At 36.8% G+C, this 72,089-nt stretch overlaps 4 protein-coding genes and 1 long non-coding RNA gene across 9 annotated transcripts; 3 read left to right on the top strand and 2 right to left on the bottom strand.

The window, feature by feature from the left end:
• Positions 1 to 4,127: 4,127 nt before the first annotated feature.
• On the top strand, positions 4,128 to 7,023 carry LOC114301180 (7-deoxyloganetin glucosyltransferase). The gene is made up of 2 exons (XM_028246104.2): positions 4,128 to 4,784; positions 5,915 to 7,023. The coding sequence occupies exons 1-2, from the start codon at positions 4,268 to 4,270 to the stop codon at positions 6,850 to 6,852; spliced, it is 1,455 nt and encodes a 484-aa protein (XP_028101905.2). The 5' UTR covers positions 4,128 to 4,267; the 3' UTR covers positions 6,853 to 7,023.
• Positions 7,024 to 14,034: 7,011 nt separating this feature from the next.
• LOC114301186 (uncharacterized) lies at positions 14,035 to 29,686 on the top strand. Of its 4 annotated transcripts, XM_082921634.1 has the most exons (8): positions 15,319 to 15,497; positions 15,609 to 15,671; positions 23,202 to 23,484; positions 26,516 to 26,601; positions 26,687 to 26,779; positions 26,881 to 26,988; positions 27,071 to 27,473; positions 29,280 to 29,686. In XM_082921634.1, exons 3-5 carry the CDS (start codon positions 23,203 to 23,205, stop codon positions 26,769 to 26,771), a joined length of 453 nt encoding a protein of 150 aa, XP_082777760.1. In that variant the 5' UTR covers positions 15,319 to 15,497; positions 15,609 to 15,671; position 23,202; the 3' UTR covers positions 26,772 to 26,779; positions 26,881 to 26,988; positions 27,071 to 27,473; positions 29,280 to 29,686. The 4 variants fall into 4 exon arrangements, with proteins under 4 accessions (XP_028101909.1, XP_082777759.1, XP_082777761.1 ...); XM_028246108.2 differs by lacking the exon at positions 15,609 to 15,671 and having other exon boundaries at positions 14,035 to 15,497; positions 26,864 to 26,988; XM_082921633.1 differs by lacking the exon at positions 15,609 to 15,671 and having other exon boundaries at positions 15,135 to 15,497.
• LOC114279671 (uncharacterized) lies at positions 20,263 to 22,918 on the top strand. The gene is made up of 5 exons (XM_082918682.1): positions 20,263 to 20,916; positions 20,999 to 21,468; positions 21,568 to 21,763; positions 22,145 to 22,355; positions 22,569 to 22,918. Exons 1-5 carry the CDS (start codon positions 20,263 to 20,265, stop codon positions 22,916 to 22,918), a joined length of 1,881 nt encoding a protein of 626 aa, XP_082774808.1.
• Positions 29,687 to 31,054: 1,368 nt separating the features above from the next.
• Positions 31,055 to 39,402, bottom strand: LOC114301184 (uncharacterized). 2 transcript variants are annotated; one of them, XR_014364980.1, is made up of 5 exons: positions 39,065 to 39,399; positions 38,061 to 38,145; positions 36,813 to 36,868; positions 35,480 to 35,570; positions 31,055 to 31,417 (listed from the first exon to the last, which is right to left on the bottom strand). It is a non-coding gene; the product is annotated as an uncharacterized LOC114301184 (long non-coding RNA). The 2 variants fall into 2 exon arrangements; XR_003642931.2 differs by lacking the exon at positions 36,813 to 36,868 and having other exon boundaries at positions 39,065 to 39,402.
• An 11,860-nt stretch (positions 39,403 to 51,262) lies between these two features.
• On the bottom strand, positions 51,263 to 52,307 carry LOC114265640 (uncharacterized). The gene is made up of 2 exons (XM_082918680.1): positions 51,940 to 52,307; positions 51,263 to 51,842 (listed from the first exon to the last, which is right to left on the bottom strand). The coding sequence occupies exons 1-2, from the start codon at positions 52,305 to 52,307 to the stop codon at positions 51,263 to 51,265; spliced, it is 948 nt and encodes a 315-aa protein (XP_082774806.1).
• Between the last annotated feature and the right edge of the window lie 19,782 nt (positions 52,308 to 72,089).

Below are 72,089 nucleotides of genomic sequence, written 5' to 3'. Positions count from 1 at the left end.
GTTTGCATAACGACTTTTTTTGTTAAGGCTTTCTCAGATCTAATTTTTTTTGTTAGGGTTTTCTTAGGTCTGATAGATACACACACATATATATATATATATATATGTGTGTGTGTGTGTGTGTGCGCGTGTGCATGTGCATAACAATTTCAGATTTTTTTATTTTTTTAAGTTGTTGATGATTGTTATTGATGATAATGATGATGAAACACACTGAAAACAGATTAAGGCCAAGTTTGGCAACCCAAAAATAATCAATTTTTTAATCTTTTTATCTTTTTTTCATCACATCACCTCTCTACTTTTCTGTACATCTTTTCGTAAAAAGGCAAAAAGTGCACTTATTTAGGTCATCCCAAACAACCCCTTAGAATTTATTTGTTATTCTTGTGTTGAACAAAATTCAAAATTAAAAAAAAAAAACAAAAAGGGCGTTGGGAATTTTTCGGGGTCGGGGAAACCTGATCCCCGTTAGCGGGTGGGGGCGGGGAGGGGGGTGATGGGTTCCTTGCCGGGGATCGGGAGCGGGGACAGAGATTTTTTTACCTTCGGATATTAGGAACGGAGAGTGTAATCCTCGACCCTTGGCCCAACCCGTTGCCATTTCTAGTCTTGTTGGGTCATATTAGGCTTTGATCCGGACCTATTTTAATGATTCAAATTGTTTGATATGGGTGTTTTGGAAATGGTTATTTTTTAGGCTTTTTAGCTATTTGACTATTTTAGTAGGCTATTTTAATTTTTTATGTTTGGGAAATATGGGATGAATTTTTATTTGAGTTGTTGTATTGAAAAATGTGTTTGAAATGATGGTGTTATGTAAAATGACCAAAGTACCCATACCAAAAACAATAAAATAGAAAGGTAGCCAATAAAATGGCCTCACCCACGAGTTACCAAACACCACCAAATATGTAAAACTCATCGAGTATATCATCCCTGTAAAAAATCATATTGATCGGATATCTATAGTCATTTGATCAGATCACATTTCTGTCATAATTTATTTTAAAAATTATATTTGTCATTAATAGAAATGTGATATGATCAAGTAACTAACGATATTCGATCAAGGTAATTTTTTGTAGGGTTGGTATAATTGACGAGTTGCACATACTGAATAGTTTGTATTATTGAAATGAGCTTGGATTAAGGCCCACAACGACCCAAAAGTTTGTCCAATCTGATAATGAACTGAAAAATAAAGTGAACAATAAATCACATTTATGATAATTTTACATATATTTTCTAAAAATAAAGTGAACGATTAAAGTGAAAAAGATTAAAGTAAAAAGTGTTTAAATGCACGATTTCAGAAAATAATGTGATTAAAGTGAACGATTAAATTTGAAGTGAGCGATTAAAATAAAATAAATTATCACTTTATTTTCAGAACAATTAATCACATTTCGGAAAATAAGAAAATAAATTTTTTTGAAAAATATTTTTAAAAAATTCTAACTAAGCAAAGTGAATGTTTCCTTAGAGCATCTCCAACGGTGAATCAAAAATTTCACCAAATCTGAGTTAAAAAATGGTCATTTCCTGAATTTGATACTTCAGGCTCCAACGGTTCACCTTCACCAAATCTATCCCGGGTTCACCTTCACCAAATCTATCCCGGGACAACCGGGTGGTCGACCGGCCGGTTGACCGGTTAGGCCAAATTTTTTTTTTTTTTTTTTTTTTTTTGCGAATTGTCTGAACTTTTTTTGAACTTTCTGAACTTTTTTCGGGACAACCGGGGTGGTCGACCGGCCGGTCGACCGGCCGGTTGACCGGTTAGGCAAAATAATTTTTTTTTTAACGGTTTGAACTTTTTTTCCTGAACTGTTTGAATCTTTTACTGGTTGACCGGTTGGTCAACCGGCCGGGCAACCGGTTGGTCGACCGGTGTACCATTTTCAACGGTCAGTAACAGTGATTTGGTAAAATCTGTCTCTTGATCTCAGTTTGATGTGTTGTTTGCTGAATTCTCATTTTGGTATGACTTTGGTGCAACCGTTGGAGCGTGAAAAAGTGGATTTTTCATCAAAATTTAAATCTGATGCTGGGTTTGGTTCACCGTTGGAGATGGTCTTAAAAAGTTAGGATTCTTAAAAAGAGATTATTATTTTTTGAAAAATGTTTTAGAGCTCTAAAATAAGAGTTCTAAAATAGCATTAATTTGTCTTCTTCCTCTTTTTATTTTGTCTTCTTCCTCTTTTCTTTTCTTTTTTGTTTTTTTTTTTTTGATTGGGTGTACCAGCTCAGTAGAGCTGCTGTTAGAGCAGCTCTACTAGAGTTCTCTAGCAAAGCCGTTATTTTTTTTAGATGTTGGGAGAATAATTCTTAAAAACACTTTAGATAATTTTTTTAAAATTCATAATAAAACATTATTATTAAAATTTAAAAACTAAACTTATTTTTTAAATTTAATAATATAATTACTAGTTTATAAAGTACGTCTAAAAAAACAAATTTATATATTATTTTCATTTCTATTATAATATACATGGCGGTGCTGCAAGTTGACCGTTGTTTGTTTTGCTGCATAACTGTGTTTGCGTGACATGTTTGATAACTTCTTTGGCACAGATTGACAATTTTAACATTGAAAAATAAGATTAAAGTATCTTTGATTTGACCAGCGTGAGTCCACATACACAGAATGTGAACGACGTCTCGGTCAGAATTTCGGATTTGTCGACGACGCCGACTAACGTGTGTGAACAAGGTTTCGGCTATATTACATCTATTAATATATTAATTAATTAACTAATATATATTATAATATTATCATTTTAAAATTATAACTTCATTTATTATAATTATAAAATTTTTAAAACTCTAATATATCATCCATTAATTGTATATTAACAGATAATATAATATAATTTTAAAAATTTTAAATCTTTATAATTTATATAATGGATAAAGGTTATAGTTTTAAAATGGTAATATCATAACATATGTTGGTACACTAATTAGTATACTAATTAGTATGTGCAGCATCATCTCAAAAAATTAGATCTAATTTTTAAAATAAGTAGTGTGAGAATCAATTGTTTGGGGTGTCCTAAATAAGTGCATTTTTTGACTTTTTATGAAATATGGGTTGGGTATGGGTTGGATTTAAAATGATGTGATAGAGAGGTGATGTGACTTAAATAAGATGATGTGACTTAAATAGGATAGTAACTTTTTGACTTTTTAAAAAAGTGGGCCTAATGTGACACTCTCTCTTATATATTTTAGAACCATCAACTAATCATATCACTTAGTTTATATCATTCAGTTTAGAAAATGAGTTCAAAAAGTGGGCTATTATATCATTTTTGTAAAGGTTTTTATTTATTTATTTATTTATTATGTCTACATAAAAATATTTAATAGAGTGATATAACAATTTATAGCGACTTTAATTTTCTAATTAAAAAAAAAAGCCCCCAGAGGAGACCTGAGTATTAATATTTACATTAAAAAATTAAACATGCCTTTCAGAATATGACACTATATTAAAATATGTAAGTAAAATTTATTTTATAATTATTAACCAATTATCATGATTGCACCTGTACATTTTTTTTTAATGAATACTCAGTTAGCCCATATGTCGTTTTCGGTCTAATAGTCGGTAAAGATTTTTTTAAATAAAGAAAACAATATACAAACTTATTTTCTAAATTAATTTTTTAGATATAATAATGTATAAGTGATATAATTGGCTGATAATTAGTACATATATATAAAATAGTGTTACCTTTAAAATTCTAATCGATTGTCCACATCACTAAACTTAAAAATTAAATATAATTTTTAGGAGGATGATCCCCTCCAATCTAGATTTTAAATTGAAGGGCGATATTTGGATTCGTGGAGCCCTTTATAGGTCCCGTTTCGATGATCTGAACCGTTAGTTTTGTCATGTATTTCGTGTATTTCGTTTTCAAAAAAAATTAAATCAATTCAATAATTATAACTTGTTCAATTTTTTACTAAGAAAATAAACAACAATGATAAAAAGGTATTATCTTTGATATTCTAATTAATTATCACATCACTAAACTTAAAAATTAAATATAATTTTTTATCATAAATAAAAATGTTTTTTTTTTTTTTTTAAATGTGCGACTGCCCACTACGCTCCATCCCCCATCCATCACCACGTGCGTAGACATTTAACCCAGTTGCTGTTTATGGGGCTATAAAACAAAACAGAACCATAATGTGTGATTCATAAGCAATTTATAATATCCCAATTGAGAGGAGAGGAGAAGGAGAGAGAATGGGTTCGATGGTCAAGTTAGAAAAACCTCATGCAGTTTGTGTACCATACCCAGCTCAAGGCCACATCAACCCCATGCTCAAACTCTCCAAACTCCTCCACCAAAGAGGCTTTCACATCACCTTTGTCAACACTGAGTTCAACCACAAACGCCTCCTCAAATCTCGGGGCCCCGACTCCCTCAACGGGCTCTCTTCCTTCAGGTTCGAAACCATACCCGATGGGCTCCCCGAGTCCGATGCCGATGCAACCCAACACATCCCATCACTGTGCGAGTCCACCAGGAAACACTGCTTGGCCCCTTTTAAAGACCTTCTTTCGAAGCTAAACGACACCGTTTCGTCGAACGTCCCGCCGGTGACTTGCATAGTCTCCGATGGGGTTATGAGCTTCACTGTGGATGCTGCTGAAGAATTGGGCATTCCTGAAGTTCTTTTCTGGACAACTAGTGCTTGTGGGTTCATGGGTTATGAACAGTATCGTAATCTTATCGATAAGAGTTATATTCCACTTAAAGGTATTATTAATTCAATTAATATGTATATTAATATAATTACATGTATACATTACATGCACACACATACATGTACATGCATTCAAGTATGCTAGATCAACACCTGTTTTTATTAATTAAAATAATTGATACATAAAATTTTTGCGATGATGACACAGAGCTCTAACCAAAGCACTAATGCCGTGATAAGATATATATAAAAAAAACAATCAAAACATTAAATCGATGTGTATGCTCACCCATTAGAGTTCTTGTTTTAAAGTTTTAAATTTTTTTTTAAAATTTTTTTTACGTGTGTGAATTTTTTTATATAAAAGTTGTATTTATATCTAATTATTTTTTATTTTATTTTAATTGGATTGATAACACCTCTTCTCCCATCTAAAGTCAATTAATTTCTGTATCACATGATGGGTCAGTAGTTTGATCTTAAAGTCAATAAAAATTTTGAAAATTTACATGATTACAGACAAAAAAAAAAAAAAAAAAAAAACAAAATTAATAGAGTAGAGAAATAAATTAAAAAAACATATTAATCGACTTTGGGAAGGATTTGTTTTGGTTTTTTTTTTTCACTAAAAGACAAATTAGTTACAAAATAAAAAAAAAAATTAAACAAAATATCACATCAAATCCCATAATCATTTTACTTTTTCTCTCACAAACATCACATTCAACCACAAAAAATCCAATTATCTTCCCAAACACAAATTTTTTTTTTTCCAATAATATTTTACAACTAAAAAAATCTATAAAAAAACTCATTTCCCAAACAACCCACATTATGAGTCTGCATCTGTCCTCCAGGAAAAGTGTGGCAAGTGTTGACATTTACTCCTATCGTATCTACATTTACCTTTATCTATATTTACCTTTATTAATTGAATAATATTTTAATAATGTTCGAGATTTTAAAGGTTTATTAAATTTTTTAAAAATATTTTATACAAATGCGAAATTTATATGAGATTTATATGATATAAATTTTACATTTATATAAGATATTTGATAAAAAATTAAATAATTTTTTTAAAATTTTTAGCATTATTATTATTAATTTATGAATTTATCGAGATTTTCAATACAATATCGTAAGTTTGGTGCTGATATTATTTTTTTGGGGTGATGTGCAGATAAGAGTTGCATGACAAATGGGTATTTGGATACAGTTATCGATTGGATACCTGGTATGAAAGGTATACGTTTGAAGGATTTACCAAGTTTTCTTCGAACCACAGATCTAAGCGATTTTATGATTGATTTTGTGTGCGGTGAAACTGAGAGAGCTCGCAGAGCCTCTGCCATTATTTTCAATACATTTGAGAAATTAGAACATAACGTTTTGGAGGCTCTTTCATCCATGTTCCCTCCAATCTACACCATTGGACCTTTACACATATTAATGAATCAAATCAACGATGATAGTCTAAAGTTGATAGGATCAAATCTGTGGAAAGAAGAAACCGAGTGCCTCGAATGGCTTGATACAAAAGGACCTAACTCTGTTGTTTATGTGAACTTTGGAAGCATCACTGTCATGACACCAAACCAAATGGTTGAGTTTGCTTGGGGACTTGCTAATAGCAACCAGACATTTTTGTGGGTAATAAGACCTGATCTTGTCACTGGCGACTTGGCTATTCTTCCACCAGAATTCATGGAAGCAACAAAAGAAAGAGGCTTATTGGCAAGTTGGTGCCCCCAAGAGCAAGTTCTTGACCACCCGTCTATTGGAGGGTTTTTAACTCACTCTGGGTGGAACTCCACACTCGAAAGCATTTCGAGCGGAGTTCCAATGGTCTGTTGGCCATTTTTCGCGGAGCAACAAACAAATTGTTGGCACTGTTGCACCCAATGGGGCATAGGGATGGAGATAGATAATGATGTTAAGAAAGATGAAGTTGAGAGCCTTGTGAGAGAGTTGATGGTTGGAGAGAAAGGGAAGGAGATGAAGAAAAAGGCTATGGAGTGGAAGAGATTGGCTCAAGAGACCACTGAGAGTTCATCTGGTTCATCTTTCTTGAATCTAGACAAGCTGGTCAATCAAGTTCTTCTCTCTCCAAGACATTAGCATTAGGTTAATTGCGCTAAACCAAGTTTACAATTATCTCTACTATCTTTTCAATTTATTGTCTTGTTTTGGGTTGCGTTGTGTTGATCTTTATTTTATTTTTGTTTTTTTGTTTGTTATTGAGATTGAGATAAGCATAAACCAAAAAAAAAGAAAAAGATCTTTTGTATATATATATTTTTTTTGTGATTGATTTGGATATTTTGTCATTGTTCGGAGAGGTCTTATAGAACGAAAAAAATTTGAAGTCATGATGACAATTATAGTAAGTTTTTGTTCATATCATGCAAGTTTTTTGTTGGCGCCGTCGGAAGGTACTGTTTGGATGCAAGAAAATATGCGGAAGTTTGATTAAAAAATGAATATAAAGCTTTTGAAGTCCTCAAGCAGAACTTATGGGAACTGCCGTGGTCAAATTTCAGTTTATCTCTTATCAACATTCGGTTCAAATTAACTGTTAAAATTTTTTGAATTCAATTTTATAAAATTTAAGTTTTTTATTTTTCGTATTTTTGTATTTTTTTGTAAAATTTTTAAAATATTTTAAGCAATTTTTTTACATTTTAAATAAGGTAATTTATAAATACACCCCCTAAGATTTGATTAGAATACGAATCGCCCTCTCTGATTTTGAAAATTACATACATTCCACCCTTGAGGTTTCTAATTTTATAACAAATTGTCATTTTATTAATAAATCATCAAGTCAATTAACAGTTTTTAATGATGTTCAAATATGTTTCAATTAATAATTTAGGTAATTTTATTATTGTATAGGAGATCAATTATGAATTTCATTTTTTTACTTAATTCTGTTAAATAAAAAATTCTATTAAGGAGACATTTGTAATTTTTCAAATTATAAAGAGCGATCTGTATTTTAAGCAAACCTCAAGGGGTGTATTTGTAATTTATCCTTTTAAATACACTTAATATAAATACAATTAAAAATTATAATATTTGTAAAAAAAAAATCTTTTAAAAATTTATTAAATACCAAAAGATATGAAAATTTAGTACATTTTTGTATTCTTGCGTATTTACTAATTTTTTAAAATATTTTACTTTTTAGTTACATCTAGGTTAGGGCTATCTAGAAAGTAAAAAAATTGCTTAAATTATTAAAAAAAATTCATGAAAAATAAAAAAATACGAAAAAAATCAATTTTCAAAAAATTAAATTCAAAAAATTAGAATCAAATAACGTGATGTGTTTATATTTTCAAAAGTCAGGCTCCTAGATGGAATAAAATATAATGAGGAAAATTATATTTTGAATCTAAAAAGGATGAAAATGTCATAGGCATATAATGAGATTACATATGTATAAAATTTTATTTTTTCGTTTAACAGTGTACTTTAATTTACAAATTATAAAAATAAAAAATAAAAAATTTATGATATGAACTAGAGAGTGCCAATTAAGATTGCTCAACTTCTATTGATATATGGAACAACTCCAGGAATGAATCTTTAACCCTTGCTTCTAAATTCTAGTTAATTTTATAGAATCGATTTTTTTTTTTTGATGTAGTCCTTTTGGTCAGCAAAAAGTCTCAGCACCAAAATAATAATAATAATAATAACAAAGAAAGAAGTTATTCAAAATTTTAGATTTATGATTTAGATTTGATTTTTTTTTATTTTTTTATTGTGGGGCCACTCCATGAATGAATATTGACTTTAAATTTTAAGGGTAAATTACACTGACATCCCTTGAGGTTTTGGCTTAATACAGATACCCTCTCCACATTTAATAAATTATTCTGCACCCCCTATAAGTGTTTGTTGTTTAACCCAAGTAATAGTTAGCTTTTTTTTTTTTTTTTTTTGAGTTGCTCTATTTGTTTTCTTTTAGTTTTGATTTTGTTCTCTTCAAAACAAAATAAGATCTCTTTCATCGAAAGTATTAGAGACTCTCTTCTAGTCCCATTTTGAAGCATGGCAATGGATATCAATTCATGTTCCATGAGCACAGAGAGGAGTCCCTAATTCCTTTCTTCAATGATGCAACCTCTTGTTTCCAAGGCTTTTACATCAAATGATTCTCATTAACCTATTCTCTCTAATTCAAGTACTCATTTATTCTTGTTTACCATGAGATGTAGTATGTTTGAGCCGTTTCTTCATTTGAAGTTTCTAGCTTTAATTCTCATTTTTGCCGCCTCTACAATCATCATGCAACAACCTTGCGATGGTTCATGATTTAGGAAGCAAATCTACCTCTTCCTTGAACATCTTCATGATAGAAAGGTGTAGAAAGGACAAATATTTTTTGGAAACATTATGTTTGCACTGTTATTACCTCATTGTACAAAACAGGTTTTTTGGTTGAAATTGAAGCACCACTGTCTTTTATTGGACCCGGTCGGGCCTCATTTTGGAACGGCCAGGCCTCAAAGTGGACAAATAGAGTGCTGTCGTTGGCAAAACAGAGAAGTGGCTGAGGGTAGAACAGAGCAGTTCTCCCAAAGGCAGATAGAGCAATTTCTAGAGAATATTCTCATTTGAACGCGTGTGGTCCTTGTTAGGAATGGCAACGGGGCGGGTGGGATGGGACGGGACCGATGATCACACTTCTTGTCCCCGATCCTTGATGGTGGAAATTTCCTGATCCCCGATCCCAATCTTCGACGGGGAACCTATCATTACCCCCATCCCCTTAACAGGGATCGGGTTTTTCCGATCTCGAAAATTCCCCGGCCAAAAAAAAAAAAATCAGCTCAAAAAAATATAAGAATTCATCAACAACAACAACAACATCATCAACAAAAATATAAGGTCCAACATCATAGCAGGAACAACTCGATCATACCATTCCTCCCATTCAGGCCTCAGGGTGGGCCAACAGCGGTGGAATCGAGTCAACCTTTAGCTCCCCTAGTGAAGGCCACCCTCGTAAAAGAGGCAGTGATCCTCTAGACACGGGTATAAGGCAGGGAGCTGAACAAGGGCTTCCCTGAAAATAGGTCCAAGCACGTATTCTCCTTGAGCATGATGACGGGGAATAAGGATGCGTTCATCGACAGCACACCGTTCACCGGCTCTGTATTTGTCACATTCCTTATTAATGAGTCTTCTCAAAGCCACAGATGGACTTACGTGCTCAACGACTGGTACTTTTAGAGGAGAAGAAGCCATTATTGAGGAGTTGAAGAAAGAAGGTGGATGATGAGTGAAAAGTTGCAGACAAGAGCAATAGGGGTGAGAAGGGAAATTTTGGGCAAGTGAATAGGTAAAGCACGAAGAAAAAGGGTTTCAAACCTTTCCGTCCAAAAAATTACCAAGTTGGCCTAATGGGTCAAGTAGACCCGAAATAAATTATTTAATGGTTTTTGACTCATGTGGAATTAAAACTTTAGTTTTAAAATACAAGGGGTCTCAAAACCATATCATAGAGAGTCCCTTTCAAGAGTAAGTTTTGGGAGGGAAGTATATTTTTAAACACTCAGTTGGCTTTGAAAACCTGTAAGTTGGCTTCGAAGCCAGTTTCCTTCCAAGATCTTCGAAGCTTATGCCTTAAAAAGATATTAGTTACAGCTTGTTCTCTTCGAAGGTTTTATAAGCATACTTCTAGGATGTCTTTATAAGGTAATATCCTGCGAAGGAGTCTTCAGAATGCTTATCTTGTTTTGGGGTTCTGCAATAAGTAAGCACTACAAAACCAGTTCTTCGTCAAATAATGAAGAAACCCACAATACTTACCTTTACATGAAATTTCATCATTGAATTTTCTATCTGAGAGAGCTATTTAAGAGTAAGCAATGTAATTTCTAAGGAAAAATTCCATACTTCGAAGCACTTAAACGTAGTTTTGAAGAAAGGTTGGTTAATTCAAAGTTATTAGATTATGTTGACCATGCGATTGGAATGAGAAGACCTAAGGCAAAATTGTCAATTGTATTCCATACTTTGGAGACACTCAAATCAGGCTTTGAAGCAAAAATTGGTTAATTCGAAACTCTATTTTTATTTGAATTGCGTAAATAAAATGGTTACAAGCATGCAATTAGAACATAAAATCAGATTATGCCAAATAGGGGAAGAAAACCCCTAGTTTTATTAATATGTAAGTAATTACATTAGAAAGGCCTACTTGGCTACGAATTCGATTTCATAATAATAGGGAATAGAAAAAGTAACAAGTTCATTAAATTTAACTTAGCAGTGTTCCATGAACTTATGTTCTTTCTTTATTCTATTTTCTATTCTATCAAAGTTAGGTTGTTGCAGCTGGTATGCTCTTATTTGGTGAGAAAACTATTCATCTTTCGCCTTGAACTTTGTCTCTTTCGAGCCTTGCTCCATTTCGTCCATATTTAAATCATCCCAGTGCGTTGAATCCTTATTCACTACAACAAAAAAGGCCTTTGGTGACAGACTGATTTTGTTTCCAAACATCAAATTTTCGTCACTAAAGTGATCTGTGATGAAAAATTTTTGTCACCACGTTTGTCGCCTATACGTTGTCGCTGAAAGTACCTGGTGACGAAAAACAGTTTTGTCACCTACTTTTCATTTTTGGCGACGAAATTTTTCGTCTCCAAATGTTGCATTTTTCGTCTTCTATAACATCAATTTTGTCACTAAAATTAGATAATATTTTATTTTAATTGTTTTTGGCGATGAAATATTTCGTCACCAAATAGATTTTAGTGACGAAAGTTTTCCTCACTAATGATATAGACACTACAAGAAAATACACTTTTGGCAACCACTTTTGCCGACTAAAAATATTTTGGTTGCCAAAAGTTGTGGAATTGGCGACCAAAAATTATGTTAGTCGGTAAAAGTACAATATTTAGCTATTAAATTTTTTTAGTCGGGGTATATTGATTATTGGCGATTAAAAAAAAATTTAGTTGCTAAAATTCTCACAATTGGCGACTAAAAAAAATTTAGTCGCTAAATTTGCCACAATTGGTGACTAAAAAAATATTTTAGTTGTTGTATAGTTAGTTTTGGCTACTAAAATTATTTAGTCACCGAATGAAAAATAAAATCTAACTTTTTATTTTTTGCAAACAAAAGTTTGATCGCAAAATATTTATTTTTAGCGACTAAAAAATATTTTAATCGCTGTATAGATAGTTTTGGCAACTAAAATTATTTAGTCGCCAAATCAAAAATAAAAATTTACTTTTTATCTTTGGCGACCAAAAGTTTGGTTGGCAAAAATTTAATTTCAGCAACAAAAAAATGTTTTAGTCGCTGTATAGATAGTTTTGGCAACTAAAATAATTTAGTCGCTAAATGAAAAATAAAAATTTACTTTTTATCTTTGGCGACCAAAATTTTGGTCGGCAAAAATTTAATTTCAGCGACTAAAAAATATTTTAGTCGTTGTATAGATAGTTTTGGCAACTAAAATAATTTAGTCGCTGAATGAAAAATAAAAATTTACTTTTTATCTTTGGCGCCCAAAAGTTTGGTCGGCAAAAATTCAATTTCAGCGATTAAAAAATATTTTAGTAGCTGTATAGATAGTTTTGGCAACTAAAATAATTTAGTCGTTGAATGAAAAATAAAAATTTATTTTTTATCTTTCGCAACCAAAAGTTTGGTCGGCAAAAATTTAATTTCAGCGTATAGATAGTTTTGGCAACTAAAATAATTTAGTCGCTGAATGAAAAATAAAAATTTACTTTTTATCTTTGGCGACCAAAAGTTTGGTCGTCAAAAATTTAATTCCAGCCACTAAAAAATATTTTAGTCGCTGTATAGATAGTTTTGGCAACTAAAATAATATAGTCGCTGAATGAAAAATAAAAATGTACTTTTTATCTTTGGCGACCAAAAGTTTGGTCGCCAAAAATTTATTTTCAGCGACTGACAAATATTTTAGTCGTTGTATAGTTACTTTTGGCTACTAAATTTATTTAGTCGCTGAATGGAAAACAAAAATTTACTTTTATTTTTGGCGACTAAAAGTTTGGTTGCCAAAAATTTATTTTCAGCGACTAAATAAAATTGTAGTCGCTGTATAGTTAGTTTCGCCTACTAAAATTATTTAGTCGCCAAATGAAAAACAAAAATTTATTTTTTATCTTTCGTGACCAAAAGTTTGGTCGCCAAAAATTTATTTTCAGCGACTAAAACATATTTTAGTCACTGTATAGTTAGTTTTGCCGACTAAAATTATTTAGTCGCCAAATGAAAAAAAAAATTATTTTTTATCTTTCACGACCAAACGTTTGGTCGCCAAATATTTGTTTTCAACGACTAAAATATATTTTAGTTGCTGTATAGTTAGTTTTGCCTACTAAAATTATTTAGTCGCCAAATGAAAAACAAAAATTTATTTTTTTATCTTTGGCAACCAAACGTTTGGTCGCCAAATATTTTTTTTTCAGCAACTAAAACATATTTTAGTCGCTGTATAGTTAGTTTTGCCTATTAAAATTATTTAGTCGCCAAATGAAAAACAAAAATTTCCTTTTTATCTTTCGCGACTAAAACATATTTTAGCCGTTAGTTTTGCCTACGAAATATTTTTAGTTGCCGAATGAAAAATAAAAATTTACTTTTTATTTTTTTTACCAAAAGTTTGGTCGCAAAATATTTATTTTTAGCGACTAAAACATATTTTAGTCGCTGTATAGTTATTTTGCCTACTAAAATTATTTAGTCGTTGAATGAAAAACAAAAATTTACTTTTTATCTTTGTTGACCAAAAGTTTGGTCGCAAAATATTTATTTTTAGCGACTAAAACATAATGTATAAAAATTGAATTTGTTTATCTGAAGGAGCTCTCTCTTCTCCATTTGTGGGTCATCGATCTCAATCCCTCAAGCCGCTTTGTATGTCTTTGCCACCATCGCCGATACCACCGGCGATCTTTGCCTAACAGCTAGGCTAGTAAGAAGAAAAGAGGCATTTATCTATCACTTGAGAATCGATTAAGGCATGAAGATCTTCCTTTACTGATAAAAATCGTATCGATCTTGATTGAGAAATCAACCTCGGAGTTGAAAGTGTTGGTGTGGCCAGAAGTGAGAACTCCTTCAAGCCATTTATTCATCACCCTGCATTGTCGAAGCCATCCTTCTATATCTCCTACAGACCCAACCCATTGAAGAAAATAGGGCTACTTACGTGTAGATCCTAATAGGTGGACTTATTGTCTAATAAGTCCTATGGGAAAAATTTGTCATAAAAAAATGTCACCAATTGTAAGTTTTAGCGACAATTTATAAAAATCATGACAAAAGAAAGTCACTAATTGTCAATTTTTAGCGACATATATAAAAAATTGTCACGAAAAAATTATTTTTAGCGACAATTTTACGCAGACTTATTTTCAATAGGACTTGATGGGAATTAAGTCCAACTATTAGGATCTATTGGTAGTTTACCCAAGAAAAATATTCATACCTAGATCTCGATTAGCACATATGACTGTAAACCTTGTGGTGGTGATACCACAGAGCAACTCATCAATAGCTATAGGCTAGGGCTAGGGCTCCACATCGATTGAGTCGCCATCGGTTTGATTAATTTGATGGTGGGTCCACCGTCGTTCTATGGAAACAAGCCGACCATGCTTGATCTTCTTAGGCTGGGGATTAGAGTTGGTGGAGCCTCCACTACTGGCTTTTCGGCTTTGTTTACTTCCATTGGAGATGGGCTTGATGTTGCGGTGGCCAGTGGCGGAGCCAGGAAATTAAGTTAGAGGGGGTAATTATTAATTATAATTTGTTATTTTAAAAAAATCATGATCAATATTAAGATAAGAATAATTTTATGAGCTAAATTTAAGCATAACAAATTCAAAATCATTATTAATAGGAACAAATCAAAATTCTATAATAGTGTGTAATACATCGGTGCGGGATGGTAATATAAGTTTGTAATTTTGGCTCAAAAAATTACCAGGTTTCAAAATTCCTAATTTTAGAAAATAAAAACACATCATTTATAGCACAAAATATTATAAAATCTATTTAATTTTTATTTGACAAAAATATTGAACAAGTCTTATTGGTTATAAATGATGTGTTTTGAACGTAAATTATTACATAGTTTTCGAGTACCATATGGTGTTGCCTATGTGATGCTCAAAATATGAGAAATCACAAATTACACTAAATAGTTTCTCAACTACATCAAAATAATGACTTAATTATATTCAATCTATAAGATTTTGTACTACATTATTGGTTTAAACTACTACGTAAATACATTTTGTATATGCCCACACAACAAAAACAAAAAAATTTCAAAATTGGAAACATCTGAAAAAAAATGAGTTGATAATATTGAAAACATCTGTAAAATTGTAATTGGAAACATCTAGTAAATTGTAAACATCTGTAAAATTTTTAGTGACCAAAATTTGGTCGTAGATGTTAAAGCGACCCTGTTTTGAATGTTATTGAAGTAAATTTTGATACAATACCGACCACAAACAGTTTTGTAGGGAAAAAATTGCCCTATATCAACCGAGTGAATTTTTCAAACTCTTTATACAGTCACTCCCGCACACCACTCCCGCGCACCACTCCTCATATGCACCCCATCGTCGATTCTCCTGCTCGATTGCAGTCAACAAAGTCGCTCCTCCTCCGTCATCGCAGTCGCCTGTGTCGATTTTTCAACCAAGCATCAGCGACGCTTCGAGAAGTACTTGGGCCTCCATTGTTAGGTATGTATTTGTATCTCTGTCTTTGTCTCTCTCTCTCTCTCTCAATCTTTGTAGTTGTGTTCCATTACTCCTCTTACTCACATGGTTGCTTTCTCTTTTCGCACCTAATAGCACCACCATCACCATCTTTCTACTATAACCAGTTCGCCTATCTTCAAACAACCCCGACATCAAGTATGGGTCCTCTCTCTCTCTGTCGCTCAATTTCTCTATTTTCCTTTGTTTTCCCTATTTGTCAAAACCAATTTTTTTGAAAATCCCTAATTTTAAAGCCCTATTGAGTGAATGTTTGAAGGGATGGACTAAAATCATACTCACCAGATAATGCAAACAATGAAAACTGATATATATATATATGTATATTCTTGTTCGTTTTGGTTGGGATGACAGAACACATGCAAGTATACCATATCCCCTTCATATAATTTGCTTATTAGTTGGGAATTTTGTGTATCACTGTTTGTATGATCTGGGTTATTGCATGATCATTAATAAACAAAGCTGTGCTAAGTTGAGTTGAGTTAGAGGTCTTTATTTTCTCTGATTCAATCAAAAGAATTTATTTTTGTTGAACTTTGCAATGATTTCGATTGTTTGGTTTGTTTTTGTAAAGTTAATGTATCTTTGTGCTTCTAGTTTATTGCATAACGTTTCTTGAGCAAGCTTTTTATTATGTATACATTTTCATCAAGTGAATTTTGAGCATATTTGATAAGGGTAGTACGTTGATATAGTGGATTTGTTTGGTGATTTCATTAGAACCTACTTCTTTAGGGATCCGATTGGTTGTACACTATCGAGGTTAATTATTATTTATTGGCTATGAATTGGATGACTTGTGAGTTAGGATGATGGTTACCTTGAAAAGGCATTTCATGTGTGGTGGCAATTTACTTAATAGTGTGTAATGGTTCAATTATAAATCTGTCGGACGTGTGGCATTATTGGCCAAGCCCCAACAAAAGACTGAGATTTCAGATGTGTTATTGCCTTTTAAATGTTGAAAAATTTGAAGTGGTTTGAATTCCTACCCCTCAACAAAACAAAACCAAGAAATTTAGATATTTCATTTCATTTCTCTTTTCTTTCTTTCATAATCACTTTGACTTTCCTTTTCTTTTTACTTAACTAATCCAAGTTTCTAAACATATGCACAACAACTTATATGCTACCAAGTCGTAGGCACATCGCAAAAAATAAGTTAAAATTGCTATACATACCAAACCTGTAGGTTATTGCCTGGATGGGACTAATTAGGTGTACTTGTTGCAGTCCATCATTGATTTTTTAAATATGTGACATTGATATTTAAGGATGAGCCCTGTTATGGTGCAATATGTTGATTCCGATTTTGTCTTAGTATGGAGATGCTCCAGAATGTTGTCTTGTTTCAATGTGTAAACTAATTATAAGATACATGGTATTGTCATTCTGATTGTGATTTAGCAACATAAGAAACAGTTGCATCATAATTTTTTCTTCCTTTACCAAATTGACATGCACAGAAACACAATAATGCTCTTTACATAGAACACACACACACATTAGTCACTTCTATTATTGTAAACTTCTTAACTACATAAGTTTTGAATAATGTGCCCTTGAGTGTGTGACTAATGAAAAAACGTTTTACTGAGGGAATTGATTTGGCGATTCTACATTTGCAAATGAAAGGATAAGTTTTATTATATGCCCTCTTTCCGAGCTACAAAGGCATGGTTGCACCCCTTCATGCAGTAGCCCAAAGTGATGAGAGTAGTTGTAGAGATGGCTAGAGACAAAAACAAAAACAATGTTAAAGCTAATAGCAGCATTAGTAGTACTAATAATGCTATTATTTGATGATTGCTGCAGTTGATGACATCAACAATTTTATAATCGATAGCATATTAAGGTTTTGTTGCCTTTTAAATGTATAAAAATTATAAGTGGTTTGAATTCCTACCCCTTTTCCCAAATTTTCAATTGTTTTTATACTTCTCTTAGCCTTTAGTCATTTTTCTTAGCATTCAATATGTAAGTGAATTCAAAAACAAATCTGGGCAAGGGTTTTAGTTAAAGTCTTAAATACTAAAGGATAAAAGTACCTTGTAGAAACTCACAGAGTCAGCACGGGGTGCTAGGTTTTAGTCGCTAATCAAAAACCTGACACTTTGTCTTGAAAATAAGCTTTCATTTGGGAAAACCATAAAATAGCCACAATTTTGGCCAAGAATCAGTATGAAAACATTAGTAAGAATAAAAGTAACTTGTAGAAACTTATAGAATAATCACGGTACTCAACATTGTAAAGTTAAGCTCCAACTTGCATTTATTGAACGCTTGAGCTTGGAAATAAGCACTTAGAGGGAAAAATCATAAAATAGCAAACCCTGAAATTATGTAAGTGGGAATTGAAAGAAGCAACATATAATGTATCAATCCAAATCATTGAAAATGAGTTGATGACATCTGTCAAAAAATAGTTTCCATTGTGTTTAGGGTTCAAGTAATTTGTGGATTCTGTTGTTATTGTGTTTTTTTGGCTCCAACTGGGAATGCTTTGTTGAAGTGTTGATCACCATTTTGTTTTGAGGTTTAGGCCAGCGCTAACAATGTGTTCATGCTGGTTGTGCCATGATTGTTACTGTCTTGGGGCTGGTTTGGTTATTGTATTTGTCTGCTGATTTGTGGTGCTTCTATGGCAGCTTTGATGTTATTGGTTTAGGTCTTAATTATTGTTTGGTGCTTTTAGCTCGACTCTGAAACAGGGGCAGCAGGGTTATAAGGTCTTAAGCAATGTAAAACATAACACCTTAGGCTGTATTGGCTGTGTCTCTGGCATACCTTTGTGCCATGGTGCCTATGTAGATGTATATATCAAATTTGCTATTTTGGTATCATGACAGCTTAAACAATTTTGAACAGGCTTCTTTTTATCTTTTTGGCTTTGCCAATATGGAGATTTTAGAGAGTATATGCTTCAAGTGTTTGCTTTGAGTTCAAGGTGTTTTTCTGTTGCAAAGGAGTTGTGTATATTACAACAGTTTAGTTGGTTATTATGTCTTCAACATGTGTCATTTTTTTCAGATCAAGCAGCACAGACCAAAGCATTCAATGAAATGAAGCAGACAGTCCCCTGAAATGAGTTCCCAAAAACTTGAATTATCACTATTTCTAGTACCAGAAAACTTGACTTATCAACCCTTGTTTTAATTGCAAGTTAATCCAAACATATGTCCACATAGGCCGAAAAGAAATTTTTCATAATTAAATGCACGCATGCGTATGTTGTTCACTTATTCTTCTTACTTATGTATTGATGTTTATGAATGATGTTTATGAATGAAGTTTCTTGTGGGTGTTATTTTTGGAGTCATAAGGTGCATTGATGTTTATGAATGAAATTTCTTCATTTCTTTAGAACCATAGACATTCATAGGTCACTAATATCATAGATTTCACCTAAACTACTTTATGAATTATGTTACCAGCGTTGACAAAAACAATTAATTGTGAAAGTCAATAATTTATTATTGCTATTGTTGCTGCCCATTTGCTTGGCCTTTTCTAGGGCCATATTACTAGGCTATAAAACCACCAAATGGGCCCATTTTTTTTTTCACGTAGAAAATAAACGTTTAGCATGTTTAGGGTAGTTTATTACACTTTCTCTAATATTTTCAAACCCTAATTAATGTAATGGTTGTCTTTAACCTTTCAGATGGCCCAAATAGACAAGGGTTGGATGACAATAAAAAATAGATTAAGCAGTAAGGAGTATAAAAAACGGGTGAATTCATTTATTGAATTTGTGAAGATAAATGTAGGCTTTGAGGATAAGATCCGGTGTCCATGTATCGATTGCTTGAATGACAAAATACATACAAGCCACGTGGTAAAGATTCATTTGATTCGAAGAGGGATATCTCTTTCTTACGAGACTTGGGTGCACCATGGGGAACTTGTTCCCGTGGCTCAACCTCTCATACCGAATGAAGGTCACTATGTCATATATAGTGAAATTATAGGGGAAGATAAGGATGTCGGGGATGATTTGCCTACTATGTAGGAAGAGGTTTGTAGGGGTTTTGCAATGGGTAAGGAAGGGGACGAATTACCTGCTAGTTTTGAGAATGTGGAGGGGCGCAACTTTGATAAATTATTTGAAGATGCTCAACGTAAACTATACCCGGACTGCACAAGTTTCACTGTGTTGTCATTGGTTATTAAGATGCTTCACATTAAGGTGTACAACAAGTGGAGCAATAACTCATTTGATATGGTTATGAAAGTTTTCAAGGCTACTCTACCCGAGTGTGATGAGACTGTTCTATGGACCATATATGTCGCCAAAAAATTCTTACATGACTTGGGTTTGGGCTACGTTCCCATTCATGCGTGTAGGTATGACTGTGCATTATTTTGGAAGGAGAATGCAAATCTTCATAATTGCCCCAAGTGTAAAGAGCCTAGATACAAGTTGGACAACGAAAAGGGTAAGAAGATCCCTCATAAGATATTGAGGTACTTTCTGTTGACACCAAGATTGAAGAGATTGTATATGTCCAAGAAAATCGCTACACATATGAGATGGCACAAGGAGAAACATCTGGATAATGGAATATTGAGGCATCCAGCTAATGCTGAGGCATGGAAAGAGTTTGATCGGCAACATCCTATGTTCGCCATGGATCCATGAAATGTAAGGCTAGGGCTCGCTACCGATGGTTTCAATCCATTTGGAAATATAAGCACATCATACAGTATGTGGCCCGTTGTCCTAATGCCTTACAACCTTCCACCGTGGAAGTGTATGAAAGAGCCTTTCTCCATGATGTCATTGCTTATTCCTGGACGATCGGCACTTGGAAGAGATATTGATATTTACTTACAGCCATTAGTTGATGAGTTGAAGGAGTTATGGAGGGATGGGGTGCAAACTTATGATGCCAAAAATGAACAATCATTTAGAATGCATGCTGCAGTGATGTGGACCATCAACGGCTTCCCTGCATATGGTAACATGTCCCGGTGGACTACCAAAGGTTATTTGGCTTGTCCCACTTGTAACAAGGATGCATCATCACAAAGGTTAACAAGTAAGATAGCGTACATGGGTGCTCGGCGTTACTTGCCCGAGAACCATAGATGGCGAAGGAGCAAGTTGTTTAACGGACAAAGTGAGGTTAGGTGCAGACCTGTGGAGTTATCAGGGGAGCAAATATTAGAGCAGATTGAGACTGGGACATACAAGCCATTTGGAAAACATCCAAATAACAAGAAAAGACAAAGGAACGAAAATCCAGTGTTCAATTGGACAAAGAGAAGCATTATGTTTGAGTTGCCTTACTGGAAGACGCTTAAGCTTCGATACAACCTTGATGTCATGCACATAGAGAAGAACATTTGTGACAATTTGATGGGGACACTATTAAATGTTGGTGGGAAGAACAAGGACACAGAAAAAGCATGGATTGATTTGGCAAAATTTAAAAATTAGGAAGGAGTCACACCTACAGAGGCGTGAAGATGGGTCATTTGTGAAGCCGCTAGCTGTGTACACATTATTCACGAAAGAAAGACAAGGCATTTGTGCTTTTTTGAAATCAATCAAGTATCCTGACGGTTATGCAGAAAACATCTCCAATTGCGTGAATGCTGATAGTGGCAAAATCTCAGGCCTCAAAAGTCATGATTGCCATTTGCTTGTACAACGACTACTTTCGGTTGGGATGCGTGGGTATCTTAACAATGCAATTGGTACGACTCTTTTTGAGTTAGGAAATTTCTTTCAACAATTGTGTTCAAAGACGTTGAAGGTGACAGATTTAGAGAAACTACAGGATCAAAGCGTACTTGTACTTTGCAAGCTTGAGAAGATTTTCCCTCCAACTTTCTTTGATGTCATGGTTCACTTGGTTGTTCATTTGCCGCGCGAGGCTATACTTGGAGGGCCAGTGCAATATCGATGGATGTACCCAATTGAACGGTAATTATTTATGCTTTTACCATATCACGCTCATCAACTGTTAATGGTAGTCCATATTGTTGTTTAGTATGGACATAGTAAAATTTTTCCCTCTTGTAGGCTACTTGGAATTCTAAAAGGATTTGTTGCCAATAAAGCTCATCCTGAAGGTTCAATTACGGAGGCATACATTTCCAAAGAGTGTACAACTTTTTGCTCGATGTATTTTGATGGAATTGAAACAGTGTTTAATCGAGATGAAAGTAATGATGACGGTGGTGACCACGGTTCAGAGTTAGCCATCTTCTCTCAAAAGGTTTGTCCATTTGGTCTAATCAGTAGGGTACCAGATGTGTCTGTCAACGAATGAGAGATTGCTCACTGGTTTGTCTTGTACAATAGCTTTGAAGTGGAACAGTATGTAGAGTAAGTTTTCACAGTAGAAAGAATTTACAGAGCAAATTTAAGTTTGTCCAATTATTCGTAATTATCTCTCTTACTTATCTACTCTTCTTATTAACTAGGGAACACTAGAACATTTTGCAAAATGGAAGTACATGTGACACCACAAAGAGGCAACGAGATGAATTTCCTAAGTGGTTCAAAGAACATGTAAGACATCTATTTATCAAACATTTGAGCACATTATGCTATAATCACCTTCAAGAAAGTAACATAACAAGTATTGCTTATGTAGATAAATCAGTTGCGGAATCAAGGGTCGCCGGAAGCAACCGATGAATTGTGGTCGTTGGCGAACGGTCCTAGTGCAATAGTCAACACATATTCAGGATGTGTTTCTAATGGTGTTCGATTTCATACCATTGACCGTGATAACCGTCGTAAAACTCAAAACAGTGGGTTGGTTGTAGAAGGGGAGCATAAGGGTCGTTCAATGTATTTCTACGGTTACTTGAGCAAAGTGTGGGAAATGACATATCTGTTTAGACATCGAGTTGTTTTGTATAAATGTGAATGGTATAACACCGGTAGCAAGAAGACTTGTCTCACGCATACACATGTCACAAGTGTTGATGTAAAAAGTCGATGGTATGAACATTACCCCTTCATATTTCCAGCTCAAGTAGAATAAGTATTCTACGTTAATGATACCAACTTAGGTGGGAATTGGAAAGTTGTAGAACGATTCCACCATCGAGGAATCTGGAATGTGCCAGAGATGGATGGTGTACCTGATGATGTTCTCAATAGTGTGTTCCAACAAGACGAAACCACTGAGGTTGTAACATTTGTGGACGACAATGGTATGCAATTTGAAGGCGGTGGCGATGAAGGGGTTTTGTGTAGAGATGATATTGAATGTGAAATTATTCCAAATACAATGGTTTTCCAATCTCGTAGTCAAACACAAGTCGAGGGTGTTGATGATGCTTTCATTTGTGATAGCGACGCAGATGACTTCATTGAGGATGATGATGATCAAGAAGAAGACGAATTTGACATTGTTTAACTATGTAAAGCATGACGTAGAACCTTCATGTATTTATTTAGTACACACTAATTGCGGAGATACTACCATAGTTTTTGTTATCTATATCGTCAATATCACTTGCAAATTTACATAGATGGATTAATATATATATATGAAATTAAGATGCTTCATGAATGTTCATTTATTACATAAATGTTTGTTAATTATCAATCTTGATGTATATGTCTATACGCATTAAAAATTTGTGCTTATCCATGTGCTCATTGTTCTCTTTGCCTTTGATTATGTCAAAATGTAACAGAATGGCTCCTGCGAAAAAGATGCGCCGTATTCCTTTACCAAAGAGGGCATTAATTAAACCATACTCATCCCCGACTGATACACCTACACCTGCTCTTGAAGGTGTTGCAGTAGATGGATCTCAGACTATTGCACCATCTCCGTCTCAAAGTAATGCATTGTCAAGATCTGAGACTGTTGCACCATCTCCATCTGAAACTAATGCACGAGCTGATCCATTTATGCAATATCAATGGACTGTTGCTGATCCAGCAACAAAAGGGGCTATTGTACAAGCTGTCCGGGTATGATTCAATTGTTTTCATAGTGTGGATGATGGAAACAGTCCTGTTTTCATTTGTATATAGGAGCTCATTTGTTTTCTTTGTTTACTTTGTTGGTTATGAAAGCTTGAAAAAGTCTAATTACACATTCACATGCAAACATGTCAAGCCTTAGTTAACATCTGGTAACAATATAATCATTCTGGACAAAACTATCGACACTCCAAGTCTAAACCCCCAGCCAGCTGACAGAACCAAATAATGGTCATGCCCAGCTCTGTCCACACCAGTTTGGCAGAAAAAAATTAGGATCTTTAACAGTTAGAACTTTCTCTGTCATATCAAAAATTAGGATCTTTAACCGTTAGAATTTTCTATATTTTATAATAGAAATTAATGTATCACATCTATAAGGGTAATAATAAAAATAAAAAGTATAAAATATGGAATTTAGGATTTGATGGATTAACTCTCCCAAGTAATAAGATTTATTGTTGAGATACAAAAATATGCATAAAACTAATTAGGATACAAGTATGTAAAAATGTATTTACTATTAAATTGCCTTTAAAGGAAAAAAAAAAAAACAGCTTACTGCTAATACATTGGAGAATTTGTTCCTTAACTCCCATGAAGAAGGTTTTGATTTGATGAATGTTTTCCAATAAAATAAGACAAACTCATCTCTTTTTTGTCTTTTTTTTTGTCTTTTTTTTTGTCTTTTTTTTGTCTTTTTTTCCTTTTGTAGCTTTAAGGCAAACTCATAATCAGTAGCACACTTGGCTCAAATTGAATAATAGTTTAGTTATTGTTAAAGAACATTCTTTTAGTAGGATTTAGGAGCTTAGTAGGTGAATGCAACTAATCATTTTTTTACTGTAGGACTTGAATAATTTCATGGAATGTGAATTGCTGTTGTGTTTAGAGTGAGAACATGATTAGGTGTTGTGTACTCAAGAAATGTGTAGTGGATCATATGCTCATTTCAGTCACTCAGTTGGAGTGTAGTAATTAATTTTCATATATCCACAAAACATGATTAGTTCAAAAGCTGCTGTATGCTTATGCTGGCTTTAACATTTAGAATGAAGGGATTGGGTTAGGAGTTAGATTCATATTAGTGTTGATCCAAACGTATAATGGCCTAATTTTGCCTTTTTTTTACACGCATCTGTCCAAAACATGGAGGGTACTCATTATCGATTTATGGAGACATATTACATGTTGTTGGGATCAAAACGAGTAAGCTTTTGATTTTATAGTGTGAACCTGTGTCTTTTTCATTTTTGTTAGGTATGGGCCTTAATAAAATGAGTAAAGATTCACAAAATGAACCTACCATGTCAAGAGTGAATCAAATGGAGGGCTGAGTGAACTGAGACTTGGATTCACAAAATGAACTGATTGCTTCAAATGAACTCTTCACACTCTCTTCTTTGGATTCTCTACTAGTGGTCTGGTCTTTTGTATCTACAATGAAAATGATTTTCACAGACATATACATAGACTAAACTATTGAAATTTGGGCATGGTAGTTAAATTAGGCTCTTTAACAGTTATGTCAAGCCTTAGTTAACAGTGCTGTTTTCATGTGCATATAGGAGCTAATTTGTTTTCTTTGTTTACTTTGTTGGTTATGAAAGCTTGAAAAAGTCTAATTACACATTCACATGCAAAGTGTTTAAAAGCAAAACCAACAGTCATGTCAAGCCACAGTTAACATCTGGTAACAATATAATCATTCTGGACAAAACTATCGACACTCTAAAGTCCAAACCCCAACCAGCTGACAGAACCAAATAATTGTCATGCCCAGCTCTGTCCACACTAGTTTGGCAGAAAAAAAAAATTAGGATCTTTAACAGTTACAACTTTCTCTGTCATATCAACAAAATATGCATATTGGCCTTCTCTTCAAACAACAGATGAAACTCAGAGGCTATTTTCTTCCTTCTAATCTATCAATCAAGCAACGTCTCACTTCCCCTTTAAAATTGGCTCTAATGTGCTATGCAGTTTCCTAAGACCCAAATTTTTACTTATCTCATAAAAGGCAGTTAATTCACAAATTTCACATCTCTCTCTCTCTCTCTCTCTCTCTCACACACACACACACACACACACACACGCACACGCGCACACACACACACACACACACACACACACACACACACACAAAATAAAGGTCTTTCCATGTATCAATAACTTCTTGTAACCTGTTATTCTACAAAGTGGTGACAGGGAAAATCATTGCCATTTTACTATGTGATTCTATAAAGAGATATTATCAGAAAAAGTGACTCAACATCTTACCTATTATGGATTATTTTCAATTGCATCAGAAAATTCACTATTAGAAACACTGTGAAACAAAACCAAGGCATAAAATGGCATGCAAATGAACATATTTAACTGAAGGGACAAACCTGAAGTTCATGCCCAATGCTGAACATATCGAGTAAAAAAACAGAGATAGAAAATAGTATCAAAAGAAAACAAGTAATGGGAAAACAACCACAAATCTTTTCCATATCTAATGGGTAAAAAAGAGTATACATCTTGTTCAAGTGCAAAGCGACGCTCATGAAAATCTTGCTTCCTTCTCTCCAAGCTAGCCTGTAAAATAGCATTTCCTCTAGCCTAACACAAATGGTAGCCAAATTTTGTTTTTGCAATCCAGTGTCATAAGTCATTCTTTGTAATTTCAAGCCTTTGGATAGCCAGTCTACAAACAAGTCATCAAATCTATTTGTTAATAGATAGGTTTCTATATCTATATATACATATATACACACAAAAGGTATTGCACCATAGAGCAAAGCCATGACAATTAACTTGTGTTTAACATTAAAATAATATGGTCAACAAATTCTTTCTTCACATATTGAACTATGAAAGTGGTGGATCATATATTATGGCAAGACTATAGGGAGTCTTCTCCCTCATTTAAACTAGTATAATGACACCATTTTAAGGTTTTCTCACTCTTGACATATTTTCAGCTTTGACATTACATCAGTTAAGTTACTTATTTGGTTTGTATTGATTGTAGGATAAATTTGAGATTGGGGAGAATTACGAGGAGAATTCACTATCCCATCAAGTTATGGAAAATAAGTGTTACATAAAGATTGTAAGGTATGTTATGATTTAGTTATTAGTTAGAACTATTATCATTGTTTAACTATATATGTAACAAACCCTTACAATATGGATTACGTAGTGTCGCTACGACATCGGCAAACTTAATAGGAGCAAGCTACCCTACAATCACACTAGTGGGTCACGATCTTTTCCGGCGGCGATGAGCATTGCGGTGAGATGTGTGTCATTGATTTTATTAACTTTATCCACACTTATTTCATATGTTATCATATTAATGAAGGAGTGTTGATCTCAGTGTTTGGCATATCACAGGTGAAGGAAAACGGTGGCTTGTTGCCAGATATTTGCGTTTTCTACAAGGACACTCATCAAAACAAGAAGACAAAAGAATGGATTGATCCTATATGTGGTGATTTACATGCAAGTATTCCAATCATTTGGACATTTATAGTAACTACTGTGTTTGATTTATATTAACAATATTCCAATGTCACAATTACAGGAGCAAATGACGATGGTGTGGGATGAGTCTATCGAGTCTAGAACGCCTATGACACAAGAGGATATATCAAGAGTGGTTCTTGGGAAGAAGAAGGGATACTTGAGAGGTTTTGGGGTCGGACCAAAGCCCTCGTCCTGTGATTTTGGGTCGAATGCAGCATCACAAGCACGTGAGGAGCACTTGAAAAGGCTTACATCCGAGTTGGAGATACTGCGTGCGGAGTAGCAGAGTGACAGTGAGGAGCATCAAAAAAAGGAAGAGGAGCAACAAATAAAAGATGCAGAGAATGCAAGACAACGTTAGGAGATGCAGGGGCAGATTTTTGGACTTCAAGGCATGTTGGCGCAAGTTTTGGAAATGCTCAATCCACCAAAGTCCCCACCGTAGCTACTCATGGTAATGGGTAAGTGTGTTAAACTAGATTGCATTATATTTATGTTCAAAGTGAAGGCAAATAAACGTGTTCTAAGAATACTAGAGAACAAATTGTGAGGCAAAAATGGGAAAATAGCCCATTCGAGGGCAAAAAATGGAAACAGCACCGAAACAGCCTCAATATTGTAATGGTCACGTCAACGTACATTAAAAAAAAGGTGTGAGAGGAAGCGACACATCGATTGGACACATGGTTAAAGAGTTAGTCAAAAAAATGTGAGGAAAAAGGCGAAAACAGGTCATTTGGGGGCAACATAAACAAAGAAACCCCCAAACATCCTGGAGATCATCACAGTCAGCTCCAACTAGATTAAAGAAACTTATGGGAGCAAGTGGTGTGTCGATAGGACGCACGGTTAGAAATGTAGACCAAAAAATGTTATAAAAAAGCAAAATGGGGCCATTTGGGGCCAACTTAAACAAAAAAACCCCAAGCATCCCACAGATCATCGTAGTCACCTCCGCCTAGATTAAAGAAACTTGTGAGAGCAAGCGATGTGTCGATAGGACGCACGGTTATAAATGTATACCAAAAAATGTGAGGAAAAAGGCGAAAACGGGCCATTTGGGGGACACATAAACAAAAAAAACCCCAAACATCCTGGAGATCATCACGGTCACCTCCCACTAGATTAAAGAAACTTGTGGGACCAAGTGGTGTGTCGATAGGACTAGGGTTGTGGATATATATTTGATATTAATGTATGCATGCATGCTTAGGTTGTTAAGAGATGATCAACAAAATACTTTACATGCTGGATCAGAGTCATGTGCATCTTTGATATCCCAATATTTTTGATTTGGGGTTTCCTTTTTCAGCTGAGAAAATGGAGTTCACAGTACTTCAACGTTGGTCTTTATGTTTCTTATGGCACAGTCACTGTATTTATTGATCATTTTAGTACAGCTGAATAGTAGATCAAAGGCAAACTTTGCATAACGGCCCAAATGAAAGATCTTAGGTGTTATCTGTTGATCAATGGAAATTATTCAGATTGTATTTGCGTTCAACCAGCAAGGATATATCCCAATTAGATTGAGACACCCTTCACAAATCCCATTGTAACAGCTCCAGTAGCACAAAGCAACAATTACAATTTATAACAGCACATGAGGTAAAAACACATTAACCACAAGACCCATCAACAACTTAGCATCAAACTCTTCACAACCCTTGACTCCCAAAAACACTTTGCCTTACCTCAATGCAAAATAAGTAGCATCAAAAATATGAGTAGAAGGTAAGTGTTTTAATTTTTTGTCTGGTGTTAGTGGGTAATATGCTTACGATACAGAGAAGGGTTTGTTGTTTTGCTGGAGCTTGTGTTGATAAAAAGTGGTATTTTGCTGGTATTTGTCTGTGTTTCCCATGGCTAGGCATTTTTAGTCATCATGAAGGATCCCTTTTGTGTTTTTGAATTGTTCTCATACCTTGGTGTTCCTTTCATCTTCTTTCTTTTAATGTTAGAATTGATATATACATATGAATAGTCTATACCTTGGCTAGGCATTTGTTAATGTTTCCTTTAATAGGAAAGAAGATGATGTTAATGGTGTTTAACTATTGTAAAGTTGAACAATAGTTAGAATTGATATATACATATGAATGATGTTTTATTTACAAAATGGCATGGATAGCCATTTAATTTGTTAATGTTTTCTTTACTTTCCACTAAATTTTTTTTCATTTTTTGTCCAACTTTACAATAAAGTGATGTGCAAATGTTTTCAACAAAAAGTTGCCTGACATTATTTCTCATTTTCTTTGGAACAGATGGATGATCTCGTGCACGAAGCTAAATTGTATATGACTAATTGGCACTATAAGCATTTTTGGAAGGAATATATATATTTGAATAGATGTATGTATGGAAAAGATTTAGGTGGACTAGTAGTTATATTTTTGGATAGACTAGTAGTTATATTTTTGGATGGATGTGTATGGAAAATATTTGGGTAGATTACTAGTGTTTATATTTTTTGATAGATGCGCATGGATAACAATTTAAAACATAATAACAAATAAATGGTACGTTTTAAACTGTTATGTTAGATGGATGTGACTTGGATGATTATATAGATTACAAGTGGATTTTTAATTGGAGGAATATGTAGTTTGAAATTACTTGTGGATGAAAACTTATAATAGTTGATGACTTTCATTAAACAGGTTCAAGATTGGATGATTTATGTATTTTGTTGAATGTTTATGATTCAGTTGATTTGAATGATCCTTGCAAATTACATATTATATTGAATGGATTGGATGAATTATTATGAATTACAGGTTTATTTTGTTTGATGTTGGCGACCAAATTTTGAATTTGTTTGTTTGGTTTTGGCAACCAATTGATTAGTCGGGAAAGATAACTAATACTTTTGCCAACTAAATAAGGTAGACAAGAGGGTACATTTGGCGACTAAATAATTAGTCGTTAAAATCATTAATTTTGGCGGCAAAAGGATTTCGTTGCTAATAGGTCAATTGCTGACTAAAGTTTTAGTTGCGCAAACATTCTTTTTCGCGACTAACATGTTTGGTGGTGGAGGAATGTGACAATTGGCGACCAAACTTTTTAATCGCGGAATGTGACAATTGGCAACCAAAATTTTTGGTCGCCAAAACGGGCCACAATTGCCAACCAAACTTTTTGGTCGTGGAATGTGTCATTTGCCAACCAAATTGTTGGTCGCGGAATGTATTGCCGACCAAACTTTTTGGTCGTGGAATGTGACAATTGGTAACCACATTTTTTGGTCGCCAAAATGGGCCACAATTGCCGACCAAAGTTTTTGGTTGTGGAAAATGAATTACAATTGCCGACCAAACTTTTTGGTCGCTGAATGTGCGAATTGGCGACTAACATGTTTGGTCGGGAAAATATAATTTTTCGCGACTAAAGTGTTTTAACTACTAAATGGATTAGTCGCAGTAATTATATATTTAGCGACCAAAAATTTAGTTGGCAACTAAAACTTTTTCACGACTAAAGTGTTTTAGCTACTAAATGGATTAGTCGCAGTAATTATATATTTAGTGACCAAAAATTTAGTCAGCAAATATAACTTTTTCGCTACTAAAAATTTTTTAGTCGCTAATTACTTTCCGTGACCCTCAATTGGCGACCAAAGTGGCGACTAAAAAAATTAGCCGCCGATAACTTTTGCCGACTAAAAATGGTCTTTTGTCGACCAAATTTTTAGTCGGCAAAAGTGCGAATTCTTGTAGTGAGATTAAGGTGACAAAAATTCGTCACTAAAATGAACAGAAAAAAAAAATTCTACAATGACAAAATATTTTGTCATCAAATATTTCAATTTAGCAACGAAATATTGAGCAAATGTGACGAAATTATTTGTTTGGTACTATATCATTAGTGAGAAAATTATTCGTCATGTTTTTCGAAAACTAATAGTGACATTTTTTTTATTTCAGCGCTAATAATAACTAATTTTTTTTAAAATGGGGGTACTATTTTCAAATTAAAATTTTTATTTTCACTAAAAATTCCCTGCGCATTTCATAACCTGTTCAATAAAATATCTATTACAGATCAATACAAAAATCTATTCCTTTTCATAAACATCACAATCAAATTTCAACACTATTCACAAAAATACAATATCAATTGCATGCGGATTACCAAACATATCTCCTAATATCCACAAAAATACAATATCAACCGTATGCGGATTACCAAACACATCTCCTAATATCCACAAAAAACATGTCTACTAATATCAACAAAATATAATATCAAGTGTGGATTACCAAACATGTCCTGCAATACCAACAAAAATATAAAATTTACAACGCAACCAAAATACATGTAAGGTAATATGAACAAAAACACAAAATGAGGTAGTTTCTGCTCTCCAAATCACCAAACATGTCCATATCAAATCTTGAATCTGCAAAAAAAAAAAAGAAAAAAAAAAGAAAAAAAGAATGCAAGTTAGACAATTATTATCTTATCAATTAAATATACAATTTAACATGCATTTTTCGACTTAGTTTTCAAATTGGGAGTCCCGTGCTAGTTCCGTAAGTTTTCACAACTTACATTGATCCCTCCCGAGGTGTTTAAGGTGTTCCCGGGCATTCCCGTGCCTGTTACACGATTTTGGCCCCCGATGACCTATTTACAAGCTTAAGTGTTGGGAAAATTCATTTTTGAACTTAGTTTTCAAACTGGGAGTCCCGTGCTAGTTCCGTAAGTTTACCCAAGTTACAATGGTTGCTTCTGAGGTGATTGAGGTGTTCATCGGGCCTTCTCGTGGTTGTTTAATGATCTTGGGCCCCGATGGCCTATTTACAAGCTTAAGCGTTGGAAAAATTCATTTTGGACTTAGTTTTCAAACCGGGAGTCCCGTGCTAGTTCCGTAAATTTACACAAGTTACAATGGTTGCTTTCGAGGTGATTGAGGTGTTCCCCGGGCCTTCTCGTGCTTGTTTAACGATTTTGGCCCCCGATGGCCTATTTACAAGTTTAAGTGTTGGGAAAATTCAATTTTGGACTTAGTTTTCAAACCGAGAGTCCCGTGCTAGTTCCGTAAGTTTAAACAAGTTAGAATGGTTTCTTCCGAGGTGATTGAGGTGTTCCCCAGGCCTTCTCGTGGTTATTTAACGATTTTGACCCCATGATGGCCTATTTTCAAGCTTAAGAGTTGGAAAATGTGCATTTTTTGACTTAGTTGTCACATCGGGAGTCCCGTGCTAGTTCCGTAAGTTTCCACAAGTTACATTGGTCCCTCCCGAGGTGTTTGAGGTGTTCCTCAGGCCATCTGGTGGCTGTTATACGATTTTGGACACCGATGGCCTATTTTCAAGTTGAAGTGTGAAAAAATGCATTTTTGGACTTAGTTTTCAAACTGGAAGTCCCGTGCTAGTTCCGTAAGTTTCCACAACTTACATTGGTCCCTCCCGAGGTGTTTGAGGTGTTTCTCGGGCCATCTCGTGGCTATTACACGATTTTGGCCTCCGATGGCCTATTTTCAAGCTTACGTGTGAAAAAGTGCACTTTTGAACTTAGTTTTCAAACCGGGAGTCCCGCGCTAGTTTTGTAAGTTTCCACAACTTAAATTGGTCCCTCCCGAGGTGTTTGAGGTGTTTCCCTGGCCGTCTCGTGACTGTTACACAATTTTGGCCTTCGATGGCCTATTTTCAAGCTTAAGTATGAAAAAGTGCATTTTTGGACTTAGTTTTCAAACCGGGAGTCCCGTGCTAGTTCCGTAAGTTTTCACAACTTACATTGGTCCCTCCCGAGGTGTTTGAGGTGTTTCCCAGGCCCTCTCATGGCTGTTACACAATTTTCCCTCCGATGGCCTATTTTCAAGCATACGTGTGGAAAAGTGCATTTTTGGACTTAGTTTTCAAACTGGGAGTCCCGTGCTAGTTCCGTAAGTTTTCACAACTTACATTGGTTTCTCCCGAGGTGTTTGAGGTGTTCTACGGGCCGTCTCGTGGGTGTCACACGATTTTGGCCTCCGATGGCCTATTTTCAAGTTTACGTGTGAAAAAGTACACTTTTGGACTTAGTTTTCAAACTGGGAGTCCCATGCTAGTGCCGTAAATTTTTACAACTTACATTGGTCTCTCCCGAGGTGTTTGAGGTGTTCCCCAGGCTGGCTTGTGGCTGTTCCATGATTTTGGCCTCCAATGGCCCATTTTCAAGCATACATGTGGAAAAGTGCATTTTTGGAATTAGTTTTCAAATCGGGAGTCCCGTGCTAGTTTCTTAAGTTTCCACAACTTACATTGGTCCCTCCCGAGGTGTTTGAGGTGTTTCCTAGGCTGTCTTGTGGCTGTTACACGATTTTGACCTCCGATGGCCTATTTTCAAGCTTAAGTGTGAAAAAGTGCATTTTTGGACTTAGTTTTCAAACCGGGAGTCCCGTGCTAGTTCCGTAAGTTTCCATAACTTACATTAGTCCCTCCCGAGGTGTTCAAGGTGTTCCCTAGGCTGTCTTGCGGCTTTTGCACGATTTTGGCCTTCGATGGCATATTTTCAAGCTTTAGTGTAAAAAAAGTGCATTTTTGGACTTAGTTTTTGAACCGGGAATCCTGTGCTAGTTCTGTAAGTTTCCATAACTTACATTGGTCCCTCTCGAGGTGTTTGAGGTGTTTCCCAGGCCGTCTCGTGGGTGTTACACAATTTTGGCCTCTGATGGCCTATTTTCAAGCTTAAATATGAAAAAGTGCATTTTTGGATTTAGTTTTCAAACCCGGAGTACCGTGCTACTTCCGTAAGTTTCCACAACTTACATTGGTCCCTCCCGAGGTGTTTGAGGTGTTCTCCGAGCCTTCTCATGGTTGTTTCACGATTTTGGCCCCCGATGACCTATTTTCAAGCTTAAGTGTTGGAAAAAGTGCAATTTTTTGCTTAGTTTTCAAACCGGGAGTCCCGTGCTAGATCCGTAAGTTTTCACAACTTGTATTGGTCCCTCTCGAGGTGTTTGAGATGTTCCCGGGCCTTCTCATGGCTGTTACACAATTTTGGCCCTCGATGGCCTATTTTCAAGCTTAAGTGCTGGAAAAGTGCATTTTTTAACTTAGTTTTCAAACTGGGAGTCCTATGCTAGTTCCGTAAGTTTTCACAACTTACATTGGTCCTTCCGGAGGTGTTTGAGGTGTTCTCCGGGCCTTCTCATGGCTTTTACACGATTTTGGCCCCCGATGACCTATTTTCTTTCTCCGACCCCCTAGGGTGAAGAACTAAAGTTCAGGATGGAGAACTAAAACCCTAATCTAGCAGAACAAGGGGTACTAAAGTTCAAGATGGAGAACTAAAGTTCACCTTTTGGTAAGCAATAATTTAAATTGTACAACTACATAGAATATAAATCAGAAGAACGAGGTAGAAGTTACATGAATACTCAACTTAATCTTCAATGTCAGTAACAATTGAAAGGCAAGTTTGCAATATAGTGCACTTTATTTATTTATTTTTTATAACAAGGCACCCCTCACCCCACCTTTGGTGAGCCCTGGAGTAAAACCCCAGATATGTGTGGTGTGGCCACCTGCTAGTCTCACATATCAGGCAAAGTAGAGACTCAAATCTAGCCCCTCATTCTTGTTTACCTAAGGATTTACTATTTAAGCTAGCCCTAACGGGTCGCAATATAGTGCATGTTGCTTGATTTTAGTACATTTTTTTTGATTCCCTTGCAATTTGCAATAGTACCACTATTGAATGAAAGCCACATAAATGGAAAAATATAATCAAGATAGATGCCAAGAGAAACTTTAATTGTACAGAGACTTTAAATTGAAACAGGCATAAATATGGAAGACCAACGAACAGTTCAAATAAGACCAAAATGGAAAATTTTACGGTCCGCATTCATGTATATTTGTTACACATAGTAGGTCTTAGAATTGTTACTAGAGAGGAGGCAATGCAAGCTAGAGAAAGAAGGAAGAGAGTGTTGATCTAACAAAAGGAGGACTTTAACACCACAATGGGAATTCCCTCAACACAGAAAAGTACCAATGTCTACTAATGAATAAACCCCTTCCCATGGATCTTATAATCCAAAAGGAATACATATAAGTTGGCACCAATATCTAGCTTGGAGAAATAATTCAATCACAAAACTACCAGTCATGGCCATTGAGTGCATCAGAAAATTCTAAAATTTAAATCAAAGTTAAAGACTTCAATCATAAAACTACCAGTAATGCCGGTGAGTGCTTGAGTAAATTGCAAACTTCAAATCAAAGTTTGGCTCTCTCTCTCTCTCTCTCTCTCTCTCTATGAGATTAGAGTTTCTGGAAAACAACTTCCACATGTTATACTACCAATGACCTAACTCCAAGGCTTTGTTTATCAACTAATAGAATAATGCACAGATAACTCGATGATGAAAACAGATACTGTACATAAATGACATATGCAAATTATACAGAATGGAAATATATTTTTCATGTGGAGATGGAAAATGTACTTCAGAAGTCCATATTTCACATACCTTCCAATAATGTACAAAAATCAATGCCAATTTACAACATCTCCACTATGCAAATTCTGACTGTCATAATATGTTGAACTATCATCTGTCTCTGTACATGAATTAGGAGTTGAGAAAATTACCAACATTATAAAGTATCATTATTACAAGAAAGTCCTTTAAAAACTTGATATATCATATTTGGTTAGTCCTATAGTAATCCTACTCATGAGACTACAATCATATGTAGGAGATCTTCAACAAGAAGAATAATTGAAATCAGGAGACAGGATCTCCCCAGTGAACCATGATTTCCATTGAATCTGGATCTATTAGGCAACCAAAAATTCCATATTTAATAGAACTATGGGATGTGGATGTCAAGCTCACGTTATGTTTCTTCTTAGAAGCACCACTTTGGAAAACTCTCAATCCACTGCAGTGCCTAAAAAGTCTACATAAAATGATCTCCCCATCAATTTTTCACATATCTTACAACTCTGAATTCATGGCACACCCAATGGCATCTCTAGGAATTTTGTCCAAAGGGGTCAATTTAGTTTTATTTACCCATAAGTTGAATTACATCAGACCAAATGAAATTATTCATTAAAAAACGTTTAGTTTCAACCCAGTTCAATTTTGCTCAATTTAAAAAAAAAATTAAATCGTAATTTGTATTTTTTTTTTGTTTGTCTACTAGGATGACTCTAAGATTCTATTTTTATGTAAGTTTTCGTTCAGATCAATGGGATCACATGAAAAACCCACTCAAAGCTCACAAATACTTTACAAATAAAGTTAGTTTTAGTTTTCTTTTTTCCAATTTGATGGGGTTAGCTGACTTCATACTCATACACCTAGTGCTACCCCTTGGCACATCTTATGATCCACAAGGATACAAGGCTATGTACATGTTGGCATTAACTTTCACTTCGAAGAAAGACTCATACATAAAACTACCAGTCATGAACAGGTGAGTGAGTTAATTATATACATAAATTGAACTATTCAGGTTCAGTTCCCCTCACCCCTACTTTCTCCCCTTGTTTTGCTAGATTAGGCTTTTACACGCATTATGCATTCTTGCTAAAGTTCAAGGCATCAATTATAAAGGACATGCGATTATGATAGGAAAAGGGTTTTTACAAGATTCAGGATGGAGAAGAATGGTTAAGCTTCTGTCTCTTTATACCAACAATATTAATTGTAGCAGTCCAATCCAATCTTTGAGAAAACTAATATACCATAAAGAAAAGGAAAAGCAAACAAAATGGAGGTGCTCATCTACATGGCTGTTACAGTTCAAAAAACAGAAATAAAGTTGCAATATTTTCATATAATTAAAGGATACTCTCGAGCTTGTCTGACAAAATCTGGATTCTTGTAGCGGCTAAAGCGCTTGACATACTGCAGCGTAGCATGATATGTCACATGAGCATGTTCATTAGTAAGGTAAAACCCCATTGATTATTCAGGAAAGAGGTGAATATTATTCAATTAGGCAAGAAAAACCCAATTTGCAGTATTTCTAATAATTTATAAAACCTCCATTTAATTATGTTAAATATAATAATCTAATAATTCCTTAATCCTCCATTGAACTATGCTAAATCTAGAAATCTAGCCCTCCAACAGTAGTAGTGCTCTAGCAACGAAACCTACACAAGGATAATAAAAATCAAAGAAAAAGATAAAGAAACATTACTACTTTAAGCTTAAACCTGTTGACTAGGCACAAATATTCACTGTTTGGAATGTCAAATTGATGGTTGGTTTGGATTCTATGACATGAAAACTAAAGACACATTGGTTGTAGTTTAAAAAATATAAATCATTCCAGGTAAAATTCTGCGTACTTGGATCAATCAACACCTATTCCTCTTAAAAATTCTATGACCACATTTGATTACAAAAAATGAAACATGCAAATTGACTTCAATCAACATCTATTCCTCTTAAAAACTGAGCATAACTATGAAGAAATGAAAACACATACAAACTAACAAAATTTGATAATAGACTAAAGTTGAGGCTGTTGAGCAAAGCTAGACAGAGTACAAAAAATCAACACCTATTCACTATTTGTTCATTGAGCTTCTATTTCTGTCTTTGTTTCTAGTTAATTTATACAATAAAACTTGGATTTCAAACACCATAGAATAGAATTAATCCAAAACCTGCCTTGAGATTTCAAATTCTATTTTGCTTCTAATTTTATCATTTAGCAATCAAATAGTTGTCATTCATCTCGTTAGGCATGAGAAAATGAAATAGCTGACATTTTCAATGCTTGAAAATCTTGGAGAACATAAAGCCATAATTTACTAACAACATGCAAGAAAGTAATGGTTAGGCTTAACAGATATCCACAACCTCAACTTGCAAAACAAAATACTCGGTGGTCCTTCCACGTTGGCCTATTCTTGTTGAAACACCCATGCATAATATTATTGAAAATTCAAATAAACTCAACAAAAATTCTATAAAATTAGAATGTCCCTTTCAGTTATGACAAATATATAGCACTAAATCAATTATGAGCTAATCTTACAGCTGTAAATTATTCAAAAAGATTTGAAAACACCAATTGAGTACTTACGGCTGTTTATGGAGCAGATCAAAATCACTGTTGAATGAACTAATCTTTGGCTCCTCATTGCACCAAAACTCCAGATCAACACCACCTACCAATTATAGTTAGGCATGTATGTCTCCAACAAATCAATAAATGAATTTGGAAACTTAGGCCACAATTATAAATAAGACATACCAAAAGTTTGATTAAGACCAGCAAGTATAAAATAATACAATTAATTATAATTGTTTGTTCCATCACAAACAAGATTTGCAAATACCCCACACCATAAAAACAACTTCAAATCTAGCATGAGCCGCACGACACAAATAACCAATAGGACACTATAATATTTAAACTTAGTGATAATTATTTAAACAGCTTCAGGTCATGCTCTAAAAAATTAATATCGATTTCTTGATAATTATTTGTTTTGAATTTCAGAGGCAAGATCTTGGTCATGAACCAAAAGTGTTAATAGTCTACATTGACCCATAATTAAAATAAGCAAAAAAGATACTACCAAAAAAAAAAAAAACTGATCAATCTTGATGTCATTAGCATGACCCTTGAATTAATCGTGTGCCTATTTGATTAGAAGTAAGGTGTCTAACTCAATATGGTGTGAAACTAGTGTTTTATCCACAATGAAAATATGAGAAAAGGGAAAGATTTTTTTTTGTTCACAAGTCTCATAAAATCTATTACTCGCCTAATTTAATGATCTAAAGTGCTTATTTCATTTGTAGTTCAGTCATAAAAAAATCAAATTGATAATGATATTTTGACATCCAAATTCTAGTTTGAATTTGCAAAATCATTTCAAATTGAGGCAAATCTGATGGATTTGAACCTTATCTGAATCAATTTGAAGCCCTAGCAACCTGAATTGAACTAAAATTCCCTTCAATTCAGTTCCAAACTACAGCAAATTCATGTGTGAAAGGTGTGAACATGTTTCCTGAATTAGTTTTAAAGCTAAGTCGAATTGTTAACAACATTTTCAGAGAGAGAGAGAGAGAGCATACGGGCAGTAGGACTTGGAAAAGATGACGATGGAGTGGGACGCTGCTGCCACTGCCCCTACTCACCGTCGCTATTCACAGTTGCTCTACGCCACCTCGCTGCTTTACGCCGCTGAGTGAGTGAGAGAGAGGCGATTGAGACTGAGTGAGTGTGCGAGAGAGAAAGAGAGAGACGCCACTGAGAGAGATGAGCGACTGAGAGAGATGCGTGACTGAGAGAGATGCTACCGTTGCACGCCATCGTCTCTGCTGCCCTACGCTGTTGAGAGAGAGAGAGATGAGCGCGACTGAGACAGAGAGACAGCTGAGCGACTGTGAGCAAGAGGAGATGACGAAAAATGGGGGGAAATTTTGGGAATAATTTGTTTGTTAGTTTTTTTTTTTTTTTGGGCAAATGGGCGAGTTAGAGGTTTTGTATTAAAAATTTATTTCAATTTTTGAAAATTATTTTTTGAGTTTTTAATTAGTATTTTTTTTTTATTTTTAGTGAAATTTTTGAATATTTTAATCAATTAAAAAATGATTAAAATATTAAAAAAGTTTGTTAAAATTTTAAAAAAAATAAAAATTGAAGCTTGAAAAATAGTTTTCGAAAACTGAAACCAAACAAAATTGATTTAAACTCACCTATTTAATAAAGGGGTTTAAATGAGTTCGGTGGAGGTGGAGTGCTAGTGGTGGTGGTAGTGGAGTGGCGGCGGTGGAAGTGGAGTGGCGGCAATGGTAGTGGTAAAGTAAGGCAGTGGAGGTGGAAGAAAAATGGTAGCGGCGGTGGTGGTAATGGTAGTGGTAGGGCAGTGGTAATGGTAGTGGTGGTGATGCAGTGGCGAGGGCAGCGATGGTGGAGTAGCGTTTAGACACCCCATTTTTTGACCGACCTCAAGACTTAGATGTCATCATTTGTACACTCGATGATTGTGCATGTTTGTACTCGTTTTGAGTCCCCGAAACTCACTGCGGAACGCCTTATCTTTGAGCCTCTAAACTCTCTGTGTTTTGGCCTTGTTTTTGGGCCAGACCTTGGTGCCCCTTGCCTGGAGGGAGGAAAGGCCTTGCCGGCCACTTTTGGCCCTTGTCGGCCACCTAGAGTGGCCTACGGCCATTTTTCTCATTTTTCAGATATTTTGTGTGCCAGCTGTTGATCACTGAAGTCATTCTCCATACACGTGTATGGAGGGATGGAAACAAGCCTTAGGCCTGTATTTCTATATAAGGGGAGGTCTTTCGTCCATTTTAAGGGTTACAAAATTTGTGAGCAAATTTTCCTCTCTCTCTCTCTAGAATCCTCTCTCTTTCTATTTTGTGCTTGAAAGTGGGAAATCTCTACATATTTGCATACAACCCCTTAACCAAATTAGACCACCTTGTAGCTGAGGTTCTTGGAAGTCTTATTTGAGCTCACAAAGCTAGTTTTGGCTCAGAAAGTGGATGTTTGTTGCCGTCCTTCAAAGGTTTAAAGCTTACCCCTTTCAAGCTTATTTTTGTACACTAGTTTGGCCACCTTTTCATGTTGTTTTTGGCCTAGTTTTCAACTACCAAAACCTTTGCTTTTAAGGCTTAAAAATGGTGGTTTAAGGCATTTTTGGAGTTAGGGGTGGTCCACCATCCTTTGTAGCTTGTTTGCTTAGTGTTGTACCATTTTTTAAAGCTTTTAAAACAATCTTTTTCTGGTCTTTTAACCACTGAATTCCAGGGGAATATCAATGCCAAAAAGTTGGTTTTGAGGTCCAAAATAAGAGTGGGTGGCCTCCCCTCCTTGTATCTTGTTTGCATGTGTAGATGGCCTAGGATATGAGCATGCTTTTCTACCTTTTTGTAGCTTACTTAAAGCATGATTTTGGCTTTATTTTGACCTTCTTTAACTCTGTTTTTGGCTGGTTGGGTCACTTGTTGCTTGCTTTTTATACTTGTAGTGCAATCATGCTTACTAGCCTAGCATATTTGATGATTTAGCCTATTGTTCTAGCTTGTGTTAGCTTAACTCCAGCACATTTTTGTTGCTGATTTAGCATGCTTTAACTCTGTTCTGAGCGGTCTTGGTCCTTTGAGGCTTGCCTTGCATGGCTATAGTGTAGTTGGCTTCACTAGCTTCGAGTTTGAAGGCCTCCAACATGTTTTGCATGAGATGATTGCATGATATAGCATCCTTTAACGTGTGATTTCAGTGCATATACTTCTGTCATACTCTCACATATTTCACTTCTTCATTGCTTCTGAGGGTTGTGTATTGTGCCTTATTTATGGGCTAACATGTGTGCATGTTCTCCTAGTCTTTTGAGCTTCTATCTCAGCAAGTTCAGACCATTGTTTTGGCATGTTTAAGTTCTGTCCAGAGCTGGTTTGGTTATTTGAGCTTGATAATGCATGCCTCTAGTGTAATGCTCTTCATTAGTTTTTATGCTTTTGGCCCTTAACATATTGTGCATGCGTTGCTTGCATGTTTAGCATTATTTCTCATGCCATTTCAGCACTGAAATTCTGCAACCTCCCTCATTTTTTCACTTTTAATTTGCTTTGAGAGTTGATTAGCCTTAGGGTTGTGTTTAAGCTTGAGATAGAGCTTGTGCTCAATGGCATGATCTCTCTCATGTCTTAAATCCTACTTTGATTGACCCCTCTCTCATTAAAGGACTTTCGCATTGGACTAAATCGGTTAAAGGATTAATCGGTAATGTAAAATGTGTAAACAAAATGAGCAAAGTAAAACACGAACAAGATAAGCATTTGTGTTGCATTGCATGTGTTTGGATCGGACGTTAATGAGGAATGAGGGACGTTTCATACTTAAAGTGATGAAACGTGTCACATTTCTTGGTCGCCGTCACCCTTGATCAAGCATGATAGGGTGGTGACCATTTGAGTCTTATGTGCGCATTCATTAGCTTGTGCAAGCTTGATCCTTTGGCCATCATGCATTGAGATGCTTGATTGGTGGCTTGAGAGCCAAGTGCCATATTCCTTTGAGCTTGAGAAATGATGAGAAGAGTGGCAGTACATACATTTCTTGCAAAATGCCTTGCTTTGCCTCCGTTGTTCTCTGTTGCAGCAAAAACAGCATTTTGGAAAAGCAGGTGGCCGACCGGCCAGTTAGGGTGGCCGACCGGCCAGTTAGGGTGGCCGACAGCCACCTTCTGTGGCCGACAAGCCACCAGTTCATTTCTATGCAAGAGGGTTCCTGTTTTGAAGCAAGAGCAGTCTGGAAGTTGGTGCAATATTCAGTGGTCACAACAAGTGCAAACAAAGGCAACCGATGGCAAGGCGATGAATTTTTGGGCGGAGCAATCGAGCATGCATGCATCCCTCGCCCCAAGGCCATTTAATTGCTTTCAATTGCTTAGAATTGTAGTTAATTAATGCAAGTGTTGCAATTAATTAGTTTAATCTGTTTTGTAATATTTTAATTAGCTTAGCATAGTTAGTTTTTTCAATTTTGTTGTAATAATTAGCTTAGCTTGCATGTTTGCATCATTCATTTGTATTGCATGCACCGGGCTTGGCGCATCATTCAAACTGCATTGTATTTCAATACCTATTTGAATATGTGTTTCAAAGCATGTTATCAAATTGTTGCATTCATATGCCATCATAGATAGCCGAGCCTATTTAGTTGCATTATTGCATGTGTTGCATTAGGAATTTTGTATAGTTAGGAGTCATGCATTTTTCTAACTAATTTTCTATTTTGGTTTAGAGTACACTGTAAGTTTTACGCTTTAGCATACTTGCATGAGTGTAAGTGTTGCCATGTTTAGCATGCTTTCCATGAGGCTATGTGCTTATTTGATTAATTGCATGAATGCCTATGGATGAAGGCTTTATTACTTGAATTGGAACAATTCATCAAATGTGAGTTTTAAGCCCACTTTGCGAAGTGGCAAAATCATGTTTCAAGCCCATCATGTTTGATGGCAAATCCGCTCTTTAGCCCACTTGAGGGTGGCACTTTCAAACCATTTTCGAAAAATAAACATGAGTTGTTTTGTTCCAATTCTTGCGATTTTAGTCTATACTTGTATACTATGCGCATCACATAGTAAAGTTAGCCAATAATCGAATAAGAACACATGAGGTTTATAAAACAACATATCATGCTTAGTAGAGGCCAATCCTTTGATCGGCCAAGCGGGAGTGCTCATTTTAGGACCTTCCCCTCTCGTACCCAAGTTCTCGAGTTGAGGCAACTTTGGTGATGACGGACTGTAGACGTGCCCGGAGAACTCCCCGAGGAAATCTCGTTTTGTTCTCTGAGCTACTACAGTTTGGACTTAAGAGTCACGGTTCTGAATCTAATCTCGCAAAGTGCAATGCAAGACCGATAAATCACCAAAGAGTCCAAATCCGGCAAATCATTTTGGAAAACTGATTTTTATAAAGAAGTGCCAAATATGGACTGCTTTGCTAGATACAAAGTCGCCACCTAAATATTTTATTTTGGGGGAATTTAGGAAACCCTGACTCGTGCCTAAGGCCACGTGTCTGTCATCACCAAAGTTGCCTCGGCTCGGGAACTTGGGTACGATTGGGGAAGGTCATCTATGAGCATCCCCTCTCGCCCGATCAAAGATCGGCCTGTACTAAACATGATATCTTGTTTTTGAAAACACATGTGCTCTTTTTCCGATTAATTAGTTAATCTTACTATGTGATGCGCACAGCAAGCAAGTATAGACTAGATCGCCTAATTCGGAACAAAACATTGCATATTCATTTGAAAATGGTTTGAAGTTTGCTACTCGCAAGTAGGCTAAAATGCGGATTTTGATGAATTGTTCCAATTCAGGTAATCCAACCTTCACCCACAGGCATTCAGGCAGTTTTATTAAATAAGCAGTTAGCCTCATGGAAAGCATATTTTCATGGCAGCATTAACAAATATGCAGCATGCTAAAGCATAAACACTCACAGTGTACTCCGAGCCAAAACAGAGAACTAGTTAGAAATCATGCATGATCCTAGTTCATGTTAAAATGGCTAATGCAACACATGCAAAAATACAGCTAAAATAGGCTCGGCTATTCTAAGATGGCATGTGAAATGCAACTTGATAACATGCTGTTAAACACGTATTCAAGTAAGTGTATTGAAAATACAAATGCAGTTAGTATGATGCGCCGAGCCCGGTGCATGCAAGACAGATGAATGATGCACGCATGCGAAGCATAAGGTATGCTAAACAAAATATGCCCTAGAACTAACCATCGTAAGCAGTTAAGTAAAAGGGAGAAAGAAATGGAGGTTGGAAGACATGCATCACACACACGCACGCTTATTACAACAGTTGGCCCTCTCGAGGGAGAGTTCGAATAAGAAGCTAACTAGCTAATCTAAGCTAATTAAACTAATTATTAAAACACAAATTAATTAACTAATCATAGTTAACTAATTATTACAAAACAAATTGAATAGCTAACGCATTAACTAATTAAAGTACAAACCAAAGTGAAAGCTAGCTATCTAAGCATGGCAGCTAAGGAAAATAGTAAATCAGGAGCTTCAGAGGGAGAGGAATGAATGCATGCCCGGTCACCTCGTTCGGAAATCCAATGCGATGCTCCGATTTGCCTCTATTTTCATTTGTTCTCAGAAACTCTGCACCAAGCTCCAGAAAGATGAAACTCCACCTTGGGAATCCTGTGGGAGGGTGGCCGACCACTTTTGGTCTCTAGAAACACCTGCTGACCACTTTTGGTCTCTAGAAACACCTGCTGACCACTTTTGGTCTCTACAAACACCTGCTGACCACTTTTGGTTGTTGAAAAACTAGAAAAGTGGTCGGCCAGCTACTTTTTCTGGCTGGCCGGCCAGTTGTTGCTGTTGAATCCTAGTTTTTTGCAACAGAGAGCAAGAAAGGGCATGACAATGTATTTTCAAGATATGTGTGCACAACCACCCTCCCTATCATGTCATGAACTCAAGGGGGTGTGGTTCTCGACCTCGGGCCACCAATCGCGCATTTTTATGCATGATGGCCAAGAGGCGAAGTTGCACAATTCAATATGAAAATGAATGCACAAGTAATCACATAAAGCCTAAAACTCTATCATGTATGATCAAGAGCATCGGCGACCGGGAATTAAGGCGCGTTTCATCACTTGAAATATGAAACGTCTCTCGTTTCCGTGTTTGGACTAACACCTATTCCAAACACAATGCAACACATAACATGGCATGCACAATGCAATGTAACATGGAGTATGCAAAAATGTAATGCAATGAAACAAGCATGCAAACAACATGGCATATTCAATGCTATGAACTACATGGCATGCACAATGTAATGTAAGATAGCATTCTCAATGCAATTTAACATGATTAACTTAACAAAGCTAATGACATGCAAGTAATGCTAATGCATGCATGCACAATGCAATGCAACAAGGGCAACTTATCATTGTTAGGGACATGTATACTCAATGCAAAGAACCAATATGGCATACTCAATGCAATGACTATCATGGCATGCTCAATGCAATATGATCATGGCATACACAATGCGAATCAAGAGCATGGCATGCGCAATTCAAACAACAACATAACATGCATGGTGCGATGTGACATGGCATACACAATGCTCAATGGGCTTAAACCGAATGTGGGTAGACCTCAGCCATGCCAAAATAGAGGCCATAATGCTAAAATGAAGGCACCGAAAGCACATACAAGCATGCATGCCAATTGGCTCACCAATTGAGGCACTAAGGTGCAACTCTCCAGAACACTTAAAGAGTAAAAAGCATGGAAGTGTAACAACACTAAGTGCACTGAAATGAAGTAGGAAATGATGCCAAATCATTTAAACAACACAAGCAAGGCATGCAAAGGTCCTTAAAGCTTTAGACAAGCAAAGAGGACTACAAAGGAGGCATGCAATACATGGCAAATATGCATGAACCAACCATGGATAGAACTGAAATGGGTCAAAAGAATGACCAAAACATGCTGAGACGAGGGCTCAAAGGCCTAGGCATGCGAGCATACGAGCTAAGGCATAAACTAGGCAATAATGCATAACATTCAAAGGCATTTAAAGCATGATTGAAGTAGGAACATGGCAATGCTAAATGCTCTGAAATGTCATGTTAAATGATGCCAAATCATGTACACAACACAAATGAAGCAAGCAATGGTGCCCAAAGCTTGAGGCAAGCAAGAGCATTTGTACTACAAGTATGCAAAACATGAAGCATGTGATCAAGGCAACCTAAAACAGTCCTAGAACATGTCAAAATGAGTCTAAAACAAGTATGGAAGGAAGCCAAAATGTGCTAGCATGGTGGACATAAGGCACAATGCATGCAAGGCAAATCAGGTGGATTACACTACACCTATTAAGACTAAGCATGGGATGACTCGACCAATAAAAATCAGAGTTATATCATGGAAAAATAACGCCAAATAAACACTGAAATGATGGCTCACAAGCTATGGCATGAAGGCATACACAATGGTTCATGTTAAGGCATAAAGGGGCCAACCCTCCAACGCATTGAATGAGTAACAAATGTGAATGCATGGCCATGAAACATGGACTGAAATCACATAATAAGTGATGCCAAATCACTAAAATAGGCCAAGTAATGCATGCTAGTGGACTCAATACATAAGGCTAACAAGCTAGATTGAACCAAGGCTATACAAAGCAAGACATGCATGACCAAAACAACTGTAGACACCCCATTTTTGACCGACCTTAAGACTCAGACGTCATCGATTGAGCGCTCGGTGATGGTGCATGTTGTGCTCGTTCTGAGGTTTTGGAGTTTTGGCTAAGAGCCTTGCCTCCGGGCCTCGGAACTCTTTGTGCTTTGGCTATGTTTGTGGACCAAGTCTTGTTTTTCCCTCCCGGAGGGAGCGAGTGGTCTTGTAGACCATCTCTCTGTGGTCGTGGACTACTTTTCGTGGTCGTAGGACACTTTTTCCATTTGGAGACTAGTTTTCAGTTTTTGGAGCCTTTGGCTGCACGCCTTGTCTCGAGACCGCTTAACATTCTCCGTTTGGCGTGGTTTTTGAACCACACCTTGTTGCCTCTGCCTAGAGGAACACTGTGGTTCGGGAGACCACTTTTGTGGTTGCATAGCACTTTTGATGCTCGTCAGCTAGTTTTCGGGGCTTTTGGCCGCGTGTTTCGCCTCCCGATTTCTCGTCTTGCATCCGCTTTGGTTTGTTTTTGGTGCAAACCTTGCTTTCTTTGTTTGGAAGGTGGTACAAGGGTGGGAGACCAGTATTTCTCCATGGAGACCGCTTTTTCTTTTTCCAGCTAGTTTTCTTGTCAGATAACTGCCTTTCTTGGTCTTTGGACCATCTTTTCTGGTCGGCCACCATACCACCACCTTGCATTTAGTGTGTTGTCCTCTCCCACCTATGGCCGACCAGTTTTTGCTCTGGTTGACCACCTAAAGTGGTCGGCCGACCACTTAAACTAGCAGGCCGACCATTTCAAGTGGTCGGCTACTTTTTGGCACCTTTTTGGAGATATTTTGGGACAGTTGGCACAGCTGGAGAGCATTTGAGCCATGCTCCATACATGTGTATGGAGGGATGGCATTCAAGCTTAGCTTCTCCAAGAAGCTTTGGCTTTCCTCTTCTATAAGAGGGAGGCTCCTCCTCTCTCCTCCAGGTTCAGAAAATTTCCATTAGAAGGATGGATATAGCATTGTCTCTATATTGCCTTGTTTCTCCATTTTTGTGCATAAAAAGTGTAGTATTGTCTTAGTTTAACACACAAACACACACTTAAACACCTTGCTTGTGTTGCTGAGGCTCCTTGAGGTTGTTTTTGGTGTTCTTGGACTGGATTAAGTTCAAAAAGGCTGCTGGAGTTGCAGTTATAAAGAGGGTCTTCAAGGGTGAGCTTTTAACCTTTAAATCCCCCTTTCTTGATTAAACTTTTAGCCTATCTTGCATGTTGTTTTAAGCTTAACTTATGACTAATAAAAGTTCTGTTTTTGCATGCTTTTGATCTTTGTTTAAGATCACTTTTGTGTTTGGGGTTGTTTACCCCCTCTTAGGCCTTGTTTGGCCTTATTTTTGAGCCTTTTTTGTGAGCTTCGGGACCACCTTGTATTGGCCTTCTCACCACTGAAATCCCTCTGGTGGGGATGGTGTTTTAAGGTCCTAAGAAGGGGAGGGCCATCCCCTTTCCTTGTGTCTTCAATACATGCCTTAATATGCCTCATGTTTGAGCATCTTTACTAAGTGTTTGTTGGCCATATCTTAGCTTGTATTTGTGGTTATTTTGCTATGGCATACCACTATTTTTGCTTAGTTTGGTCACTCCATGCATGGTTGTAAAACACACAATCTAGTTTTGTATGCCTCATGTTTGAGCATGTGTTTCTAGCTTGTTTTTGGGCCATCTCAGTAGGTTTTTGGTGTTATTTTAACATGCCTTAGATCTGTTTTGGGTTGGTTTGGTTAGCTCTTACATGCCTAATACACTTGTAGTGTAAATCACACACACTAGCTTTGTATGCTTCATGAAGTAGCATGTCATTCTAGCCTATGTTATGTCCATTTCAGCATGTTTTTGGGCTTGTTTTACCATGTCATACCTCTGTTTAGGTTTGGTTTGGTTGGCCTTTGCATGCTCTTTGCACTTGTAGTGCAATCCCATGAAATAGCCTAACATGCATCATGTTGTAACATGTCATTTTCGCATGCTTTTGGCTTAGCTCTAAGAAGACTTTGTTCATGTCTTATCATGTTTAAAGTTTGACTTATGTTGAATTGGTCATCCATGACTTACTTTGTATAGCCTTAGTTCAATCTAGCTTGTTAGTTTTGTGTATTGAACCCACTAGCATGCATTACTTGGCCTATTTCAGTGATTTGGCATCACTTGTTATGTGATTTCAGTCCATGTTTCATGGCCATACACTTGCATCTTTCACTTATTCAATGCGTTGGAGGGTTTGCCCCTTTATGTCTTAACATGAACCATTGCGTATGCCTTGATGCCCTTGCTTGCGAACCACCATTTCAGTGCTTATTTGGGGTTATTATGCCATGACATAACTCTGATTTTTGTTGCTTAAGTCATTCCATGCTTGGTTCTAATAGGTGTAGTGTAATCCACCTTATTTGCCTTGCATGCACCATGCCTTATGTCCTTCATGATAGCATATTTTGGCCTACTTCCATACATGTTTTAGACTCATTTTAACATGTTCTGGGACTGTCTTGGGTTGCCTTAATCACATGCTTCATGTTTTGTATACTTGTAGTACAAATGCTCTTGCTTATCTCAAGCTTTGGGCACCATTGCATGCTTCATTTGCGTTGTGTACATGATTTGGCATTACTTAACATGACATTTCAGAGCATTTAGCATTGCCATGTTCCTACTTCATGCATGCTTTGAATGCCTTTGAGTATTGTCCATGTTTGCCTAGTTTATGGCTTAGCTCGTATGCTTGCATGCCTAGGCCTTTGGGCCCTTATCTCAGCATGTTTTGATCCTTGTTTTGACCTACTTGAGCTCTGTCCATGCTTAGTTCATGCATTGGTGCCATGTATAGCATGCCTCCTTTGTGTTGCTCTTTTCTAGCCTTCATGCCTTAGGACCCTAGCATGCTTTACTTATGTTGTTTGAATGATTTGGTGTCATTTCTTGCTTTATTTCAGTGCACTTAGTGTTGTTACACTTCCACTTTTGTCACTCATTAAGTACTCTTGAGAGTTGTGCCCTTTGGCCTCTTTGATGGCCAATGCATTGTGCATGCATGCCTTGCTTTATGTGCCTTCATTTCATCACCAATGGCCACTGATTTGGGCATGATTGAGGTCTACCCTTTTGGTTTAAGTCCATTGAGTATACCATGTATATTGCATTGAGCATGCCGCGCTTGGCATATTACATACGTTGCCCTTGTTGCATTGCATTGTGCATGCATGCATTACATTATGCTTAGAACCTTATGAATGCCTTGCATTGAGTATGCCATCTAGTTTTTAGCATTTAGCATTGTGTATGCTAGTTGTTACATGCCTTAGCATTGTGCATGCCATTAGCCTTGTTAGGTTGTTCATATCGCATTGCATGTTTGCATGCTTAAGTCATATTGCATACTTGCATGCTTGAGTCGCATTGTGTATGCCATGCTTGCTTGCATTGTGTTTGGAATAGGTGTTAGTCCAAACACGGGAAACGAGGGACGTTTTATACTTAAAGTGATGAAACATGCTTAACTCCCGGTCGCCGACGCTCTTGATCATCCATAATAGAGTTCTAGGCTTTATGTGTTTACTTGTGCATTTATTTCATATTGAATTGTGCAATTTCGCCTCTCGGCCATCATTTCATATAGAGTTCTAGGTTTTATGCCTTAGCATTCATTTCATATAGGGAGGGTGGTTGTGCACACATATCTTGCAAATACATTGCCATGCCCTTTCTTGCTCTCTGTTGCAGCAAATTGCAGTTCAGCAGCAACAACTTGTTGGCCAGCCAGAAAAAGTAGCTGGCCGACCACTTTTCTTGATTTTCAACGACAAAAAGTGGTCTGCAGGGATTTGGAGAGACCAAACGTGGTCGGCCACCCTCCCAAAGGATTCCCAAAATGAAGTTTCAGCTTTCTGGAGCTTGGTGCAAGTTTCTGAGAACAAATGAAAACAGAGGCAAATCGGGGCATCGCACTGGATTTCCGAACGAGGCGACCAGACATGCATGCATTCCTCTACCTCTGAGGCTCCTGATTTACTGTTTTCCTTAGCTGCCATGCTTAGATAGCTAGGTTTTGCTTTGGTCTGTACGTTTAATAGTTAATGCATTTAGCTATTTCAATTCGTTTTGTAATAATTAGCTAACTAGGATTAGTTAATTACTAGGAAGCACGGGTGCGGGTATGAGTAGGGTACGGGTACGAGTGCGGGTACGACGATACAGCAAAACCCCAAAAAAGTAGGATACGGTTACGGCTACGGTACGCTGATATTTTTATTTTTATTTTTATTTTTTATAATTATGGTTAGAAGATCCAACCTACAAATTGAAATTAAATATCAAAACTAAAAAGAGAACTATAAAACTAAAAGACAAATATTAATATATTTCAATTCAACATAACCAACACCAATTCAGTCCATAATCTAAGCAAAGGAAAAACAACCAACACCAAAAGAAAAACAAGGCCAATTCAGTCCATAACAAAAGCAAAGAAAAAAAAAAGAAAAAGAAAGCCCTATATATCTAAACTTGACACTTCAAAGTTCACTTCCATCAACTTCATCATTGAATAAAATAGCTTCCATCTCTGGCTCATCAAGTGAAAGATTTGCAATTTCAAGGAAACCAGAACCCTCTAATGAATCAAACGCATCTCCCCCAACGTCCCATAACTTGGTCTCTCCTTCTGTATATAGTTGACTCCTCCTTGATAAGAGACGAATATTGGAGTGCACAAAATCAAAATCCTCGCACCATTGTGGTGTCATTTTATTCCTCCTCATAGAGTGAATGAAAGAGTAGGTGCTCCAATTCCTTTCACAACATGATGAGGAACATGGTTGGCTAAGTAATTTCACTGCCAAGGATTGGAGCATAGGTGCAGAATAGCCATGTGCCAACCACCAAACCACTAGTTCCATTACTCCTCTATCACATATTGAGTCAGAGTCACTAAAACTTTCTAAACAACCTGAAAACTTCGTATACTCTGTATTAACAAGCCTTCTCTCATCTGAATCAGGAAAGTATCTCTTAAAACACTTGATTCTCATCTCAGAAATTTCAACATCTTTGTGAGGAGGAACACGAATGGGATTTTCATGAAGCCACATCCCACTATAATACTTAGATTTCATAATTAGAAAAAAATAATAAGTAAATTTTGCAATGAAAAAAATTAAAGTATAAACTATGAGTCTAATGTGAATTATACCTTGAATTATACCTTGGATTCAAGGAATGAGCAAGGCAATGAAGTGGTGTGCTACTTTTTGTCCACCTTTCCACTAATATTTGATGCACTCCAGAGTAAAAGGACGACTCTTCATTTTTTGACTTCCCTTCACGCCTATAGATGGATGTCTTCACCCGTTCAATCATTGAATCCCACATCTCATAAACCAAATGTAGACATGGCTGATTTGTGTCACAAAATCTAAGCATCTCATAAATAGGCAATGTGAATGAGAGTATATATTCAATCTTATCCCACCAAACATCATTCAACAACTTTTCCTTTACAACAGCTGCCTTCCCAACATCATCTTCCTTGTAAGAAGCCCATTTGTCACTTATCGCCATTGTTTGGAGACCATGATATATATGTTTAAACCTTTTTAGCATAACAATTGCAGATGCAAAGCGTGTATCTGCAACAGAAAGTAGCTTCAAAGGTACAAACTCATTAAAAATAGCTAATCTCATAAGTGATTCATAATGAAATTTTTCACAAACATTACATTATCAATCACAGTAGTGATCCAATGGCATTCATCATAAGCATATGCAGCAACCCCAATTTCCTTCGCAGCATAAATGTTCTTAAGAGCAAGATTAAGAGTGTGCACTACACAAGGTGTCCAAAAGATATTCGGATAATTACCTTGAATAATTGATCCAGCTACACTACAAACTAGAGCATTATCAGTAATTACCTGAATTACATTATTAGGACCCACTTCATCAACCACTTCATTAATTAATTTGGCAATTTGATACTTGTCCTTGGTCTCACCCTCACAATTAATAGCTTTTATAGACATAGCTCCACCATTATATGCTGCCATAAAATTAATGAGAGGCCTCCTTTGTGCATCAGTCCATCCATCAGATACTATACTCAGCCCCTTCTCATCCCATGACTTTTTAGTTGGTTCCAATAGTCTTTCAATATTTGCCCTTTCTTTTTAAAGTAAGGTAGTCCTCAACAAATTATATCCAGGAGGCACATACCGAACAATTTGATTCTCAGCAACATATTGAAAAGCATCCACAAAGTATGGATTCCTAGCCAAATGGAAAGGCAAACCGGCTGAATAGAACATACGAGCAATTAAAGAATGTAAATGCTCTTTAGCACTTTGATTGAATGCCCTATCTAAAGGACTACTCCCAATTGCCTTTCTCTTTCTTGGTGCATAACCTTCCATTCTAAATGTTCCAATATCTTCTACACTGCCGTGGCTCTAGCACTAATTTGAGAAGATGAAGGTGGTAAAGGAACATTTTTTGGCTTTGCCAACTTTTTTTGGTTCTCAGCTTCTTGATCTACCTTTCGAATTTCAGAAAGAAGATCACTCTTGTTCTTCACAATTGCACACACTCTAATCCATGGCCAGTAAGTAGCAACAAATGGGCTCTAACTCTAGAATATGACCCTTGGTACTCAATGTCACAAAAATTACACTTAAATTTTGTATTACCACTTCCTCCTTCTCCCCTTTTAACTAATTTTGTAACATAGCCCCAAAGAGGAGCATTTTCATCTCCAGATTGATCAATGGAAGGAGCAGAAGCACTTGCAGCAGATGAACCTAAACTGCTTGATGAACTCATTTTCCTATAACCATAAAAAATAATATTTTTGATTATTAAAAATAATATTTACGATTATTAACATTTTGTTGAGGAATAATATTTATGATTATTAATATTTATGAACTAATTTTTTTTTTGGTTCTAAATATGATTGAATAACTTGGTTCTATACCTCTCTAATTTTTTTTTTGTTTCTACATCAACATCAGATTATACCTCTGTGAAGAAGAAAGAAGAAACAAGAAAAAAAACAAAAAAAATAAAGATGAAGAGATTCTGACCAGTTGCTTGGTTGCTAGGTATGGCTGATATGCAGGGGACGAAAATAGATGATAGATGCTTGCTGATCTCTACCACAAAAAAAAAAAAAAAATGAGATGAAGAAGAAGAAACGAAGAAGATGAGAGAAGACGAGGGTGATGAAACAGCGAAGAAGAAGTCGTACCCGATGCCGTGGGTCGAAGTCGAAGACGAGGGTGATCTGATCTCTGTGTCGAAGCCGCCTCTTTGATGAGATTAGGGCAAAACAAACTTCATTCGTATATACATTTTTTCTTTTTTTTTTATTAAAATTTTCTTAATATTGCTCCGGTACCCCTCAATTTTTCAAAAAATTTGATTTCTGCCCCCGACGTACCCAAAACGCACCAAAGGCGTACCCATGCCGTACCTATGCCGTACCCGACTCAGGCAGACGTACCCGACTACTTCAGAAATCCAGAAATGTTGATTTTTTTTACTGCCAAAATGTTTTTTTTCCTTTTGGGACCAGACATGCACTTTCTCTCATTTTCTAAGCAAAAGGAAATATTTTGTTAATGAAATAAATTTCCATTATTGACAAAGCTTACAATAATGCATTTCCAAACATCTAGCATTGTTTTTAAATTTTATTTTTTATTTTTTTGTGTATCAACCATCTTAATTTGACATATACTTGCATGTCTTATTCAATACAGGATGAGTTTAATCGTCAACTCTCCATGCTACCTGAGGAAGACCGGACTTTAGAGGCTATGAATGCCATTTTCCATGAGTTGATAGGTCATGACGGACAAGGATATTGTCGCACTTATGGGAGAACTGTGCCTTGGAGCACAGTGTGTAAAGATGGTGTTGGGCTATTACAGTCAACACCCTAGCCATCGACTATTGTTCAGATCACCTAGTAGGTTCATGCAGAGCTAAGGGATGAGTTGAGGGAGGAGCTGAGGGAGGAGATGAGAGCAGAGTTCTCTATACATTTACAGCAGATGAGAGCTGAGATGATGGCCTTTGTGTCACAGGGAGCGAGTGTGGATCCCAACAGACAGGTTCGATGTAAATTAAATTGTTTGATAGTTAAATTTACACACAACATATATATACGTATATATAATAAAATTTGAATATGATTAACACATTATGTATGGACTGTCATAGGTTCTTGATGCATCAAGTGGCCACCGGGTATTTAGGGAATCTACAAGAGATGAGACTCCATATACACCACCACCAGAAGATCATGTATAAAATGTATCTTTGCATTCTAAGCTAAGAATAACCATACATTAACTGTACACAACCCAAAAGGATAGAGGCTAATTACATAATTAGAAGGAAAAACAAAGGATTTTCCATTGTTAAGTTTCCCACTTGGACTGGCGCACCATTGCAACCTGGTCCTTAGCACACACGACCGCCTAGGCACGACTTGTGGGAGAAGACGAGACTCAAATCGGGTTCTCGATTTGGAAGTTAGAGCCGGATTTCACTCTAGGCAAACTAGTTCCTTAAGAAACTTAGAATTCGAGGTGTTGACGCCCTAAAATCACCAAACGATGTCAAATTAGCATGAAATATGGCACACACGACCGCCTAGGCACGAGAGACTTGTGGGAGAAGATGGGGCTCAAATCGGGTTCCCGGTTTAGGAGTTAGAGCCGAATTTCACTCTAGGCAAACTAGTTCCTTAAGAAACTTAGAATTTGAGGTGTTGAGGCCTCAAACTACCAAACGGTGTCGGATTAGCAGGAAACTTGGAACACATGACCGCCTAGGCACGAGAGACTTGTGGGAGAAGATGAGATTCAAATCGGGTTCCCAATTTGAGAGTTAGAGTCGGATTTCACTCTAGGCAAACTAGTTCCTTAAAAAACTTAGCATTCAAGGTGTTGACGCCCCAAAATCACCAAACGGCATCGGATTAGCACGAAACTTGGCACACACGGCCACCTTGGCACGAGAGACTTGTGGGAAATGACGAGACTCGAATCGGGTTCTCGATTTGAGAGTTAGAGCCAGATTTCAGTCTAGGCAAACTAATTCCTTAAAAAACTTAGAATTTGAGGTGTTGACACCCGAAAATACCAAACAGCGTTGGAGTAGCACGAAACTTGGCACACACGACTGCCTAGGCACAAGAGACTTGTGGGAGAAGACGGGACTCGAATCGGGTTCCCGGTTTGAGAGTTAGAGCCAGATTTTGGTCTATGCAAAATTATTTACTTAATTATCTTTGTAATTGTATAGTAGTTCAATTTTTATGTTTTTTTGTAATTAACATATTAACACTAATTATATTGTCATTAATTATTTTTATTTTTTGTCCTCAGATATTTCCCAAGTAAGAGTTTGCTTCTTGTGGAATGCATGCCTGTGAAGAATGCGACTAACTTTTGTTTTTGTTACCCACGGAGAATGATGAGGAAAACTTTTGTTTTTGGTTTATGTTTTTTTGAATTGTGAACAACATAAGTGTTTAAGCATTATATATGTATTACGCAACATTGTGTAGTGAGGTAATTTTGCTGATGTGTAGTTATGAATGCAAGAATATTTTTATTAGGGAGAAATTATTATTTCTATACAGGAATTTTTATATTATTATACAATTATTGGTTTCTTTTTCAATTATTTTTCATTTAATACAAATAATTTTAATATTTTTTTTTGTGACGGCACCACACCGTCGTAAAAAAATTAGAACCAAAATGTATTTTTTTTGCGACATAGGCAATGTCGTTGCAAAAGACATTGGCGACAGCACGTATCCCGTCGCAATAAAAATAACATTTCGCGATGGTATTTTTTGTCGTCTCAAATAACACTTTTAGCGACAATATAACAGTGCCGTCACAAAAGGTCTCAATTTTTTACCTATTATAGGCGATAGTAAAATACTGTCGCAAAAGGCAACATTTGTCGTCGCAAAAAAATGGCGACAGCATAACGTTTTAGCAACACCCTTTGTTGTGACCCCCCATTTGCCGTCGCTAAAAGTTTTTTGAGACAGCATTAGGATTATTAGCGACGACATTTTGCCGTCGCAAAAAACTAAAATTTTTGTAGTGTATTATGTTATAATTAGTTGGTAGTATCATGCGAACACAATCACGTGATATCAACGTTACGCTTAAATTTTACTTTATGTTTTGGTAAAAAAGAGGTTCCTCCAATTCAGGTTAAAGGAAAGCTTATTCGGATTATAAAAAAAATTTAAAAAAAAATTATGTATATCATTATTTAATGACAAAAATAGAAAACAAAAAATTAAAAAAAAAATTCTAACAAGAAGAACTGCTTTATTAGAAAAACATAAATTACAATTATGAGACACAATGACAAATCAAACTACTAGTCCTTCCCCAAACCCCCTGGCCACTACAACAAAAACACACTTTAGTGGCACTATACTAGTGTCACGACCCCAAACCGTCCCTAGTAGGATGGTGCCATGATGGCCAGTAATCCGAGATTACCGAAGGCCAACTTTCAAAATTCACACGCAAACAGAGTATAAATATATGGGGCTCACAAGTACGGAAGCAATACATACAAATTAGATTAGTCCATGAGAGCTGTGCGTAAGTCAAATGAAATGGCAAACATCTTCACATGGGTTACAACTTAGTACAAATGAAGTAAAGTACTTATTACATCTTGATCAAAAGGCTTCTCAAGCCGACGTATGGAAAATACAAGTAATACAAGTTGAGAAGCATAATTTTCAAGACTGCCGACGTGAATACAAGTCAAGCCGACATAACAAAATCCAAAACAAGCTCGCGAATCACATCTAGGCGTCACCGCCTTCTTGCTCATCACCTACATATATATAGAGAGGGTGAGCTTGGATACTCAGTGAATGATATAAATAATAAAGGGGTTTGCATGAATAATAGCCGAAGTCTTTTCAAAACGATACATATCAAAACTTTATATAACAAGGGGTGGACCTCGTCCATCTAGTAAATCTTCAAAGCTGCAAGGGATGCTTACTAGCATCAACACATTACAAATGATGACATTCTGGACAAACAACCCACGCGGTAAACCGTCAGTGGCAAAACAAGACAAAGCAAGGGAGATATCTCAAACAAGGGTGCTACAAAAGTTTAGAGTCCTTTAGCACAAAGGACCTATGTTACGAAGGCCCGTAGCCCCCTAACACGAGAGTACTGCGAACGTTTAGAGTCCTCCAGCATGAGGGACTTTCAAAACAAGATGTGCAGTTGCATTATAGTCCCCTGGCACTAAGGACTTTCAAAACAAGATTTGCAGTTGCATTATAGTCCCCTGGCACTAAGGACTTTCCGAGAATGTCATCAAAACAAGATAGTGCTTGATATACAAAATAGGGACAATCGTTCATGCTTAACAAATACTTTTCAAAACAAAGCAAAGCAAAGTTCATCAAAACATTGATAACATAGCTTTATTAAAAATACCACTCACATAGTTCTTCAAACGTCGGGGTCAAAGCAAGTCCCAATCCTACAAACACATGGCAAAGTCTATTGAATGCACTTCTCAAAACAAGTCTTGCATGCATGCAAATGACCTCGACATTCTTCAAAGACTAAGTCAAATCAAATCAAAACACAGTTCTTATCTCTGGAAAACATGCTGGGCAACTACCAGGTCTAGGCCGAGGTCCCACACCTCTTTACCGAGGTGTGGCCTCGATGGCCACACTCAAGGAAATGAAGTCGGGAAAATCTGGGTTTCCCTCTCTTGAAGAACATGACGAACATGAAGAACATGAACATGAGGAAGATGAATGCAAAGATTATAACTTGCTATTACAAAATCTGAGATTTCATGCTATGAATTCGAAAACATGGACCTGGGTACCCATATTCAAGGATCTTATGAAAACAAATACAAAAACATGAGCCTTAATGCAAACTTTCGGATCAAACAAGGTTTTTCTTCAAGAACACATGAAAACCATTTCCTCTTTCTAAAACTAACTTTAAATCAATGTCTGACGTGCAGAACGAGTTTGATCGTGCAATACAGCTAGATGATCAATAAGAACAACAAGAGGTGATTAAGATTCTAACCTCAGAACTCGAATCTAACGGTTCAAACTTCAACGATCAAGCTTGGAAGTTCACTCTCTTACTCAAAGGCTTCACCTTCTTCTCCCTAGAGTCTCTCTCTCTAAAGGCAAGATTTGATACAAAATGATATGTTTCTCTCGACAGCCACTGACTTAACCCTCTGCTGGGACACGTGGCATCGGCTGATTGGCTCTACTAAAAAAGGTGACTAGCTGACAAGACAAGACTATGACAAAGTGTATTCAACAAGCTAGACGGCAAGAGCACTCCGGCAAGTGATGATCTCGGCTAAGGGCAAAGCTTCGACAAGTAGGGTGACAACGACATCGGCTTGGAAGGACAACACTCGACTGAGCTGTGCCACACCTCGGTCTAGGTCACACCATTCCAGGAACAAAATTACTGAGTGCAAGGATCAAGGATCTAGAACGCCTAGATAATAACATCTCGGCCTAGATGATGCACATCTCGGCCTAGGCGACGGGCACCTCAGCCTAGATGGTGACATCTCGGCTAATATGCTAGGGTGAAGATGGAGGTCAACCGAAGTGGTTCCAAGATAGTTCTAAGTGTGGAAAGGTTCCAAGGTGTCTAGGCTTAAGATGACCTCGGCAACACACCAGGCAAGAACACAGCATGCAAGCAACACTCAAGCAAAACAAGACAGGATTTGCAAATGCACATAGCAAAACAAGATCATACATAAGTGTATGCAAGTATGACTAAGCTGAAAAGAGGGTTGTTACAACTAGTGGCATATTTTTAGAAAATATCACAAAAATAATATTTGGTGACACGCTTGAGAAAAATGCCACAGAACCACAAACATATGAGGCTCTAGTAGCATTTCAATAAAGAAATGTGATATCAATTTTATGGCATTTTATAAAAGAATAACACAAGAAATTGTTTTAGTGATATTTATCAACAGATGCGACTAAGCTTTAGTAGCAATGACATTTTTCAAAAAATGTCACTAAACTGGGTAGGAGCAAGTTACTTTTTATGGAATTAGGTGAAAAGTGTCATAAACAAATATTTTATAGCATTTTGAGAAATGCTAATAAGCCAAAAAATTTCCAAGCTATCTCGTGGCATTTTTTGAAAAAACAAAAAAAAAAATACCAATCAGTGTGCTTGGTTTGAGTTTTCTGGATTAAGTTTTTTGAAAACTAAGTTTTTTGAAAACTAAGTTTTTTGGTTTTTGTATTCTTTTGTTTTTAGTGAATATTTTTTAAATTTTAAACATTTTTCTTTTTTACTTTTTTAGATGCACCTTAGTTTGATGTATCTAAAAAGTAAAAAAATTTGTGAAAAAATATTTTAAAAAATTAATAAATACATAAAAATATAAAAAATGTACTGAATTCTTGTATTTTTTTTTATATTTGTGGTATTTAGTGAATTTTTAAAAGATTTTTTTTACAATTTTTTTACTTTTTAGGTGTATTTATGTTAGGTGTGTCTAGAAAGTAAAAAAATTGCTTAAAATATTTAAAAAATTCATTAAAAACCAAAAAACACACAAAATAAGAAAGTAGAATTTTTTGAAAAGTATTTTCTGAAAAATGAAAACAAGCAAGCTGAATTTTCAAAATTTTTAAAATGCACAAAATAGATAAAAACAAATAAATTAAACTTAATATAACATGTTTTTTTTAAACTATACTTGCCACATGTACAAGATTGATCAACGTCTTTATATGACTTAAAAGGAAAAATAAAATTTCATATTGCTCTCCTGTACAATGATAAAGTTTCTTAAATTTTAGTCTTTGTAGTTTCAATTAACTTGATTTTGACTCTGAATTTACGGATTTATCTCAATTTATTTCAATTTCTTATAATTGTTGAGTAAATTATATCAATAATCCTTACATTTTGTTATTCCATATAGTTTTAATTGACTTAATTTTGACACTTAATTTTAGATTTTAGATCAATTTAGTCGAATTGATAACATCTTTTGTAGCGATCCTAATTTTTCTTAGCTTATTATTATTATTATTATCATTATTATATTTTATTTTTAACTTTATTAATTGTGTGTATACATGAATTTAATGTTATATTTAATTATATATAATTAATCTAAATATATATATATATATATATAAGTGTTATATATATTGATCTTATATAACATATTTATATATATTGATCTTATAAGTGTTACCAATCTTTAAACCAATTGTTTTTAAGCAAAATACATAACTTGCCTCTTTAATTACCTTTTGGTATCAAAGCCAAGTTATGTTGTTATCTCTTGCTTACTGCTTTGCTACTTCTGATAAGTCAACTCTATTTTTTGTCTGTTAATCTGTTTCCAGTCATCTTAATTTGTCAAAATTATATCTGTGTTTTCCACTTTGTTACTAGCCACCCAATCTTCGTCCCTGTCCTTGGTCAGTCCTTTGGTTAGGTAGTGTTGGATTTTAGGGGTCTTCCGAAATGGGTATGTGTGAAAGCCTAGTATGTGAAAACATGATAAATTTTGACAATGTATGAAGATTCCTGTAAAACAGTTTAATTAAAGAAAAATGAGTCGATTATTTAGAAGTAACTCTTCAGTCAGTTCTAGGTCAACAACTTTGTCCTCAATACCTAATCAAGGATTAGTAATTAATGAAGAAGAATTAGAAATACAAAATGATAAACTGGATTTAAGTTGGAATATACCAAAATTATCAGTTAAAGAGATTTATAAAACTATGTTTTTACAATCTGTTTTTAATGTTAATCTGCATGTTAAAGCATTAGAACAAGTTTATGCTTTAGAAAAGCCTAGAGAAACCTGTCACTTATTTGATGCTAACACTATTAGACGTCATTTAAAAACTGGTCACAATTTTATTCATTTAGGATTAATTCAAGTTGGAATCAAACCATTAACTCCACAAGGTAAAAATACTTCTGTTTTATTATGTTTAAGAGATGCTCGTTTTCTTGATTATAATGATAGTTTAATGGGTATGGTGGAAACTGGTCTTCACAAAGGACCTATTCATTTTAATTGTTTTCCTGATTTCACACTCAGTCTTAGAGATCCACACATATTAGATGCATTAACTTTAAATATTCAATTAAATGGTTCATTTACTAATATAAAAGAAAAAACTCATAATATTGCTTTAATTTACCGTGTCCATTATAAATGTATTAAAACCAATTTAAATATTCAAGCTTTACATAAAAGTCCTAAGGATAAAACATTACTAATTCAAACTAGTAACAATGATACTAATATAAATATCCCTCAAATGATAGAATGGAAAGATATTACTCTCCCTGATCAATGGATTACGGTCAATGAAAATTACAAACATAATCAACAACAATCCACTAGTCAAGATATCCAAGATATTCAACAATTTACTGACGGTTTAGTCCGTATTAAATTTAATCGTAGTCAATCTTCTAGACATAGTACTTCTAGTATACTTACTGATATTGAAACTGAAGATGAAATATTTAATACTCCTTTGTTCCGAAAAAATAGTCAAATTAATCTTGGTCAACCCTCCCATAGTAAATTGAAAGGCATTGATAACTCTACCACTTCTCAAATTAGTAAACCTGTTTACTCTACTCACACACATTTACCTGAAGAAGATACTGAATCAAATAACTCTCCTACTCAAACTGATTTCGAAGTAATACCTCCAATCAATCCTCAATTAATGACAATTAGTAAATCTTTTGCTCCTGATCTTGATAAATTACATGTTGAATTTAAATCTAAAGAAAATAGGACTAAAAGACATGCTTATCGTGCTAAATATGATTCTACTGAACAATCTAAACTTACTAGAAAATGGTATGATTTTAGGATTGAATATAGTATGGAAATTCCTTTCTTTGAATATTTAGACAACTATTACAAAAAGGTTAATACAATCACAAAACATAAATGGAAAACTTCTCCAAATACTTTTGTTAGTTCTAGTCATCCTCCATTAGCTAATATCATTATAGAACACCAAGGATCTGATGTCCCAGCCGCTCCTTTTAAGCTACCTGGTACTGACCCTGAAATTAGAAAAGTTATTGAACAAAATAATTATACTAATCAATGTTTAAAAACAATTGGCAAACAATTAGATAAACTAGAAACTAATTTAGATGATTATTCTGCTAACACTACATCCACTAAACAATCTTTAGATCAACCTTTGATTAACTTACCCAGTAATCGTTCTAAAAGAAATAGTTTAGTCACTCAAGATACTTCTACTGTTAAAGCTATAGAACAACTATTCACTAAATTAACTACTTCGGAACAAGCTTCACCATCTAAGGAAAAAGGTCTTACTGTCCTAAACCAACCTTTAGACAAGACTCCTTTAGACAAGACTTCTACTCAATCAGAAACTGATTCAACTAATAATGAAATTAATCAATTAGCTCAACAATTTCAATCTTCTCATCTTAATAAACTCCACTATCCAAAACCTTAACCAACTACTCTTACTAAAAATTGGTATTCTCGACCTACTCCACCTGACCTCCAATATGAAGAAACTAATCTTTCTAATCAATTTTCTATATCTGCTAAAAAATTATACGAATGGAATATTGATGGTCTTAGTGAAGATCAAATACTTCAAAAATTAAATCACTTATCTATGGTTGCAAATAGTTATCTTACTAACTACCCTGATTAGTCTCAACCTGAAATTACTTCTTTAATTACCTCTAGTTTTACCGGTATACTCAAATCTTGGTAGGAAAAATATCTTACTGAAGATCAAAGAGAATCAATCTTACATGCTTGTAACAAGCCCGCCGGGGGGGGGGGGACCTCGCTACAGTTCGGACTCGCGATTTTGTGTCGCGGTTCTTAATCTTGAACCAAAGAGTCCAAATCTGGCAAATCGTTTTGAGAAACAGATTTTTGAAAAAGTAGTGCCAAACATGGACTGATTTGCCAGATACAGAGTCGCCACCTAAATATTTTTTAAAATGGGAAATTTAGGAAACCATGACTCGGTGCCGAAGGCCACATGTCCGTCATCATCGGAGTTGTCTCGGCTCGGGAGCTTGGGTACGATCGGGGAAGGTCAGCTATGAGCACCCCCTTTCGCCCGGTCCGAAGACCGGCCTCTACTAACCGTGATATCCGTTTTTGAAAACTTTATGTGTTCTTAAACCAATTATTAGCCTAGAATTACTATGTTATGCGCGCAGCAAACAAGTATAGACTAGATTGCCTAATTTGGAAAGAAACATTGCATATCCGTTCGTTTTGAAGATGCTTTGGAATTTGCTACTCGCAAGTAGGCTAAAACACGGATTTCAATGAGTTCTTCCAACTCAAACAATCCAACCTTCACCCACAGGCATTCAAGCAGTTTATAACACATAAGCATCTAGCCACATGTTAAGCATGCTGTTATGGCAACATTCACACTCATGCGATATGCTAAAGCGGAAATACTTACATCGTACTCCGTGCCAAAACAAAGAACTCGTTAGCAAACATGCATGATCCAAGTCCATGTTGAGTGTCTAATGCATCGCATACAAAATGTTGCTAGAATAGGCTCGGCTATCCTAAACATGTCATGTGAAAATGCACAATTATCACATATTCACTTTTTGATTTGAAGTACGAATGCAGTTAGCGTGATGTACCGAGCCTAATGCATGTAATACAAAATGCATGAATGCACGCATGCATAGCATAAGGTATGCTGAATTAAAACATGCCCTAATCTACCATCATAAGCAGGTAAATAAAAGGGAAGAAAGACGTGAGGTTGGAAGACATACACACACTCACGCACACATATTACAGATTTGCCCTCGCTCGGAGGGACCGAATAAATATTACAAATTAATTAACTACGCAAGCTAATTAATATTACAAATTGCCTAATTTAATTAACAAATTAAATAGACTAAGAAAAACAGTAAAATGCCTCGAGAAGCGCGCCGCCATGCACAAGCTGCCTCTGTTTTCCTTCCTTCACTCCTCTGGAGGCTGTCAAAATCTCAGGGTTACATCCCTGGGCACTGGGGAGTACCACCGGCTGAGTGAGATCATCACCGGCACTGGTATGTGGCCATCGGCACAAAATTGAAGCTGTCGGCAGAGAAAAGATTGCCGGCCGGCACCTTACACTGCCGGTCGGCAAAGAAAGCCTGCAGAACTTGCAACTCACAGTAACAGAAGGCCGAACAAGGCATGGCAGCACAATTCAAGGCATGTATGCACCAACCATGTCCCTTATCATGATAATGACTCAAAGGGGCATGTGCCTCAATTCTCGGACCACCAATCAAGCATTCCCATGCATGATGGCCCAAAGACCAAGTATGCAACTTTGATTTCAAATGCATGCAAACCAAATCAAACAAAACTCCCAATCCCTATCATCCAAGTCAAGGGACAAGGAATGCATGCAAGATGCAATGCAACCTAGGCATAGAAGCTAGGAATGCAACATGGCATGGCAATGAACTTATGCAATTATGCAAGCATACATGTGGCAATGCAAATGGATGGCAAGATGGGCTTATACATGAATTAGGCAGCTCTAATAAGGCCTAAAACAGTGGCCATAATGACCAAAACAAGAAGCCAAAACACATGCACACGTACACACGATTAAGGCCCAACACTTAGGCGCAAATTAGACAACCCTCAAGCACACTTGAAAGGGGCAATCATGAACAATTAACATGCAACATGAGCTCTGAAATCATGCTAAAACAAACCTCAAGAATCACTTAAATGGCATTCAAATGACTCAAAACAAAAGCATGAATAAGCACCAAAACATGAAGCATTGCTACACAAGCTTATGAGGCATTAAAGAGACATGCAAGGCAATCCAACAAGCATGGAAATGGGACTGAAATGGCATATAGGATGATCCGAAATCACCAAAACAATGCAAAGATGGCATGCTACACATGCACACTCTCAAGGCTAACAAGCCTAAATACAAAGGAGCTATATCAAGCATGCCAAAATCAACCCAAACACTTAGGGATAGACCTAAAACATGTCAAGATAAGCACAAAATCTTCACAAATGCAAGCCTAAAACATGCTCCAACAAAGGCTAACAACCTAAAACATGTTAAGGCATAAATAAGGCATTACATGGCAACTATGCTAAGCATGCATGGAGTTCCAAAACCAACTTAAAATCATGTTATATTATAGGTATATAAGCATGAAAAACAAACCAAACATGCTCAACACACACTTAAGCATAGGCTCTCTCAAGAGGCCAAAATATGCCCTTTTTAAGGACAACAAGGAGAGGGGGTGGCCCTCTCCTTCTTGGGACTTCAAGGCATCATCTTCACCACTGAAATCCCTCAAGATTTCAGTGGTGAAGAGACCCCAACACCAAAATCCCGGAGCTAGCACAAAATGGTCCAAAATGAGGCCTTTCAAGGCCTAAGGGTGGTCAACAACCCTCAAACAACAAAACACTCTTAATAAACAATAAAGAGGGCCTAAAAACAGAACTTTTTTATGGTATACAATAAGCATAAAAACAGCTCTAAGATGGGTATAAAATCAATGAAAAAAAGGGGGAAAATGGGACTAGATTCTCACCCTTGAAGCCTTCTTCACAAATGATGCCCCAATGGCCTCCTTTGGCTCCGAACCAGTCAAGAAACTCAAGAACAAGCCCTTAGAACCCTAGTTTCAAGAGGAAGGTGAAACACTAGGTGTTTGTGTGCAATAGTAAGACACAAAGCACCTAGTGAACAAATGGGAGGGAAAGAGAGATAGAAAATGTATCTCACCCAAACCCTAGAACAAGAGCTCAACAATGACTGTCTTTTGCTCCCAAAAAATCTCTCCCTCTAACCTAAGTCGTCTCTTCTCTTTCTAGAGAGAGCCTCTCTCTATATCTCTTGTAAAGCTTACAAGACAAGCTTTACAAGAGGGAGATCCCTCCATACACGTGTATGGAGGAGAGCAAAAGCAAGACAGCTGTTTAAAAATATCTGCAAAAGCAGATGAACAGCAATCGGCCGGCCAAAAATGCCATCTTGGCCAAAAAGAGTGCCGACCGGCACAAAATAGTGCTGACCGGCAACAAATAGTGCCGGCCGGCAAACTACATTGCCGGTGGCATCAAACACCAGCCGGTGGCCTCTAGCCACTGCCGGTGGTGGGTGGGGATGGTCTACAAACCTCACCCTTCCTCTCAAGGGCAAGATGCAAGTGTTTGGTGCAAAACCAGACACTAAACGGTTGAGTTCGGGGATCCTGAGGCAAGGCGCGCGAGCCGAGACCTCCGGGAACTCCAAACGAACACGAACATGGATAATCACCGAGTGTTCAAACGGTGACGTCCAAGTCTTGAGGACGGTCAAAAATGGGGTGTCTACTGTTGCCCCTCTTTGACAGAACTCGAAAGTCATAACAATGACGGGAGTGAATGTCAAAGCCCAGAGACAACCCATTTTTGACAAGGCCGAAGACTTAGACAAACATGCAAGACAATCAAGATATGCGCCTGAAGGCAGGGGCAAAGTGCAAGACAATGCAGAGAGCCGGACATAACTTATGATCATGCAAAGAAAAGCTGTAATGAAGCAAACATGCGACAGTTTTAAGCTAGCATACCAAACTACACTACAATGCAGAAAGGATGTAAGAGAATTATGGAATTCTCAATACGTCTCACTCGGGAGATACAATACCTGTGCGGCTCGTCTGGTTGCACCAGCTTCAAATGAACCGTACATACAATATCGTGCCTGCAAAGAAAACAAACTTAACAGGTACAATATTGTTAGCAACATGCATGACAATGCAAAATGGATGCAAAACGATATGCAATATATACAAAACAATGTATAAACAATGCAAATGAAGATGCAATGTAATTGAAACAATGCAAGCGACATGCGAAGCATTTGAATCGTGATCCAATCACGAGTGGTTCGAAACCACACCTATGTTAAATAGATTGATGGAGATAACAAGTCTGCCTACCATAGAACGGTCAACTGAACTATGAGTATTGTAGACAGACGCAAGAACAAGTATTGGGTGGAATTGACATAAGTGGGGAAACGACCCGCTGGAGAAAGGACTACGATCCTAATGCCGGATGCAAAAATTACACTACAATGTAATACATGAATATGGCACGCAGGCCAAACCAAATCTTGCCTAGGAAAGGCATGTACACATACAAGCCATGTGTAACACAGAAAAGGTGCCGCAACCCTCAACCAACATATCAGCGTGGAATCGGCGCGATACACATGCAGAACTGTGTTTTAACATGAAAAGTAAGGACACATACCAAACCAAGCTCAACCTAGAAAGGCACAAGCCATAGGCGAAAGGTGATGCAATGAATGCATGCAATCTACAATGCAATATCTACAAATATGCAATGGAGTGGATATGGATACAATGGATATGGCATACAAGCCAAACCAAATTTTGCCTAGGAAAGGCATGTACACATACGGGCCATGTGTAACACAGAAAAGGTGCCGCAACCCTCAACCAACATATCAGCGTGGAATCGGCGCGATACACATGCAGAACTGTGTTTTAACATGAAAAGTAAGGACACATACCAAACCAAGCTCAACCTGGAAAGGCGCAAGCCATGGATGGAAGGTGATGCAATGAATGCATGCAATTTACAATGCAATATCTACAAATATGCAATGGAATGGATATTTACAACATGCATGACAATGCAGTGCAATGCGACCTACTGGGGAAAATGCAATGGATGCATGCAAGCTACGATGGAAATGCATGACAATGCACTATGATGCAATGACTATGATTGCAACTTTTCCTATCTTACCAACAGGGCGATATACTAGGTTGGTTCAGTATCCAGAATTGAGGCGTAGACATGCCGCCTCAACCTATGGGGCTTCCATACAGATTTCAAGCCGAGGGTAAACCCCTGGGTATTTAAACCAGACTTTAGTCTCGGAACTCCCGAACCTTTGCGTTCTAGGCATCAGCCGTTCGAACTCTAGTTTCCACCGTCCCAGTTGGTCTTCTAGGAACTCATCGCAAACACAGGCAGGTGGCTTTACCAGACCACCGAAAGTCATTCGGGCACGACAAACACCAAAGGAATTGCACCTTTAGAGGATTTAAGGTCTCCTAGACCGTGCGTGTTTAAGGTCTCGCCAGACCGCAAAATACTTGTCCGGTTCGTCTGGTTGCTCCAGCCTCAAATGAACCGTACATACAATACCGTTCCTGAAAAGAAAACAAACTTAACAGGTACAATATTGTTAGCAATATGCATGACAATGCAAGAATGAGGCACGCGTGCCGTATGGAATGTAAGTTGATGCAAATGGACTTATATGCCAAATAAAAAAACGTGCACATCAATGCATCGGAGGTTTCGCACCTCCCAAGGATTTAAGGTCTCCTAGACCGTACGTATTTAAGGTCTTGCCAGACCATGCGTGTTTAAGGTCTCGCCAGACCGTGCGTGTTTAAGGTCTCGCCAGACCGCAAAATACCTGTCCGGTTCGTCTGGTTGCTCCAGCCTCAAATGAACCGTACATACAATACCGTTCCTGAAAAGAAAACAAACTTAACAGGTACAATATTGTTAGCAATATGCATGACAATGCAAGAATGAGGCACGCATGCCGTATGGAATGTAAGTTGATGCAAATGGACTTATATGCCAAATAAAAAAACGTGCACATCAATGCACCGGAGGTTTCGCACCTCCCAAGGATTTAAGGTCTCCTAGACCGTACGTGTTTAAGGTCTCGCCAGACCATGCGTGTTTAAGGTCTCGCCAGACCGTGCGTGTTTAAGGTCTCGCCAGACTGCAAAATACCTGTCCGGTTCGTCTGGTTGCTCCAGCCTCAAATGAACCGTACATACAATACCGTTCCTGAAAAGAAAACAAACTTAACAGGTACAATATTGTTAGCAATATGCATGACAATGCAAGAATGAGGCACGCATGCCGTATGGAATGTAAGTTGATGCAAATGGACTTATATGCCAAATAAAAAAACGTGCACATCAATGCACCGGAGGTTTCGCACCTCCCAAGGATTTAAGGTCTCCTAGACCGTACGTGTTTAAGGTCTCGCCAGACCATGCGTGTTTAAGGTCTCGCCAGACCGTTCACAAAATGTAAGTGTGGCACACATGTCACACGGAATGCAAAATGAAACAAATGAGATACGTGTGTCTCATAAGATGCAAAATGATACAAGTGGACTTACACGCTATGCGAAGCCGGTTTTGAAAGTTGGACTTATACGCTACGCGAAGCCGGTTTTGAAAGTTGGACTTATACGCTACGCGAAGCCGGTTTTGAAAGTTGGACTTATACGCTACGCGAAGCCGGTTTTGAAAGTTGGACTTATATGCTACGCGAAGCCGATTTTGAAAGTTGGACTTATACGCTACGCGAAGCTGGTTTTGAAAGTTGGACTTATACGCTACGCGAAGCCGGTTTTGAAAGTTGGACTTATACGCTACGCGAAGCCGGTTTGCACTCAAAACAATGCAATGTACTAACAAGTACAAGCGAGGTACGCAAGATAGCGCGAATGGATGCATGCAAGATGCAAGTGAGGTGCATGAAACAGTGCGATGCGCAAAACAGCGCGATTGAAATACAATGCACAAAACAGTGCGACAATTTGAAATGCACAAAACAGTGCAACAGTTTGAAATGCACAAAAAAGACTTAAATGCGCAACAACGCACGTGTTCCGGAATGCATGACAATGCATGGAATGGAAATGCGATGATGATGCATGAGAAATGTGCCCGACAATGCAAAGGGGTGCGTGTTGCAATGCATGTAACACGTGCATAACAATGCAAATGTGTGGCGCATGACAGCGTGATGTAATGCACCGAAGTAGTGTGATGAACTCGTGCAACACACATGGGGAAACTTTTGAATTTAAAAGGATACAAAAAGGATACACCTTGCACGAATTCGAGTGCCACGCACTGGAGACACGGCCCGCGGTCAGAACGGAGGCCGGTTGAGCGTCGGAGATGCACTTTCTTGCACTTTCTCGAGCTATGAAGACCCAAAACAACTCAAATGGCCTAAACAAGGTTGTGGGAACCCCACCGGCCGAAAGGGGAGGCCACCGGCTGGCCATCGGCATAAAAACAATTCTATCGGCACAAAAAAGTGCCGGCCGGCACAAAACATTGCCGACCGGCAAACAGTTGCTGATGCGGGGCAGTTTTGACTTTTCACCTTGGGTGTTTTAAAATAGGGCTTCAAGCCCTATTTCCTCACTTCTCCACCGCCGAAATCCCTTGCCCTCTCTCTCTAGAGTGTTTCTCTCTCATTTTTCGCCCGTTTCTTCGCGTTCTACGCTCGTTTCGTCGTCGGATTCGCGATTCTCTTCGCGTTTCGAACATTTTCCACCGATCGCATTTTCGTTTCGGTGCCTCGTTTGGCGTTCTAGCCTTTTCGGGGTTTGTTCCCCTCACTTTCCTCTTCATTTCCGTGCCTTTTCACATTCCGGCCTTCCCGGCCATTTTCGATCCTCTCGGGAGTTGACTTTTTGGTTGACTCTTCGTATTCCGACCCGGTTTCCCTTTTCCGGGCCATTTTCACATCATTCTCTACATGGCGGACGACATTCCACGTGGCGGGACTCCCCCGGACCACGAGATGGATCCCGGGGTCGAGCTCTTACCACTGAGCGAGCGCCCGTTCGAGCCGGCGACCTACCGGCCGGCGATCCATATTCTGCCCCCCGACGGCCTGCGTCAGTTCCGGAGCTTCGAGAGGCATGTGGCGCCTGAGCTACTGCTGCGTGAGCCTACCTCCCACCTTTCATTCGGCACTTCTGAGGTAATTCTCTGTCTTCTGTTTTACTTTCCGCAATGTAGGATACAAAAACTATCATAGTTAGTTGTACTCTTTAACTGCTTGAATTTGATATACCGTAGACCGTAGTTGACTGTAAACATACATACAACTGATATCTGTTTGAGACTGACACATGCACACACACTGCACTAGCCCTGAATCACTCAAACACACTGCACTCACTGTATTCTACTGCACATACACTGGCACCCAGTATTTGTCTGAATCTGTCAAACCTGCATGCATGCTATATCTGTTCTGAAACACCCAAGCACGTTGACACAGCACACGTATTTCACTGTAAGCACACCGACACCCGGTATTTGCTTGAAACTGACAAACTTGCATACATGCTATATCTGTCCTTTCAAAACTGCA

This window comes from Camellia sinensis, chromosome 3, assembly GCF_055761805.1.
Source record: "Camellia sinensis isolate YWXY chromosome 3, ASM5576180v1, whole genome shotgun sequence".
Lineage (NCBI taxonomy): Eukaryota > Viridiplantae > Streptophyta > Magnoliopsida > Ericales > Theaceae > Camellia > Camellia sinensis.
The sequence above is the reverse complement of the archived record's forward strand: the minus strand, read 5'-3'. Positions and strand labels throughout refer to the sequence as shown.

Bases quoted from the DNA above. Each gene is read 5' to 3' on its own strand.
- LOC114279671 (XM_082918682.1), top strand. From the start codon at position 20,263: ATGCCTTACAACCTTCCACCGTGGAAGTGTATGAAAGAGCCTTTCTCC. The intron at 20,917-20,998 runs GTTGGTGGGAAG...TCACACCTACAG, and splicing joins TGATGGGGACACTATTAAAT to AGGCGTGAAGATGGGTCATT. The intron at 22,356-22,568 runs GTTACTTGAGCA...ATACCAACTTAG, and splicing joins TCGTTCAATGTATTTCTACG to GTGGGAATTGGAAAGTTGTA.
- LOC114301180 (XM_028246104.2), top strand. From the start codon at position 4,268: ATGGGTTCGATGGTCAAGTTAGAAAAACCTCATGCAGTTTGTGTACCA. The intron at 4,785-5,914 runs GTATTATTAATT...GGTGATGTGCAG, and splicing joins GAGTTATATTCCACTTAAAG to ATAAGAGTTGCATGACAAAT.
- LOC114265640 (XM_082918680.1), bottom strand. From the start codon at position 52,307: ATGGCGATAAGTGACAAATGGGCTTCTTACAAGGAAGATGATGTTGGG. The intron at 51,843-51,939 runs GTATAATTCACA...TAAGTATTATAG, and splicing joins AATCCAAGGTATAATTCAAG to TGGGATGTGGCTTCATGAAA.
- LOC114301186 (XM_028246108.2), top strand. From the start codon at position 23,203: ATGGCTCCTGCGAAAAAGATGCGCCGTATTCCTTTACCAAAGAGGGCA. The intron at 23,485-26,515 runs GTATGATTCAAT...TATTGATTGTAG, and splicing joins CTATTGTACAAGCTGTCCGG to GATAAATTTGAGATTGGGGA. The intron at 26,602-26,686 runs GTATGTTATGAT...TGGATTACGTAG, and splicing joins TGTTACATAAAGATTGTAAG to TGTCGCTACGACATCGGCAA.